The following is a 72,089-nucleotide window of genomic DNA, read 5'->3' as shown; positions in this document are numbered from 1 at the left end:
AATGCCAGGAACTGCACAATTACAAAAAATAGCCATAACTATGTGTAGAGTGGGTTCTAGTGATTTTTTTTATTCAGAAAAGAAATCTAGGAATCATTGTGAGCAGTCCTTGTGGAAATGAGGTTTCCTTTGAAAACTTGAATTTAGTGCTTAGAAGTTGCTCAAAAGCAATTCCTATTGGGAATTATTAGGAAAGTGATAGAACATACAGGTAAAAATATACTTCTATATAAATCTATAAAGCACCCCTTATCTTTAATTTTGTGTCTTTTCCTGGTCTTCCACCTCACATATGACATAGCTGAACTGCAGAAGGTGCAGGAAAGGACAGCAATAGTGGTATTCTACCATACAGGAAGGTAATGTGTATTAAGATATTTCATCTTAAAGTAAGATGTAAAAATAAAAACAATAAAATACAAGCATAAGTAAAAATTTATATATAAAAAATATAAATTTAATCTATCAAGAAATAACAATTTTTTTAATGATAAAGACCTCTGAACACTTGAAACATTAAACATTTTTACAGAGAACATGCCTAGGAAACAATCATTAACTGTTCTTGCTAATACAGAATTAGAGGGTTCCAATGAAATTGTTAAGCAATGATTTTGAAACAAGCTGAAGGCAGTAATTTTTTTTTACATGTAGTTGCCTTGTGAAACTTTTTGCATAAATAGTTTTGGAGTCCAAAACACAAATGGAGCCTAAAATAGGAGCAGAATCATATTAAGTTCAAAAAGAAGATGTTTCATAGATCCCTTGATGGCTATTAAATGAAGTTGTTTGAATGAAATCTCTGGTTCAGGTATTTCCTAAAAGACTTCCTTAGCCTTCTGCACCAGTAAGGTTCACTGCGTACTGGGAGTTATCTTATTTCTTCTGTTCTTTCTCTAAGCATCTTGTACTAGTCACCATGGTAGATGGGACATAGGGGTTGTTAGTGTCATCCTGTGTTCTTACGTTTATAATTTAATATGCTATGGAACTATGGAACATAAAACTCAGTGCTCCCTTGTAATGTGAGTTGGCAGTATTAACCTAATTTGTATTGATTTCTCTTCAAGAAGTGCCTGATTTTTGGTTTAGCTAAGTGATCTAACTTCAGGTAGCCTTCTGTCAGGTGACATTTGTCGTGCACACAGTTAGTGACATTACCACAGTTGAAATCACATATCTATTTTTGAACCATGCTTTTTGAATTTGTGTCTGATACACTCAGTGTTCAACTAAATGTTTCAAGATTTTTTTATTGATGTTCATTTTCATTAATTTCCATTGCTGACTTCATCTGCCACCAAGTTCTTGGGAAAGGTTCATCTGAAGTTCAGAAGTTCTGTGCAGTTCCTGGGTTCAACTGACCTGGCCGACATGCTCCCCAGAATAAGTTATAGCTTTCACTGATTAGATGGATTCAAGTGCAGCCGTCAGAGCTGCCAGGACTGCTGAAACATCAGATCAAGGGGTTTTGATGTAAGCTGTATGCCTTAGTACTTTTCAGAACTAAGTTCGGTATAAAAAAGAATCATTTTTCACTGAAGCTGGTTTTCCACCCGTGCACCTCTCGTTAGGATTCTCCACTGCCCAGGTCTACTGAGAACATGCTTTCTTACAGAACCTATTTCCATGGTTTCACTCTCTTCAGTTTTCTGTACAGTGGATCTTACTGGCATGGCATGGGGAAAGCACAGGGATGGTTCCCTCAGTCCACATTTTACTGCCACAAATGTAAAGAAATAGTAATTTTCTCTATACCAATGGACTGAAATAATATTAGCTAGGTTACAAATAGCCTCATATTAGCATCTCCCAGCCTCTCATCTCCAACTTGCCTGGTACAACGTACTGGGATGAGCATGATGGAAGAACGTGTGACTGGTGAAGAACATGCTCAGCAGAGTTCTTCCCTTTGGTCTCCAGCCAGTTCCCAAACAACAGGTAGGTTGAGATTCCTAAACTAGGTCAGTAATAAAAATTTTCTGTTAAAAAAATGCTCAAGATGGCTTAACATTGGATGACCAGTTTCAAGTAGAAAATAACAAGTCTTTAGTGGTGGTGTTCATCTCATTTAATTTACCTCCACTTTAAATACTTAACAGGTGCACATTGACATCTGAACTAGACACTGTCAAATTCCCCTCTTAATTCAGAAGAATGACCACTTTTAGCATGCAAAACATTTGACTTATTTTAAACATCTTCATTTTGATCAGATGAACTGCACCCACAAATTCATATGTCATTGTCTTTTCAATTTTTTCCCAGTTTTCTGTTTTGTTTTGGTTTTTATGTTTTTGTTTTATTCTGTTAGCATGGACCAATTTATGCTAGACTGAATTTTGTGAAATTTCCTTCTTGCTCCCCTAGTCTCTCATACTACTCTAACTTGAGAATTTCATCACCAGGTTTACCTCCTATGAATCAGGCCACTGAATCATGAATGTGACCAAGCTTACCACCTGATGAAGCTTCTGGTTCACATGATTATAGCAGTGAACAAATAGCCAGAGAAACTGTCATTAAAGTATGTAGAGCTACCTCTGTAATATTTTAGATCCATTTCACATACATTCCTTAAATCTCCCAGAAAGCCTGTTTTTTTTCCCTTATGAGTCACACAGAAGTGTGCACAATATTCCATGGCAAAGTGAAACATTGGGCACAGGGGTGTGTGGAGGGACAGTGTCAGTGCAGGGAAGGAAATACTGTAGTTGTTCTGCACATCACACTAAAAGAGTATTTTCTGCATGGGTCATGTAGTGCTTTGGATTCTGCTCTGGTTTACAGACTCTGAAAAGAACAGTTCATAGGCTGAGTGAAGTCCTTTGGTTCCCATCCAACAACACAAGGTAGGAGACACAAATAGAACAGCCCACATATGATGGGTCCAATCCATCCTGTTTGCTTTCTTTGAAAAAACAGTATAGTGAAGTCATGAAGGGAGGAAATTAAAAAAAGAGACAATCAGGAGGCTCTAGAGAATTAGCAGTAACAGCTGATTGAACCTCTTCCAGCTTTCTCTTGAGGCACAGAGTAGAATAATTGTGCACTTGTGCAAAAAGAAGGGATCCCTTTTTGAAAGAAGAAAGTAAACAGGCTGTTGAACTAGTGGCAGATGCACAGGAAGGTGGTTCTGAACCAGGCACTCAGCAGAGGAGGTCTGGCTTGCTGGAGCTCTTATTATTCAGGGAGCAAAGAATCAGATGCAGCTAACTGGAACCTGTTACAGGACTGCAACCACTTTGGTTGAAAGCAAAAATCTGTGAAGCATCAGAAGAGTGTCCCTGTCAATACATTCAGATAGTCAACAGCACTGATTTTTTTTTTTTTTTTTTTACCTCCAGTTTCAAAAAAAAAAATTCAATTTAGAGATCACTGTCTCACCTACTGCATGATCCTAGGTGCTAACATGTTCCACTAACATGTCCCAGCTAGTCCTGTCTTTGATGGTGAACATGTGCCCAATCGATGTGATTCATCATCTGCTTAGTGGGGAGCAGAGGGTCTCACACACAATAGATTGGATGGAAATGGTATGGCACAGGCATAACTTTATGTTCCTGGGGCTCAAGGCTCAACAGTGTCCACAGTCCTGAAGTGTGTCATTGATGATGATCTGCTATCCCTGAACAACGCAAGACAACTAACTCTACGGATCCTTATCCTACAGAATAGATTGGATGGAAAACATTGCTTATAATGATACAGTAAGTTGCAGAGCAGGATCTTTATCTTGACCATGGCCTGGATGTGCTCTTTGTATCTACACACACACATATACATAGAAATATGCATGTACATCTTGATTTGAAATAGCATACACTTTCAGAGAACAGTCTCATTAAAATATAGAGTGCAGATAAACTTCACTGACAAAAACCCCCAAGAAACTTAGCAGCTCGATTTGCTACTAAATATCCTGAGCAGGTGAGCTGTGCACTCCCAATAGCTACTTGTGTGGCTAGAAAAATGTGTGCACATATTGTTCTTCAGGCTTTCTGAAACTTGCGCTGAGGCATCGTATGGTTACAAAGGCTTTCAACCCATGCTGAGAGCTCAGAAAGTCAGATGTAAAGCGAGGCATCCTAATCACAGGCAGTCAAAATTATTGTTTCTTTTGAAAACTGAAACTAGCAAAAGAGCTGCTTAAAACATAGTAAGGAACTTTAAAGTTTCAGCTTATGGATGAAAAGCTTTTCTGCATGGATAGCTAAATATGTGTAAAAAAGCTTTTCTGTATTAACACCCACCGTAAATGAATGGGAGAAATTGCACTTGCTTTTTAGCATTCCAGTCTCGAGGTGGTGACTAAGAAATATTCGTAATTCATAGCTGTGGCATCAAAACAGTGCATATTGTGGTTCTAGCCTTTGCACTGTGAGTGGCAATCTCAGCTTCTGAGAGCAGATTATATTTCTGCATGGAGTGGGAGCTTCACATGCAGCAAATGCTGCCTGAAAAAAAGCACCACAAGCTGTTGACCACCAGAACTCAGGTGAGAGTATCAAAAGTACACAGGGAAGCACCTACAGATAACCACATGTTTTTTAAATTGTAAGACTAAAGAGAACATTGCTAATATTAGCAAAATTATTTTTTGCCCACTGTGACTTTAATTCTCTCAGAAATTACTGTATACTCAGTGCCCATTGTTATTAATTATACGTTGCTTTTGTGCTCATCAGGATGACAACCGCATATGAAGTGCACGGACAAAAAAAAATCGAGATCAGTCTCTCAGAGGCAATAAGTCATCTTTCGGGCTTCTCTGAAAATTGTTCCACTCCAGAGAATCTCAGCACAGCACCATGTAGATATAGCCATTCTCTTCCACTAAGCAGTCCCAGAAGAGGGGATATAATCCTCTGTATTGCTCAATAGAGGGGATGCTCCTTGGCATGATTTTGACCCATACCAATTGCCATGTCACCAAGCAATGCTCACATGTGGGGACAGCACAGGCCAGGGACTTTTCTCAACAGACTGCATGGATGGACCTACCCATTTGAGGTCAAGTTGTGCCATGACATACCCTCAGGACTAAGGAACTGGGTCTAGCCCATTTTACTTACTGGAACAGGCATCCAAGTCCTCCTACCGAGCAGTGGAGGGAGGACGATCTGTTGAGAGGAGGTAGGTCTGAGGCTCACACAAGCTGGCTTTTATTGCGTGTTCATATTGACTTCACCAATTTCTTTTCAATAAAACCGGGACAGTACTTCAAAGATTTTTGTGCTGATGAAATAATTTATTGGCTGTGAGGCTTTGAGATACTGCGTAGACACATCTAAACAGAGCCCGGTTTCTCTTTGGTGTAGGTTCTATGTAAAAGGAAGTGTGAGATTCCTTTAGTTTTCAAGTACTCCAAAAATCCACTGAGCACCTAATCTCACTGTTAAAAAGGAAACATGTCATAAATCCTGTACACCTGCTTTCTGCTTTTAGCCACAGCTGTGTCATCTGCTAGATAATTATGCTTAACCTTCATGTGAGAACATGCAAAGAAAATTTACAAGAATTATAAATTCAGGTAGAATCAGTTCCATGTCTGCCTTAGTGGTTGGGAGGGATTGTGTGAGAAAAAGGTATCTGAGCCGTCAAAAAAGAATGAGTATTTCACAGCAAAAATGTTTGCAAGACATAAAAATACCCAATCTGTTCATGGTTTGTTGGGTTTTTTTTCCATTTTTAACAAAAAGGAGAAGTATTTCTGTGATGTTTGAGGAATGATTATGTTGACTTGTTGATTTGGGGTTTTTTTTAAAGAAAAAAAGGGGGGGAATGCTTAAAGCAGCAAGTGGTTTCATGAATCATCAAATCAATGCCATCTTTTGCCAACAGTTTTGCATCTCAGGAGCAGGCAATCTCTAAAATGGTAGTACTGAAACCTTCCATCTGTAGAGGCATTTTTAGGGTGCTTTTCTTTGCCTAGCCTCATATCTTCACAAACCTTGTGAGCACTCCCTATAGTTCAGCTCTGTACCTCTCTGACAGACTTATTTGAAATTCAGAAATAGATTAAACATCATTATTAGTCACTCACAGACACTTGCATTCACACAAATACAGACAGAGCAAACTTACTTCCTTAGGTAATGGGATGGAAAGATGGGGAGGAAATACATGTTTTTCATTTCCCCTTGACAAATCTGTTGACAAGAAAATTGTAAAAGGGAAGTGGGAGCTGTTTTCAGACCTTGACACCTCTGGGACCTAACTTAGCTATTGCATTGCTCAAAAATTCCTAGTGCCTCAGTGAGGCACTTAGCTGCCCGATTGAATGGCAGCTCATTGAGGAGACTGAAGAGGCACTGGTTCTTCTCAACAGTAATTTAAAGCATCTGCTTCTCTACATTGACTAAATAAGGTGCCTCGGGATGTCATACTTGTAGAGACTGATTCACAACATCTTGACACTGAGAAACAAAGATGCCAAGAACTAACAAGCAAGAAAAACTAACCAGAGTGTGTCTTAATATGGGCCTGAACTGGACCTGTATTACGAGCATTGCTGGCTATAGTGGAAACAATGAGACCTTTCAGGAATGTTTGTTAACTAAAGAGACAAAGGAAGGTACAGTGATACGACGGTCTTTGTATATTAGGTCTGTAGTCCAGCAACTGCAGGGCTTGGGGGGTCAGTCAGTAAATAAACTGAGTGTCTAGTGCCAGCTCCTGGAGGTACAGTTGTGTAGCTGTGTGTGCACGTATATGAGGTCATTAGCAAATTCATTAACAGAACTGCCCTCAGCAGTCAAAGGCAGAAACAGGATCAGGCTCTCTCTGTTGTTGATGTTCATATAAGTAATGTTTATTTTTATGTAGGTGCCAGTACTCCACAGCAGTAGCATCTATTTGACTGGGAATGGAGGAACTAGCGTCAGCTGTATTGGACTGGAAAGGTGAAATCTCCTGAGTTTTAGTCCCCCCAGCTCTGATTCTAAGAGAAGACTTACAGCATCAAACCTTCATGGACATAAGGAATGCCTAGACCCAAGTCATTCGCTCCTGAAAACTGCTTAAATCACATTTGTAAATCACATACTGTAAATCCCACTGGCATTTCTACCACCCTACCTTCTTCAGCACATCACTTTTAGTATGCAACTGAATTACCTAAGTTGACTGTGCAGCTGCAATGGGAAGAGAGTGTTTGAGATTGTCTGTTCCAGTATCAACACATAAATTTTTATTTCAAATTAAAAACACTTTTGAGCTTTAGATGAATAAGAAGCTACTTAAATTAGGACATAGGAACATGTTGGTTGTTTGAATATCACCCAGTGGGTTAGTACTTTTTGCCATTGAGACCAAACTTCATTTCCATTAATGCTCTTCCTAAAATATTGAGAGATATTTCCTGTATCTCTTTGCTTCAGCCTTTTGTGGTGAATATAACCTTTTCTCATATTAAAGAACATTGTTGATGGAAAAAATTGCCATTGGCTTAAACAATTTTTCTTCATAATGAGCTCATGAAAGTGGCTCATGATAATTTTCATTCCACAGCAGAATAAACGTTATTTATGAAGAACTGTTATTGATAAGAAAACAAAAAAAACCAAAATGAATCGCAATCTTACCTCTTTGTCTTATGTGTCATATACATGATGGTAGTGCCGTTGTCTACAGCCGTGCAACAGGAAGAGAATAAATTAATTTCAAATCTGAAGATTTCTTTAAAAAAAGCCACTATTTCATAGGAGAGCAGTTGTCTATAATCTCAGTTCAAGCTCTTCCTAAAAATGTGGGTTCACCACACCAAAGAAAAAACTTCTGATTTCCTTTGTGCTCTAGGATAATGCTATTTATCTGGTATGCCCCTTAAATTCCAGACTAAAAGAAATAAGAGGATGGATTGAGGGACAGAAAAAACATAAAATGTGAACTTTACTCAAGGGTGTCTGGCTATTTGTACAAAAGGAAAGGAAATTTAGACTCTGCAACTACCATATCAAGTCACTGTGCTATTGGCAATCAGTTCAACAAGACCACTCCTTCACATTCAAGTACAGTCCAATTTTCATTTTTGACATTTTTTGACATTTCAGTAGATGACTCATTAAATACAGTGAGTACCTGGAGGCAGGGAGGCACTTCATTTTTTTTTCTCTTGTCAGCCCACAACATTCTAAACTGTAAGGATGTTTAGTTCCAATCAGTGGATCTTGCTTACTTTAAAAACAAAACCAGAATGTTTCTTTTTCAAATTTGTTTATGAGAAGTTCACAAAGTTACCTCACCCTCCTTCTTTGATCGGAAACAGATGAGTTTCAGTAATTACTCATTCTTTAAAGAATATGGACCCCAACACTAAATGTTTGATAAAGACAACTGAAACACCAAACTGAAGTTGGCTTTGTTATGTATGCTTTTGCTTCTGCAGCATTCACTGAAATGGGAAGAAAGAGCAACACAAGTTCCAGATATGTGTGATTCATGATTCAGACACAATAGGTGGCTTACAGCTACTTATTGACTGGTAGATGTAAAACTAGGAGTTTCACAGTATGGCAGTACATATTCATGACTGAACTGAACCACTTATATGCCATTCTGACCCCTCAAAGGGTCACTCTCACTACCGGCAGACAAAATTCTCATTTCTTCTCTTAAGTGGCACATGCATCTCATCCCCATCTCTCTGTAAGGAAACGACTAAGGGGGAAAAACTTTTTCTTTCAGGAAGCACTTAATGGAAGAATGCAATATAAGTAGTGAAAGAAGACTCTTCCAACACGATGTCAGAAGAGTGTGTGAAATTATAAACCAAAACATATCGGGGTGGGGATGGCAGACAGGGAAGAGGGCAGAAAGGAGTGGGAAAGCAAGGAGAGAAAAGTAAGTAAGTCAGTGCATAAATTCCTATTCTAGATTTAACTAAAGTGATGATGATTTGCACATCTTGAAATAAAACACTGGGAGTAAGGAGGGAGCTACCCAACTAGAAAGTTTGGAGGAGTAAAACTCATGGCTGTTTTGTTATGTAGTAAGAGAAAGAGGCAGAAACTTTCATGTCATGCTTAGACAACTGTACAGTCTTTACAGCACTTAAAAAAAATCAACCACATTCAGGCAGGCCAGAACAGTAAAAAACGAGTAACCACACTACCTTCATAATGGGAAATGATAGTGCTCTTGAGTGCTAGGAAAAGTTCAGAAGAGCCAATGATGGTATTTACACAGCTCTCCAAAAGCATTTTCAATCCAAAAAAAAGAGTTATATGTTGAAAAGCTGTATTTTTAAAAAAATTATGATCAAGAAATTATTATCACTGTATTGCCATAACTGAAAAAACTGATTTCAAGGTTGTCAGATTGCAACAGAGGATATAGACTAGGCATTGAAAGGGAAATTCAAATTGTAACTGCCCAGCAGTTGTGACCAAGGAATGATCTGGCTTGGATGATAAGAAGGCTCAGCTGCAGAAAGGGTTAAACTGGCTGGAAGCAGGAATGCCAGACAGAATTCCTTGCAAGGGAGTGAAGTTTCCCTTGGTGATAAGAACTGGCCTCAGCATTGTCTTGTAGACCATCTTGGAATAGGAGGGCTCAGGGGCCACCTTTGGGAAGTAGAACTGGCTTTTGGGGATGAACCCAACACTGCGCTTAGGAACCCTAGACCAACGGTCACAGGACTGGTGCTGGTGCAAGTGTATATAAAGAATTGGTTCATGTTGCATCTTTATAGACTCCTTGTAGGATCACTTATGGCAGTAGGACTCTGTCCAATGCATTGTTCTGTTGGGGATTTTTTTTTTATTTTTATTTTTGATTTATGCACAAACATGTTTGATGTGCCTCAAGGGTACAATAAAAATTCCCCAACATGCAAGCTACAGGAAGTCAATTAAGAAAGTTCACAGGCTACCCACAAACTTTGGCCCAAGCATTAGACTGTGCAAGGCTACTGAACGGGTTCTCATCCAAACACCGAGGAAAATTGGAGTTGTTACTAATGGGAGAGATGATTCAACAATAACTTGGAAAAAGCAGAGCAATTACCAATAAGTACAAACACAAGCAAGGGAACTCAACATAAGCTTGTGTGAAGATACAAACAGAAACCAAGGGAAGATGAAAACACAAAATGGTGAAATCAAAGAAATAAAGTAAAAAGAGAAAAGAGAACAGAAAAAGTTCTGCATATGAAGTCACATGCAGTAGTGGCTGCATGAAAACAATTGTTATGCCAAAGCCTCCAGCAAGAAGTACCTATCCATTAATGCACAAAACCTCAGAAACACTGGCTCAAAGGATGAGATTTTGCAGCCAGAGAGGTACAAGGTGGCTCTTCATTCTCCAATTGTTTGTGCTTTTGCATTGCCTGTGTCTCTGGCCCTTTGCCAGCTGCATAGGAAGCTGAGCACCCAGCAGTCAGTAAGGAATCTACCTGGTCACAAAATCTTCCGAAGGAAAAGGAAATGAACAATCAGCCAGGCAAAAGCTGAGTCAAACAGCAGGGAGGAATGATTACATGCCCACAGCAGAATACTAAATAACCTGAATTTAGTCCTGCAGTACAGAGGCTCATTCAGAGGCTAACAGGAATGTCTCTTCTTTCAGCTACAGAGCACTTGACCCTAATGCTGAAACTGGAACAGGTAGCTATAGGACTGGTGGAAAACAAAAATACCAAAGCACATGGAGAATTTTGGCTCTTCCACAATTAAACTACTAAAAGATCGGCAAGACTGGTTTGGAAGATACTGTCTAAGCATATTACATCTGGAAAGATATGAATGACTCAGTGATGTATGACCTGCTTCACAGAGTAACCAAACAAATGCAGAAAGTAGTCATTTTTACTAAAGAAACAGAGTCCATGACCTGGAAAACATTAAGGTAGCAGTTAAAGCGAAGCACTACAGAGAACTTACTGCTAAATGCCCTCTACTGACTCAGGACAACTCCAGTAGGAAAAAGACGTATTCTTAGTACAGGATTTTACAAACAAATATTAGCAATGTCTTCTAGATAAAGCAAGCAGCTACCTCACCACACACTGGACAACAAGAAAGAGATGGAGGCAATCAAAAATACTGGGATCCAAACCATAGCAAACTGCCATGTTGCAAAAAACTCAGCAGCAAACCTTGTAGGGTCTCTGTTTGAGCAGATGATGTATATACAACATGTCAGTGCAACTAATCTGGAGATGAAAAATTTCCAGTGCATTTTGCTGGTACCCCAATCATCTAGGGTGTGCTGTGGCTCTTCTCTTGTCCACACAGATGAGTTTTTTTCCAGGCAGATTCAGTGCAGGAGGTTGCCTTTTCCTAGCTGACCTTTGTTTCTACATTAAGTCAGGAGATGGGAATCAAGCTCCTAAGCCAAGATGCATTGCTAGATTTCAATGTTGAAACACTGCTGATCTTCTCTCCTGGGATCTATGATCTGACACCCTTTTCCAGGTGAAAAGCAAGACAGAGGGTCCCCGCATCTAGTGCAGTAAATGCAGGCACTCAGAAAATTATTTCCAGGACTCTTGGAGACCTCAGGAAGCCACGGCTAGCTGAGGAGGCAGGATTAACACCGTTATCTCCTCACATGTAGCCATCTCACATAGCAGGGAAGTGGTGACATATGAACTGAAGACATACAGTGCATCTGAGGAGATGCTATTGTGATATGGACAGGGGCCCTGCCCTTAGAAATGTGAAAAGTCAGCAGACCTCAACCTGTAAAAAGCACCAAAGATAAGCCATTCTGAAAAGAAAAACATTTTTGTGGTATAGATCACAATTATCCTCCATAGTAAATGTGTCCCTGCCAAGGAAATGCCATTGCTAGCAGGTCTAAGAGGAAAAGAAAACTAGACCTTATTTCCACAGTAAATGACAAACTGTAGCTCCTGCTTGCACACTGATGTTTACCCTCATGGGAACGAGACATTGCTGGAGGATATCTAAGTGACCATCGCAGGGAAAGCAGCAGTGTTTCAGCAAGACAAGTGTCTCTGGCTGTGCCATTTTCAGAGCAAGGATCTCAGTTTGCTTGGAATGACTTTGTGCATTTTCCTTGGAAATGGACACTTAGTCATCAACGCTTAGTCATCACCAGAGCATGGCCAGTCAAATGGTAAATCTGCATTCAGTTACAGTTGTTAAAAGTCTATTAAATAACATGGTGGAAAGCAAAATAAATACACTGCAATAACAGTCCTGAATGGAGAATACTCTCTCCAGAGACTTTTCATAATAGCATGGCAGTTAGTTCAAGATATAACCCTACATGCAAGTGCATAACCCCAAGGGTACTTGCAGCAGACAAGTAGACACATACATAGATTAACGCTGGTTATAACAGACAAGCAATGGATCTCCCAGAATAACAGTTTACAGACTCTGCCAGGAAGAAATGACTCCTCCAAGAAAAACTGCACTGTGTTTGCTCCTGTATGCAACTCCTATTCTTACTGTAAATGCCATTTCTCTTTTGTCTTTCTTGGGGGAACTTGAAACAATGAGAAAGTCGCTCCCTCCACCTGGAAACAGAAAAATACATCACTTTTGACACATTGCCTGGAGGCTCCTCTCATACCCCGTGCTCTGTCCTTCAGGCTTTGTATTTTAATTTGTATATTTTTTGTTTACTTCACAATAACTTACTTCTTTTCAATCAACATGTGCTCAAAGAAAGACAGAAAGACTTCTGAGCAAGTTTCATGGGTTTAGAGTTTGCAAAAGGTTTTAAGTTAGATATTAAGGAAATGTTGAGCCAAGAAAGAAGAATGAAGCAGTGGATCTCCATCACTGCAATCTTGGCAAAAATAGGCTGAGCAAACACATACAGGTAGTGTCATAATGGTGAGTCTGATCTGGGGCAGGAGAATGAATTATTCAGCATCATGAGGTTCTTTTTAGGTCTGTCTTGCCAGCTTGGATCCTATGTAATGGATGTGGTTTTCATATGATGAAAAGCCAAATCCTCATTCATGTCACAGCACAAAGCTGGTTTTGAATGCTCGGACGTGTTCCCAAGACTACAAAAGCAAGATACACACATAGGCACGGAGGACCACCCAGCATGCACAGGCTGAGAGGTCCTCAGCCCGACCAGGAAGGATCATAGGCGCTCAGTGGTAATAGTTATCAGAAGAAACTCTCCCAAGGTGGAAAGGTAAATGCTAGGTACTCCCCTGCCTGTGTAAGGACAGTCTCAGGGAATGTCATATGCATGAAGAACTAAGAACAGCCTGACAACTCCACAGCTGAGCTCCCAACCACAAGGCTTTCTGTTTAGGTTTCCCTTAAGCAGCTGAGCTGCCACTTGGGCTGAGAGACAGGCTCTGTGGGACCCTCGAGGTAGAAACTTCATCCCCCTCAGTAATTTTTTATTTTTTTTTTTAGAAAGCCTGTGGCACTTCACTACTTATGCAGGGCTTCCATGAACGGCTTCAAGTCAAGCATCCCAATAAGCTGGTGTGAGCAGACCTCTGAAAGCACTGCTGTCAGGGACAGAAAGCTACAGTCTCCAGGTGCAAGGAATAATTCCTAAATCTTGCCTTGTCCTGCTTTTATTTTTCTATATGGGCTTAAGGAGTGAACAATTGCAGTTAACTTTTAAGGCAAAGTCCTAGAAGTCTGTCTTTCTGGATTGGATTTCTAATCCAGTTCATCAGTCAAGTGTGGATTTTGTCTGCTAATAGTATGTCTGCCACGGGCAGCACATGGTTTATAGAACTGCCTGAGCAATGCTGTTGTCAGCAGCTTACAGACTCATTAGAGCATTGGTTGCTTATCAACTGTTATTTTCCAGCAGGAGTCCCTTTGTATGTCATTTAGCCTCAGACTCCTGTCTTGTGGTGAAGGTTTTCTTCTGATATCAAAAGGTATGAAAAACACTGAGGGAAAACCTGGCCTGGACTGATGGATTCACTATGATTTTCCCAATACCCTAGCTCGAGACCTTCAACACATTTTGAAGAATCAAAATGAGGAAAAAAGGCTGGGAAGAGGCAGGTTGTATGACTAAGGGGACAGAAGAAGAAGGTAATATGGCTGCCTAGATCCCTATCTCCATTTCTCTACACTTTCCTTCTTTTCCTGGGCCTCACTTTTTCTCTCCTTATGTATTCCAACCCTCTGCTTTCTTTGCTGCCTTCTTCTTTTAAACATGGACTCTTGACGGCCCTTAGTTCTTCTTTGGTGTCCATGACATATTTGGGGCTGAGACATGAAGGTGTCTACTAGTGATGCAGGGACTCCTGCCAAAGGGATGCTTGGTGGCCTGTCCTAGGACTCATACAGTCTGTAGTCCCTTCCCAGAGAAGGATTTCCCTAAACTCCTTCCAGTATCCAATCCACTGCATGGCCTGCCTTTATCTGTGCTCTCTGCTGAAAAGGACCATCTGTATCTGCAAGCCACTGCCCAGGTTTCTGTTTGTGCGTTTGCTTGTTTCCACCAAGAGCAGTACTTACCAAAATGCTAGCAAGTTTGATGATTTTTCAGCAATGCTCAGCGTGCAGCAGCTGATGTTGTTTCCAGTGCCTAAAAGAAAGTTGATGCAAACTGTGAAAACCTACCAGCAGTATCTGGAAGCCATGAACCCATGATGAAAGCAAGCTGGGGTCTGATGCCTCCTCCTGCACAGCATGCCAGCACCCCAGCAGCACTGGGGCTGGGCAATGGGGACGATGTAGACATGGAGGTGTGTTTACTGGTAGAGACTAGGGAGGAAATTGTTTGGATTTTAATACATATCTACATTGGTAAGCTCTGGTTGAAAAGAATTATCAAGCACATCGGTCAAATCCATAAGTTCCCCTTCTTTTATGCAGTTATGGCCAGAAAGAAACCAAGCATAGCGCAGAGTAAAAATAGTGCATGTGTCACCCTGTGTCCTGCTGGCAAACACAGCGCTCGGATCTCTTTATCAAAGGTCACATCACCTTCTGATCATGGATGAAAACCCACTCAGAGGAAAAAAGCCAACTGTACACACACCTACACTGAAAAATCAGGTGCGTTAGTAGAGGAGCTCAGGAAGTCATTGCAATTGCTAATCAGGGCAGTTGCACCGGCCCCCTCCCACAGTCACACAGGTTTGGGGTGCTCGGCTTCCACGCCGTCCGGGCAGGGAGGGACTGCTCAAGTGAGGCAGCTGCATCAAACAGGGAGAAGGAGAAACTGGGGCTGAGTGATAAGAAGCTAGGGTTTAAGCCTCCACTGTTTAATTCAACAGAGATATTGAACCAGGGGAAAAAGCCCTTCTAATAATCCCCTTGGTGAATCAGGCTGTGGGTTTGACTTTGTCTATGGTAAGGACTAAGAGTCATCTATCAGGAATTGCTCTGATTTCTCACGGTGAACCCTTTCAGACAGTTCTTGCTGTAACAGGGATTGTCGCCCCCAATCCATGTTTCTCTTTAACCTCCTGCTGCTTGTTTTTCTGAAGGTTGAGGGTCACCCACAGATCTCGTCACAGCTTCCTGGGGTACAGTCCAAAAAAACCTATATCCTTTGGGGTTTTACTAAAGTACAGTCCTCTCCAGCCAAAGGAGATCTAGGTCTCCTGGTGATGATATGGGAGCTTGTACCAAGACCTGCTGAGAGCATTGCAGGGCTGACACAAGCTTCACAGCAGCATGAGAAGCAGCTGGTGGTGGGGAGGGTATGAAGGGACAGCCATAATATGCATATGACTTCTGCACGCTTGAAAAGGGAAAATGGAAAGAGGCAATACTCTCCACGGAGATCCTGGCCTCTGGAGCACTTCAGTCTCACCTAAGTGCAAAGGCCTGTCACATCATTGCAGCTTTAGGAAATTAATGCCTTTGCAGCTGAAGACAGAATGGGAAACAGTCCATTACATAAAGTGCTGCTGATTATGGTTCTTTCATTTGCACACACACAAGCGACAGGCTGGTACGAGTGTGCCTAGAGCAGGATGTTTCTGCTTGTAAAATGTCCACTTAGCTCTGTTTAGATTCCCTCCTAGCCCTAAACACCAGGCTGACTTCTGCCACTCTTGCTCAGAGGAACAATATAATGGACTGTGACCTCTGTGGTAAAGGCAAGAAAAGATGAGAATGAATGTGCTAGTGCCACAAGATGAGGTTAACAGCAGTCTGGAAGAGTGGAAAGCAGGCTTACCTCCTGTGAAACATGATGTCTGATGGCACATTTTAACATAAGCCTGTATTCGTATTCCTATTTTATTTTATCACCAACATACGGGGACCAGTGCAGGTATACTTACTCCTGGCAAGCAGTATGTTACTAAGTAAACTACTCATTACTCTTAATGGCGCACCTTCCAGAATAATGTATTCCATTCATATTTATTGTAAGTAAGAGGATCAAAATTCAGACATGCATAATGATGAGGGCACTGTGAGCTTTTAAAGGTGAGGTCTTTCATTTTAATGTGTTCTGTGTAATATACCTGAAATATTATTACTTGTTTAGGAACACGTGCAAGAAAACAGAACTGTTCTCTTAGTGTTAATGATCCTTGTTAGATAAAATAGAAAGCATCTTAAAAAAACAGAACCATAAAAAGGCATTAATATTTTCTTAATGTCCTTGAATAACAATCTAATAAAATTAATATAACTTTCTACTGATGGGGCTATTTTCATTTCTTGGGCTAAAAAGCAATGAGCCACGTACAGCAGCAGAATCTGCAGTCTAGGGAATATGCCCAAAGAGGTAAAAATATTTTTAAGATTTTAGGGATTAAAATGAGTGTTCATACCAATTTCAAACCTCCTCTCACTCATGGTGTAGTCTCCTGAGCATCAAAATACCCCTTGCCCTGCCTTGTGCCAACAGACTTATAAAAGGATCAGGAGGGACTGCGGTATGCTTTGATTTGAGATTGAAACAAGGCAAGGAGAAAAATGCCTGCTTTTCTTCAGGACACTGAAGCTGGGAAAAATGCTTTGGAGCTCTACCCCTAAGACTGTGGCACACGCTGCAGAAAAGGCATGAATGATATTTTTGCCCAGGCCACTAGAAGGTTCAAAGAAGAAATGGCCAGGATCTTGCAATGACTAAAACCAGAGGTGAGGCTCTGCAGGGGCTTCAAAGCTTTACCCATCACCGCACATCTGAGCTAAAGACAAGCCATGGGATGTACCTGATGCAGCAGCCCAGTTTAAGGGAAAGCTTTGCTTTTCTCACTAAACCCTTTACTGCGTTTCCATTCTATATTCAGCCTTTGGATGGAAAATGAGAATGTTATAGTGTGTCCATTACGTCTAGCAGTTAAGTCAGCTTAATATATGTTATGAAGGTAAAGGACAGTAGCTATTTCATGCTTGAATACTTATTCCCAAGTAAACATCTTTATGCTGATAGTTTTTCAGGAATAGTTATGCTGAAATAGCTATTCCCATGTAACTGCTTAGCCCTGAGCAGTTGTGAATACACAGCATTTGCACCAACTCACTCACAATTAGCTTACCTAAACTGGTGCAACTACTGTGGATTGGATCTGTTATGCTGGAGGAAAAATGTGCGGGTACAAGCTGTCCTGTGATGAATCTGTTTGTAAAAGACATGACAGTTTCAAAACAAGTTCAAGCATTTTATGAACATTTCAGACTTCAAAAAGATACTTCCTGGATAAAAGCTTTTCCATTTAAAATGCACTAGCTCCCCTTCAAACACTCCCAAGGCATCAGTGTGTTTTGAAAGGTGCTAGTATCCAACACAAGACAGTACAAGACTGCCTTAGCCTTTACAATTTAGATTTATCTGAATACTGTTAGGGTTTATCCCCTGACAAATATATGTAGCAGATAATCACCTCCATCAGCTTAATAGAGCAAGATAGAGATCCCATAAGCCCAGATTTTGCATTTCTGCTTTCCTTCCTTTCCAGTTAATTATCATCTTTTTTTTAATCAGCCTTCTGCTTCAAGACCCCAACTGAAAGTAAAACTCCTTTGGACATGATACTGTTCAGACATACAAAAAGGATTTTATCATAAGCATTTTGCAGTCTTGCCTGCTGGGACTGAGCCAAAATATCCAGTTGCTGATTCCTAACACACTGATAGGGAAGTTAGGCTAACAGGGTCCTTCTCTGGTTAGCATCAATCCATCCTCTCTACCAACATAATTGAGATGGTTAATGTTAAAGAAAATGCACAGTGCTTTGTTCATGAAAGCAAATTAGAATTGTTAGAAAATGATTGCATTTTTCTCAATAAATGCTCATTTGGTGAAGCCAAACTTTTTTTTCTCTTGTAGAAGAAGGTCTAGACAATGCAAATTGTCTAAACATCCAATTTCAATGCTGTTGGATTTTTTTCTTCAGACAAAAATATCTTCTCTTTTAGAGGTTTAATTTGAGCCAAAACATTATGAAATAAAATTAAAATTAGTTTTAAAAAGTGACTAAAACCCTCTAGATGATTGAGAAGACTTGAACGAACCTTTTGTTAATTTCTGTTCACAAAGAAATTTTCAGATTTTGCATCATCATTCAAATTTAAAGCTAGTAACTTTTTTCTACGTGCTAAAACATTTTTGAGACAGAAACATCAGCTTAAGAGTTAGATTCTCCCATACCTATAGAATAGAGCAGCCACATGAGAGAACAAAGAGATACCTGGTGTCTCCTTACTTTGGGGCTTGTTAAGGAAATGAGCCCTAAACAGTTAAGGTAAAGGCTATTAGGAAAGAATAAATTATTTTCAGGGAATCCCTGAAAACTTTAGTCTTATCTCACATGAAGTATGGAACCTTCTTGAATTCTTGTTTAAATGTAATATTTAATAAAGGCACAATATCTTCCTCCTTTAAAATTGCCCTTAATTAAGACACTGCTATAACCTTAATTATTTTATGCTCTTTAAGACAGCTTTTCCTTTCCAATAAGACACTCAAAATGTGGATGTCTAATGCTATGTCCAACTAGCACGCAATTGTTTCCTGCCCTCAGAACCTGTTGGGAATGGTCCATAGATTCCTCTGTCTGCCAGGCCCCGCTTGGGCATTGCCTGGCAGTATGTTTGTTGGCACTGATCAGAACCACAGGCTGGATGTACAGGTTACGAGGTGTGCTAAAAACCGGCTGGGCTGCCAGAGTCAGAGGGCAGTAATCAGTAGCTGAGTGGGCAGCCAGTAATGGATGAAATATGTCAAGGGCTGATTATCTTCATCAGTTACCTGGGTGATGAGGCAGAACAGACCCTCAGCAAGTTTGTGGATTAAGTTAAAGTGGAGGCGTTTGATATACAAAGCAGTAGAGTTTCAATTCAAGAGGACCTTGATAAATTCAGGGATAGGACCAACAGAAATTTCAAGAATTTCAGCAAGAAATGCCAAGTGCTCCAGCTGGGGCAGAATAACTATCACAGCACAAGCAAGCTAGCACACTGCAACAAGGCTTTTACCGTAGGTCAGATTCTATTGTCCACGCTATTTCTCCATCCTCCCAAGGCCAGACCACACTGCTCCTCATCTCTGCTACATCCAGGTTCTTCCTTCTCCAGGCTCCCCCTCCATCCAACCTCCTCTCCTATATGCCTCAGGGCTATTTAACCACTTTGCAGAATGAGCTACAGCTGCACATCATCCATGTCAATCAACCCACTGCCATCAATGTTAATCAACCCCTGCCTTCATTCCTCTACATAACTCTGCTGTTACAAACGTCAGTACATATAGTGATCTGATGGGCTAACTGTTGAACACTACCTGGGAGTTTTGGTGGACACAAATCTCAATATCAGCCTAGAGCGTGCTCTTCTCACAAATAAGACAGACTGCATAGCAGTATTATGTATGGAGAAGCAAGGCCAACACCAAAGGCAGGTATAAGCCTCCTCTCTTTGGCCCTGGTAAAACCATAACTTGCAAAATTCAGTCCAGCTTTGGGTCTTCTGGTCACCTGAGAGATATGTAAGAGTTCAAAAGATGGCTATAAAGGTGGTCATCACCTAGAATTCCAACAAGGAGATGTTAGGAGAGCTGGGATTGTTTGGTGTAGTGAAAAGGTGACCTAGTTGCATCCTATATGACTTGTAGGGGTGATAGAAACTCCTTTCAGTAATAGCAAACCATATAAAAAAATAGCAATACTCACAGACTGGGATATGGAAGTTCATGTTGAACATAAGAGGAAATCTTTTCACCAGCACTGGAACCTTCAGGTTGTCCAAGAAGGTGGAAAATTCTCCATTCTTGAAGGTTTTGAAGTCCCCTAGTAAAGCCACCCTGCTTTAATGCTGGTGATTTTTCAAGCTGGAGGTTGGAGAAGAAACCTGCAGAGATCCCTTGCAACCAACATTAGTCCTGCCTGGTTCTTACATAGCCATAGCCTAAGGTTTCATAGAGCTTTACGCAAATTTTGGTGTGGAGCTGCTGGTGTCTCCAGTTGCCTGCTCCACCTTTCTGCTGGTACTTGCTGCCTCTGCTGAAGACTCAGCAGAAAGAAGCTCAAATCCCTGCCTTAGCTGCTGCCCCACAGTCACAGCGTGCACACTGAGAACCGAGGCCCAGGCACACACCTGGCTTCACCCACTCCACCAGGGAAGAGGCTGTAACAAACCTTTGAAGACAGAGTAAGATCTGCCACCACCGCCGCTGTTTGCTAGGCCAGCCTGACCTGTCAGACCAGGCTTAACTGCATTTGAAGCACAGCTTTTTCGAGCCTTGCTGAATGGAGCTATAGAGCTGTTATCTGTCCTTCCCATTTGTACAATTCTAAATACATGGTTAATGAAGATCTTTAAAGAATGATGGTGACTGTATCTCTGGGCCATAATATTCACAAAAATGTGTTTGCTGAAAGGATTAGCACACAACAGGATTATTCTAGTTTTGTATCTGGCATGTTCAAAATTCATCCAGTCCTAGGGACAGACAGTCATAGGAGAGGTAATTGCAAGATACTTACTTGCAGCAGCAAAATACCATTTTTCTCAAAAACGTGACAGATTACAAAATGGCTGATCCTGCTCTTTATGTGGTGATTCATTGCCACTTGTTATCAGAAACAGATTTACCAATTCATGGAAGTAAGGCAAACCCATCTTTTCCAATGGTACGCTATAAATCCTTGCTTGTCAGCTTTACTCTGAGCATCCTACAAGGAGAAACCCTGTTGTGCCCTCCCAAGCACAAGAGCTCTTTTACTCTGAACTGCAAACCTAACCTTCCCAGGAAATACAAACAGCTCGATGCACTCCAGAAAAGCAAGTTAATTTATATCCCATTTGACAATATGAGTAATCATTCATGTGACTGCCAAGTTGGATGACTGCTGCTCTCATTTTATATCTTGAGTTAATTCAGTACCCAAAACATTCGTGTGGAGGCAAGCAGTACTGACAAGGTGGGTTTATCTGCCTTAGATAAGCAACTGGAGTGAAAGAACAGCTGAACTGAAGAAATAAGCTTGTCGAACAGACCATGAGACTGTCCAGCACAGGTGAGCATGCCCCTCAAAGCCCAGGTACATGTCTGTTGGTAAAAGCCCACAATCTCCTTACTGGACTTCTTTATGCTGCTGCCTTTACACACGGCACAGCCTGTGGGTGAGGCAGCAGCCCTCCACAGGCACACCTATGGTATGTTGGGTGAAGGCTTCGGAGATCAGCGGGCATCCTGAGACAAGGGCTGCTCACCTGGGTGCCTCACTGGTGCACTCACTGTCTTTGCTGGTTTGTCAGAAGGAGAGGGAACGTCTGTGTTTTGATGTTCCATTCACCTGCAATGCCAGGTACCTTCAGATCAGATTTCATATAGTGCAAGGACAGTAATCAGGCTGTGGTGATCATGTCTCATTACCAGAAGTGGTATCCCTTGTCTACATTGTTAGTAAATGTATATTCATATAAGAGATGGCCTGTTTAACCCACCATTATTTTTGGATGTGGATATGATTTTTTTTTTTTCCTCAGTGAATAAAAACAAGCCTGATGTTGGACACACAATGTAATGTTTCCCTAAGAATATCTATATGCAGGACAGTAAGCTGCTGCATACAGAAGACAGGGTGACTGCAACCTTCTGGGCTCCAGCCCTTCTAAAGCAAACACCCTGTCATCGACACCTTCAGTGGGATTTATCAGACTTCATGTGTCTATCCATGAGGCAGTCACCCTCCCTCAGTGTCCCAACAGGAAGGGAGAAATGGGTAATTCAAGGGCATGATTCACTCTATCCTGATGCAGACACATAAAATAAATGCATTGGTTGAATTACCAAAGTTTTTGTTCCTTTCCATTCCATGGAATTTACTATAATGACTATTCCTAGCCCTGATGTGGGCTGTGTTCCCACTTAATAACAGGTAATCTGTTTGCAGAAAGAACTTCAAACTTCGGCTGTTAACGATATTTATTTATATTTTTTTTAGAGATAGGAGACATACAAGCACAAAGCATGACTTCCCATTATAAGATCTGAGGTTTACCTCTTTGTTCCAACAGATGCAATTTTCTTTGCACAATACCCCATGTATTTGAGCCCCAGTAGCCTATTTAGAAGAGTTTCAGTTTTCCTCAAAGTAATACCTATGCCCTGGCTGTACCTGTATCTTGAACAGCCCTCACAAAGATTTCTGACTCTCTAAGTAGACTGGAAATCCTTTAAGTACATTCTTTCCTTTTTTGAAGTTTATTGCAAAACTGCTGCTTCTCAGAGGCATGCTGGCTGTCTTCAAGATAAACTCTTACTTTGTCCATCATGGTTCTCCTTGCAAATCTGTCCAGCTTGTATTTTGCAAATCCTTTCTTAGGATGTGTGGTTTTATTTTTCCTTTGCAGATTTGGTATTATCTTGCTGATCTTGCAGTCCACTATGCACTATTCTGTTCTCCTTTTGAACAGCTACTTTTTGCAGCCTGACAAATTCTGATTGCTTTTCCTAAGCTTAACAATAAAGCAACTTTAGTCGTTCTGTTTCTCTTTTGAGCTCCTGATACCCCATCTCGGCTCAGATTCTGTAAAACATTAAAAACTGCATATTCAGCTCCGAAATCTCAAATCTGTTATAAATGATGCAGCAGTTCCTCCCTTTCTTTTGGCTTCTCCTATCAAGTTGATATCTTTTAAATGCATCATTCTTTCTCAGAGCACAGTACTCTACAAATATCTGTGACTCTCTAGCTGTCATACTCTTCCTCACTTAAATAAGGCTATTAAATCTAGTGTGTTCAAGCCATTAATGTTAAAATAGAAATAACTACCTTTCACATGTCTTCCTTTCCAGAAGGTCTATCTGTATTCACAAATAGACAAAATTCTTGCCAGTGATGTTTCCAGCTGGCAGCATTTCTGGAGAATTTGAGGTGCCTCAGGGTTTTTACCTTCTGCTCCAGTTTCTCAAGTCGTATCTTCTACTTTTCTTTTTCCACCTCCACTACTACCATGTAGTGTGGCTAATGTGATGACTCACATGAGCCTTGTTTCAGAGTACGTATCTCTGATGAGTATTCCGTACAACAAAAGATGAATGAACAAAAACTGGAGAAGAGAGCTTCAGAGAAAGGGAGAGGGAGGAATTTTCATGCCTCATTCTTTGTCATATCATTCATCAATTAACTCTAATAAGTCACAGTTCAAAAGCAAGATAAGCCAAACCTCTTAAACGTTCAGTCAGCTGTACAACCCAGAAATTTCCATCTCTCTACTACAAAGGTAGAGTTTCTTTCTGTAGGGTTCTTCCAACCTCTTTTCTAAATCAAGAGAAAGTTGACGTGGTTGGGAATTACTGTTCTCTGGGCCAGACTCAGACAGGATATGCTGGGAAATAGAAAGAATGCTTGTTTCACACAGTAAAGAAAAACCCTGAAAAAACATGTTACATTAATTTAGCCCTCCACCTAAGCAGGATGTCTTTTTCCTGTTTGTTTTAATTCATCAGTTAATTTTTTCACAAAAAAGCCCACAGGTTACTGATTTGGGGGCAGAGGGAGAGGGGAGGAATTCATGCCAATGCCACGAAAATGCAAGGTTGCGTTGTATCAGCTACATCTCACTGAAATTATACTATAAACACTAGGTTGTATGAATTGCATGTAAGTGGTTCATTTTTTGTGCAATGAAGAGAATCATCCAGATCGTTTGTTTTGAGATGACCTCTCACCTTCTAGATTTTGCAGCTGGGGCTGTAGTAATTGGTCTAATGAAGGTGTCTGGCCTCCTTCAGTGTTGTGGAAATCATCACTGAGATGCGTTAGGTTTGGTGACTAGATCAGCCTGGGCGGTCTTGGTTGATTCAGAAACCAGGCTGATATTTCCAGGAAGAGAATAAGAGAACATTTAGAAGTAAGAGGCTTTCTGATGTGAAAGAGACCTCAGAGACACACGTCTTGCAAGTCTTTGTTGCATCAACATCCTTTTTCACCTGTCTTGAATTAGCTGCTAATATAGATATGCCCCCAATGTTTAAAGTTCTAAGTAAAATGGTGTTTCTCCATTTATTTTAAACAGTAACAGCGGTAACTCTATTAATTCATGATCACTATTTTTCCTAGGATGTAGCACACTGCATTTCTCAAATGAACCCACCGAACTTTTAATTTCTGGAGGCTGAAGACTTTAAATTTCTAGTAGGCTACAGTGAAATTCACTAAAACTACTATCACAGCAAAGAGACAAGGAAAAAATAGTCACCATGTGAAGGAATAATTGTTATTCAAGATTGTGCTAGCAAAGTAATTTATAAATGAATGAACACTTTGTTCCCTGGAACATTATAATAGAGGTAATGTTTTCTTTTTCAGGTGTCACCTAATGGTCCATGAGGGTTACATGACTGACTGCCTATACCATAGGCACAGAGAGCTCTAACTCCAGGGCTGTGTCACCACAAAGTGGAGGTCTGTAGAGTATCCCTTATCCCTTCACTGGGAGTAGGACAGCTCTTTTGGGGTGATCCTGTGCCTGAACTACTGAACTGGGAGACACCATTTGTACCAGTTTCTGAACATGAGCTGGCAAGTCATTATTGTAGTACATTGCCAGCCTTCTAGAGACCATATTTGTGGTAGGAGTAAGGCTACTGTCCTCAGCCTTCTCAGCATGGAGGATTTGTTCAGACTTCATATATTTGTGGGAGATAGTTCCCTCTGCAGCAGTGTTCTTTAGGGCCAGTTTCTTTGCAAATAGATGTGCTGCCACTCTAAAGAAGCAAGGTACCCTGGCTTGCACACAGCATGGTGAGAGCAAGGCTGTACTGTTACCAGGCACAAAGTAGCAAGTCCATGCCACCTTCTACCACATCATGTAGCTTTACTGGCTCAGGTTCTTCCTAGTTCTGTACCTGTGCGTTGCTTTCCAGTTCCTAGTGAGGATGTGGCCAAACATGATTTGTGACTGACTACCATTTATCTCCAGGTAGTGGACTCAAAGGCATGTAATAAGGTGCCCCTGTTGACAAGCCATAAAGCACTTGCAAGTTGTTCACCAGATGCCCAAGCTGATTCAATCACATCCCTAAAATAAGGCGAGTCTTGCTTCTTCCTCCTCTGCTGCAAACCATGCACTCACTTTTGTGAGTGAGCACAAAGCCATTGTGCTCACTGGAACATACTGTAATCCACCTGGCTTGCTATGATAGCAAAAGAATGTCCACCATTTTTAATGGGTGATTAAAAGTTTAAAGAGCACCAGAAGTGGCTGGCAGAAGAGAAGCAGCACAAATGTGTGGCCTGGAGGGAGAAGTGGGACTTCCCCTTTTTGGCAGAAGTCAGCTGTTATGTTTGGTAGAAACATAGCTCTGTCCAAGACTGATCCATGAGGCTGAAGCAGCTGTAGATGAAGAGAGAGGATGACAGTGAATAGGTATGCCTTATAAAACCATAAGGAAAGTCTCCAGCGATAGACCACATCAAGACTTTGTTTTCATCAACAGAGATACTGATCTGAACAAAGATGCTGCAGCACCCCAGGCCACTGTGCTTCCAGCAGACAAACCATAAGACAAACCATAGGTGCAGTCAGATTCAGAAGCCAAATAGCTCTCCAAAGGAGCAGTTATGAATATATATTTTTATATATATATATATATATATATAGTTTCAGATATTTGGGGGAAAAGGGTTAGAGTGCAGTTTTTGTAGCAACTTGTGCAATATGGCATGTAGAGTGGACTTCAGATGTTTGGGATCAGGAAAGCAGGAGAAACTATTTCATAAGTTTATTCATTTTAATGCAAAAAAAACAGGGCATGGAAAAGGGTGTTTGCTAGTGGCAATGCTGTTGTGAAGATATTAAGAGGAGTTAAAGGTAAAAAACCAGAAAGGCAGCAGGCCTTCCCCTCACACTTCCTCCAAAAATGTAAGTTTTTGTGAGTTTGCACAGATTTCAGCAAGACTGATGTAAGCTCTCTCCCCCAGTAGTGCAGTGTAGCCTGTACAGTTAATGTCTTGATGGGAAAAGTGTTACTCCGCTGCACAGAAGACTCAGCACAGTGGTGTCTATCCAGGACTTCCCACACACACTATCAGGGCAGAGCCATACTTTGCATTGCTGGTTCCCTTGTGCTTTGTGAGCAAGGTAGATGTGTCAGAGAAGCCTTTCTGAGACCTCTATTAAGGAGGCATTAAAATAATTGGAGGTTTCTAAAAGGGATTTGAAGGGGTGGGAGGAGCATGGGAGAAAGTGTAAAGCTGACGAGACTAATCATTAGGTTCATATTTCAGATTTCAATGACTTTCAATATCTGTTGATTCTCAGCTCCCTTTCAGCAGATCCACCTTATTAGGAAGGTAAATTACTGACAAGAACTGAAGAAATTGTTATGATGTACTGCTACAAAAATACTTTGTGATTAGCATGAAGTGAGTCATGTATTTTTCACAGTGTGGAAAAAACTTTACCTGCCTGAAAATATTTCCTTGTTGCCTTGTATAATCCTTTTGGCAGTACAATCTAACACAGGAAAGCAGGGTCACACTGTTCTCAGACAACTCACATATTTCAGCTGTCTCCTAAAATCACCAGCTCTTGGTACCTTTAATCCTTAGCACAGTTGTGGAGGGAGACACTTTCTGCAGTGTACCTAACAGAGCCTTCTTTGGCAAAGGGAGAATTACAGGTAGGTTAAGAAATTATACCTAAGAAGTTGTAGGTCAGTTGACTAGAGTTCTATGGCATTCATTGCATGGTTTATATCAAAAGAACAGCGTAAAAAGAATTGTTCAGACCCTCAGGACATAAAATGTTAAACAATCTCATGTGGAGGATCTCTTCCAAAAGTGTGAGACTAGTAATTCCTTAATGAAAGGGGTATCCTGCAAAATAAAGGTAACAGCTCAAAGGTTCTGAAGGGATATGTGGTACAGTGCATGCCAGTCCTCAATACTTGCATTAGTATTCTTATAATCTTCATTCTTGAGCTTGCTGCCTACAAAGAGTAGAAGCAGTTGCTTGGTGCAGTTCCTACCTGCTAACATGTATTTTCTGTAGGCAATATGGCACTATGGTATAAAATTTCCATATAAAATATCAACATTTCCACAATGAAGATGTTCACATCCTTTGGCTATGCATTCCTGTAACAACTGAATTTAAAACTGCACTGTATCACAGCTTAGTTGCATTTTAATGTCTTTTTGTTAACTAATGAGGTTCAAGGTACTGATGAACCAAGCCTTGGTGGTGTGATAACTAGCTATCAGAGGAACGGAATCTCACAAGGTGAGACTGATGGAGTATTTAAGAGTATTAGTTTTTTGTTTGTGCATCCAGATTACATTTTTAGTGAGGCAGATTACATTTTATGAGACTTTTTATCTATTTTTTTCCCAACTTTTCCCCCCATAGTTTAGTTAGTAAACTTCAAGTGCTTGGCCCTGAGTCAAAGCACAAGGACAGTGTTAAGGTGTAGCTTACACAGTGCAACACTAGTGCCTAGAGGAAACAACACTAGTGCCTAGAGGAAAAATCTCCCAGTCCTTAGTTCTATTTCCAGATATCAGTTATCATACGCCATTGTGTTGGTTTTGGCTGGGATAACATTAATTTTCTTCATAGTAACTGTTATGGGGCTATGTCTTAGAGACAGATGTTTTTGTTATTGCTGAGCAGCGCTCACACCGAGCCAAGGGCTTTGCTGCCCCTCACCCCACCCCACCAGCGAGGGGTCTGGGGGGGGCACAAGGAGCAGCTAGGGGACACGGCCGGCACAGCTGACCCCCCTGACCCAAGGGATGTTCCATACCATATGGCGTCATGCTCAGCATATAGAGCTGGGGGAAGAAGGAGGAAGGGGGGGACATTCGGAGTGATGGCGTTTGTCTTCCCAAGTCCCGATTAGATGTGACGGAGCCCGGCTGCCCTGGGGATGGCCGGACACCTGCCTGCCCGTGGGAAGTGGTGAATGAATTCCTTGCTTTGCTTTGCTTGCGTGCGTGGCTTTTACTTTACCCATTAAACTGTCTTTATCTCAACCCATGAATTTTCTCACTTTTACTCTTCTGATTCCCTCCCCCATCCCAGCTGTGGGCAGAGGTGAGTGAGCAGCTGTGTGGAGCTTAGTTGCTGGCTGAGGTTTAACCATGACAGCCATATTCTCACTGCTGCATACTTCTATCCTTCCCCAATCCTCTGCTTGCATTTAGAAAGAGAAAGCTACTTGATTTTTAATTCATTCTTTCATTCATTTGAACCCAAAAATATCCTGAAATGGTACAAAAAGAAATATCTGTTTAAGCATTCATTTTTGTCATCACCACAAGCTGTGGTGATAGCACCCCTACCCTAGACTGGGTACCACCAAAATATACATTAGTCATACTGACAATGATTGTGAGATGTCTTGAAATGTGTGGCAGTGTGAACAGATACTTCCAGCTTCACTTCAGCATTAAACTATAACATTTAAAAGCTAATGAGCTAAAAAGGAATGAATGAGAAAATTAATACTGCACTGCAGAGTTGAGCATTCCAGAGAAACTTCTCCCCTCCATACCAGGGCTAATTAACGTGATCTATTCTAATAAAAATAACCCTAAGCACTACTTATTCATTTTTAACACCCTGTATTCCAAGTTAATGTGTCTTTGTAAAACTACAGAATTTGAGTAGTTATGAATCATGCCACTTTAAATAGCACTTTCAATTGTGCAAGAAAATCCAAGGACACTGATTTTTCAAGTGGTTTATTGTATTCATATTGCTATTAAGGAGTCCAGGTCGTTGTTCTTCTATCAAATAAATGCTTTTTTTCTTGTACTGGTGCATGTGGTTTATGTTCCCAAAAGAAGACTACAAAGGTTGGGCCAATTTTTGCACGACTTTCATAGTCCATGTGATCTTACTGCAGTCAAAAGGATGGCACAGGATGTAACTCGTAGAGTTTTGGCCTACTCTGATAAAAATACCAGCAGCGAGCAAGAGATTGCTATAATGATCACCACAGAATACAAATTGGCCAACTCACCCTAAAGGGAACTTTGTCACACTCTAAGAATAAGAATACAACTTTCAAGCTGAAATAAACTTGCAAGAAAACTAAAGGGAGTCATGAGACAATGGGTCACACTTAACCACTCTCACATTTATAGGCACTGTCCTTTTCTTAGAGGATAAATAACACCTTACCGTCTCTTTATTCTGCATTCATAGAATCATAGAACCATTCAGGTTGGAAAAGACCTTTAAGATCATCAAGTCCAACGTTAACCCAGCACTGCCCAGTCCACCACTAAACCATGTCACTAGGCACTGCATCTACGTGTTTTTTAAATACCTCCGTGATGGTGACTCCAGCACCTCCTTGGGCAGCCTGTTCTGATGTTTCAACACCCTTTCAGTGAAAATCCTAATCTCCAATCTAAACCTCCCATGGCGTAACTTGAGGCTGTTTCCTCTTGTCCCGTTGCCAGTTGTCTGGGAGAAAAGACCAACCTGTACCTGTCTACAACCTCCTTTCAGGTAGTTATAGATAGCGATAAGATCTCCTGAGTTTCTTCTTCTCCAGACTAAACAATCCCAGTTGCCTCAGCTGCTCCCTTATACGACTTGTGCTCCAGACCCTTCACCAGCTTCGTTGCCCTGAGCAGTCACCAGTGGTGTTCCGTAGGGTTCAATTCTAGGGTCAGTTCTGTTCTGTATATTTATCAACAATCTGGATGCATGAATTGAATGCACTATTAGCAAGTTTGCTGATGATACCAAACTGGGAGGTGCTGTTGACTCTCTTGAGGTCTTGCAGAGGCATCTAGATAGATTGGAGCATGGGGCTATGATTCATGGGATGAAATTTAACAAGTTGAAATGCCAGATTCTGCACCTAGGATGGAGTAATGATGGCACAAGTATAGACTGGGAGAGGAGCGGCTGGAGAGCAGCCCTGCAGAAAGGGCTCTGGGGGTACTGGGCGACAGCCGGCCCCGTACGAGCCAGCAGCATGCCCTGATAGCCCAGAGGGCAAATCGTGTCCTGGGGCGCATCGAACACAGTGCAACCAGCCGGTCAAAAGGGGTGATTGTCCCACTGCATTCAGCGTTGGTGCGGCCTCACCTCGAGCACTGTGGGCAGTTCTGGGCCTCAGAATGTAAGAAGGGTGTGAAGGTGCTTGAATGCATCCAGAGGGGGGCAACAGCGCTGGTGAAAGGGCTAGAAGGCACGTCCTGTGAGGAGTGGCTAAGGACTTTGGGCTTGTCTAGTTTGGAGAGAAGGAGGCTGAGGGGTGACCTCATTGCTCTCTGCAGCTCCCTGAGGAGGGGAAGAGGAGAGGGATGTGCTGAGATCTTCTCCCCGGTATCCACTGACAGGGCGTGTGCGTTCCTTTACTGAGGGGGTGATCAAACACTGGAACAGGCTTCCTAGAGAGGTAGTTGATGCCCAAAGCCTGTCAGTGTTTAGGAGGCATTTGGACAATGCTCTTAACAAAAACTTTTAACTTTTGGTCAGCCCTGAATTGGTCAGGCAGTTGGACTACATGATTCTTGTAGGTCCCTTCCAACTGAAATAGTCCATCCTGGACTATTCTATTGTAAATAAATGTGCAGCCACTACAATTTTGCTTCCTTTTAGGTCTGCAACAGTGTTTGCACAGTACATTCACAATATCTGAAAGGTGTATGCCAGATCAGCGTAAAACAACTCTCTTGTTCTCTGTTAGCTGTGTCCTAAAGTTTGAACAGATCACTGTAGCTTGCACTCAAGGAGAGGGCCTGTGGATAAGATAAATAAATATGACTGGTCTGAAGTACTCAGGTTTCCTATACTCACTATTTACACAGGCAAGATGGAGATGGAGGCAAGAGAAGACACAACAGTAGGAGGTATAAGGCAAAATACTCAGTGATTCGCTAAGCCCTGCATAACACAAGCCACTGCATTTCACACAGGTATGCATGGACAAGCCTTGTGCTAAACTAAAGGCAATTTTCCATACTGACATCTAGTCCAAACATGAAGATACTGGCCACCAGAGAGCCCATTCCTTCCCTTGCTGGTTTGTGTCTTTTGTTGATTTCTTCCAATAGCAGTTCTGCCTAATTCCCTTTTTGCAAATTATTGTTTCCCTCTTCTAGCATTGATTCTTCTTATTCCTTTCTCTCTAATGCTTTAAAGTTCAATATTCCTCTGTAATGGTCTTATAGATTAGAAAAAAGTATTTGTCAGGTTTTGTTTTAACAAAATAAACACACTAAGCTCATTAATTTTGTCCCAAAGATGAACTTCCTTCAGCCTCCAAATATTTCCATGTAGATGATATTGATCATCTACAGATTTTAAGAAGCAGTCCTGAAAGGATGCAATACTCCAGCGCAAGGTTTATTTATCCCAAATACACAATGGACAAAGCAGTCTGATTATGTCTACTAATTATTGCCCTGATTACAGATTCAGATGTGATACTAGTTCTTTGTACCACCACATCTATTTGTTCAACACAGTATGTAAAATCACAGCCGTTGCTTCTTAGGAGTTACTTTCCCATTCTGTGTGTTCTCTTTATGGTGTTACCACCTTGTACTTGTACTTACATGTATAACTTTGCTGTTGGCTACATTAAACCACAGCTTGGATGAGCTAAGGATACTAAGCAGTCCTGATCAGTCATTCTGTCTGCACATTCTTGTTAGTGGTGACTATGCTGATCTACAGTTTGACAGACTCCAGTGAGTTCAGAGACTGGATGAAGCAATTTCATGGCTTAAAATACCTTAATGGGCTTAAACTTGATAATACCACTCATTCCTGTGGGAGATGATGTTCATGTTTCCTACCACCTCTTCTATTTAAGACCTTTACACAGAGTGTAGGACAACTGCCTTTTTGATTCCGAACTCTAATCTGCCTTCCTGCTTGGATCCATGTCAAGGGTGGTCATGAAATAAATCTTGGGGCATATTCCCACTCCTTCCTGGAGGGACCCCACATTGCTGCCAAGATTGATGAAATGGGTGGTCAGCTTCCTCTCGGACTGCCTTCAAGCAGTGTGGACACCAGACACATGGCTCACATACTGCCTGTAAGTGGCACTGTGGTTGCACAGAAGTGGATGAGTGGAATAGTCGCCAGCAGTTTTAACTGTATTGGCCCTGAAAAGATGGCATGTATATAACCTCACTTACCAAGTCCTTGATCCGTTCAGTTTGTGCTCTGTGGTACAGTACTGATTTTTAAGAGGAATGCCAAAGCAAGTTAAATGCTCTAAAGAGTCCAAGTAATAGATATCCTTACCTGCAGCAGTAGAATGGAAACCTGGATTAGAATGGAAATATTACTTAACATTTCCTTCCATACGTGCAACCTTCCATACATCAGCATTAAAACACCTTCACCTAATAATGGGACTTTCCCATTGCTAGAGTTTCTTCACTGCTCACACTATTATAATTTTTCCCTTTAATTTCCTTAGTTTTATGCATAATTTACATTTTACATAGTGTTATTTCCCTGTTTTATCATTTTTAATTTTTTGTCAGTGTCTATGTTCATCTCCACTGGCTGATCTCTTTTCTCTGTTAAAGAAGGGGCTTGAGTGCAACACTGGACGATTTTACTATCCTGATTGCTTAAGAACTCAAGTCCACTGCACATGGGAGCAGTGTGCAAGGTTACTCTTGACTGATTTGTTATACATGGCCATGAAGACATACTAGATTTGGTGCTCACAGTCGAAGAGCACACTGCCTAAGCCACCAAACTCTGCCACTACCTCTGCCGCCTCTGAGCCCTGAACTCATTCCACAGTGTAACTCTAACCTAATAAACTTCTCTTCCTTTTCACCTGCTTTTTCGTGGCTACACTTTTCTCCTGATTGATTTCACTAATAATTTTCATTAGACATGAAAAATCTGTCTTTTTGAAACAGAAAATATGTGACTTACAGTTGGGACCTTCTCTGTGTTCACAAGTTCAGAGTAATCAGGTCATGGTTGTTGGTATCCAGACAGGATTTAACTTTCATTTCAGAAATTATATCATTTTCTGAATTCAGTATGGCCTTGTAAATCCTAAGGGCTGATTTAGGGAAGAAATTTGCAATAATTTTTGCTTAAAAGGGAAAAATAATTCAAGGCAAGCTACTTCTAATTATTTTGCATTGATGGTGAGGAAAGCGAGTGCATATATCAAAGTACCCAGCCACTCATTAACCACGGCCTCTTACATCATCGTATTGAGGTATAGTTTAACAATCAGTGAGGAAATCAATAAAGAACTTAAGACTTTCCATCCCTAAAAGCAACTTTCTTGGACATCAGCAAATATGGTTACTCAGTACAATGAGGTTTAAAATAATTATATTCTATATCTATATTATTTTATATATGTTAAAAAGAATATGAGACTATACATGCTTCAAGTTGTTTTCACCTTCTTTAGAGATGCATGATTGCAGCTCTGTGGAACATGCTAGGTAACTTCTCTCTTAGGATTTGCAGACTGTACCCAGCAGCAGTGGTTCTGCACCACCAGAACTTGACTATTTAGAGTCAAGGTGCAGCTGACCAGTGAGGTACAGAAAACTGAGAGAGAACTTTGGGAAAACAGATTTCTGCAGGTCTCTGAAGAATACGGTTTAGACAGAAGAGAGCTTTAGTGGAGTAGAACTGAAAAAAAAGAATAAGCTGTTGATGCCTTAATTGTTTGATGATTGATTAGAGACTGAAAGAGGAGGGCTGAGCATCCAATTGACCCTGTTTAATAGGAAGAAAAGTGGGACCAATTTTACAACAAGGACTGGGAGTCCATGCCTAAATAGCAGCTGAGAATGTGTAACAAATGTGTAAATTGAAGGGAGTCCTTGTGTAACAGAGTCAACTGAATCCTGCTATTAGTAACAGCAGAGGACTGAAGTGCCTGGAGTTTCAGCTTTCTTTCCATTTGCCCTGCAGTGGTTGGCCTCCACAGGCTCAGCTTGAGCTGAAACATTTTGTGAATAACAGCTTCTGATTCTCCTCCTCCTTTTTTCTCTCCTTCTTTTATTCATGATGCTTCAAGCCAAAGCTTGAGGCAGCAGATGGATTTAACAGCATGGGATCAGCAAATTCCTGTTATGATGAACTGAGAGAGAGAAAAACCCTAATTTAGCTCTATTGATGCAAAGGTGAATAATTGGTTATGAGTCACTGGAGCTAGAATTTTACTCTGTGCATCTAGACTCCTCCTGAGTACTTGAAAGTAAAAGCTCTGGGAGGATGTGGCACTTTTAACGGTATTCTTATGGAGATGGCAGAAGATGTTAATGAATTAAAAAATTATCAAGATGGTAATACTTATTTTCCATGAAAAATCATATTAACAAGATGGGGATTAATATATGTATAAAACAGTGGCAATTAAAGTAGACCAAGTTTTGGTTTTGATGTATCTTGACTTCCTTAAGGACTATCAGGAATACTTTCTGGTCATTAAAGAAAGACTGCTCTCTTGGACTCTTTTGGACAGTATCCTATACATGAACATGTAGGTGTTAAATGTAAACAGTAGGTGTCCTCAGAACATTACTGTTGCTCTTCACTGGAACAGATGTAAAGTGAGGGCAGGAGCCCTGCTGATTCTCTGTGGCTGGGTACAGCTCCTTCCCTAATTGTACGAAACATGCTGAGATGCATCCTGCAGCCCAGCACTATTGCTTTCACCTGGAACAGGGCCATGTGGTAAGCCTTAATGTAAGCTTATGTGATCTAATTTTGCTTTGCTGTTTTAGACACATTTTGACCATAATGTCACATCTCAGACACTAGATGAAATACCTGTGTAGCACAGAGAAAATAAGGAGATCTGTAATTCTCATTATTTGGTGTGGCATACTGGATATAGTAGGTACCTGTGGGGGTTAAGAAAGATTGGAAAAATCCACTTGCTTCTTTATTGACAAATACCCTCTACTCACACCCCTTGCTTTTCAAATTTGGTGGTTTGGGAGGTGATGACTTATTAACCACCATGAACCACTCCAAGAGCTGGCTTTTCTTCTTGAGGGAAGTTTTTGCAGGCAATAAGGAATCCAGACCAAACCTGCGAGCTGCAGGGTCTTGAGAGTTAGTTTGCAGTCTTGGTCAAGATTTGGTCCCCTCAAGTGCAACTTGTATCTTCTGCATCTAATCCTGGGCCTGAACTCTTGTGCTTCAGGTGAATCCTTATTTGCAGAGTCCAGACCCTATGTATGACAAATGTCAGTTTGCAATAGCCTAATCTGTTCCATTGCTGCTCTTTCAGACTGCCAGATCATTCCAACAGCTAGGAGAAGGAGGGTCTGTTATTGAATCTACTGTTTAATTTCTTCACTGTTGACTCCTCAGAAAGTAGAAGTGAAATTAAATAAATCAACAGAAGCCTTGTGCACTAAGAAATATGCAATTTCGATCCGTATTGAGACATGGGGAATGAAAGTGCAGCGAGTCTCAGCAACCTTCTCTTTTTTTTGACCAACATGAACACCAGTGTGTCACCATAAAAGGACTGTTTGTTAGTTAAAAGCATAGTGTCTATCTTCAGTCCACCAAGGACCTGCAGAGACTGGGACAGCAGAGCAAGGGGCTGTCCAAACCAAAGGAAAGCAGGACCCTGCTTCATACCGTCCTTGTCTTTGCAGAAGCATTCAGCAAGAGACAACCATCTGAATATTGGAATTTTCTACACAAAATCTAGCAAGGATCTTCTAACACAGGTTACAGGGCAGAGGAGTAGTAGTTACTGTAAGAGCCAAGTGATTTGCTTAGATACAACTGAGGCCTTTCATCTGTGGGATAATCCTCATCTCCTCCAGTATAGGGTGTACTCAGTGGCCCTCCTACCTTGTACCCCACCTCATGATGCATTCACGGAGATATTTAACATGCCTATTCAGCTCTGTACACACATTTTAAAAGAGAGGCAGCTCTTTCTTTTAAAAACTTTGGAAAATTTGGTGCCAGTGTCACTCCAGTATGGTTGAATGTTTTGCAATTACATGGGATGTTTTATAATAGACGAATCCCAGCAGCTATTAACTAACTGCTAACTGATTAACTGACATTTATTCCTGTTAACTGAGGGGGTTTTTTTCACTATGTTCGCTGGTAAAATGTGACCAGATTTAAGTTGAGTATCTAATTTTTGAAGTTGATCAGCACTAGAGTTCATTGTTCAATGCCACTTCACATTTACAATTTGCCAAGCAGAAAAATCAGCCAAGCCAGTGTTATTGAGACAGTGACCTGTGGAGTGCTGTAGGAAAAGTCCTCTGTTCCCAAGCTTTTGCCTCTCTGGACAGTTACAGTTCCCAGTCCTAATCCCACAGGCAGGACAGACAAGCAGTTTTTCAACAGGAATTCAAATGACAAACAAACATTAGGTCTGCCAACCTGAGGTGGGGCTGTGAATTCCCCTCCCTTGATTTGTAAAATACCATAGACTTAAGGCTAAAATGTTGTGCTTGGAGCAGGAGGGAAATATGTTCTTGGTGCCTCCAGTTGTTCTGCAAACACCAGTTGCCATCAACTCATCCTTAAAAGAATGAAATCTTTCACACAGAAGAAAACAAAGCAGATTTGCCTGGAGGGGAAGTTACTCTTACTCTCTCTCTCAGTTTATACTGCAATATCAAGGATGCTACTAAGCCTATTTTTACTGCTGATGGATTTTCATGTCTCTGCCAGAGAGAAGCAGCACTGCAGAAAACACACTGGCAGGTCCAGCCTTTTCTAGAAAAGACCTCCAAAGGAAAAACTGCTATGGGAGTAATGAAACACTTTATCCAACAAAGAAATGCTTTATTTTGCATCTACATTCATCAGCAGAGCCACCTCTGAAGATCTCATCCATTAGGTGAGGTTGGCTGACATCCAGACCAGAAGGGCTGGCTGACACTGCAAAGCCAGGGCTCTAGGGAACATGGCCGGTGTAGACTGCCCTATCCATCCAAGGCTGTCCCAGTGCCCACAGCAATCCCTGTACGCAGACTGCTTCCTGCAGCTGGGACCACCCTGTTCAAAGAGGTGCCTGTTCAGCCTGTCCCCTTCCTTTCACAGCTCCTGTGGTGCTCTGCACACCTTTACCACCTCTCTGTATGGTAGTTATCAGATCAAACTAGCTGCGTGGTAGATACTGAGTTTGCCCTCAAAGCAACAGTGATGAGCATGAGGTTAATTACCGTTTGACCTGCCTGGAGAGTGAATACATTAACAATTCATTGAGCCTGTCTTTCACTCAGTATCCAACGTGGAGCAAAGGACCAGCCTGGACAGCAACGAGTTGCTGTTGCACTGGCAGCAATCTGCATTTGGCTCATCAGAGAACGTGATTTGACCTGCCTGAATTTCAGTGAGTGCTGACATTTAGCTGAGAATGGAAATCCTTCTGAAATGTTCTGAATTCTGTCCTTCCATTCAAGTTCATCTGCATTATCCTGCTGCTGGCTGTGCTCCAGCACATGGGAATCCCCAGTGTCCTCTGCCATGAGTGGTTAGCCAGCAGCAAGAGGCAGAGGGAGAGAATGTGCAGTTTTCCCTTGCCATGGAATTATCACCCATGTGTAAGATAAGAACAGCCCTCATTCATTAATGTGATTTCAAAAGAACCCTACAATTTCACTTGCATTACAACTGACACTGGCCTATCAATCTGAAATGCTGCTTAATGAGTTATCAGTCCAGACAATTTCAGTCACAATTTAATGATTTTGTGTGTGTGTGTTTATTGGGCTAGATTTGTACTTGAATTTAATTGTTACAATGCCACTGGCTTAGCTGGAACTATGCCAGTTCAAACTGATGAGGGTTCAACTGTTGGTTAAGTATCCATATCACTTTTGCACAGGCTGAAAATGTCTTCTAAATTGTAGGAAAAGCTCAGAAAGCATGTAAGTACAGGATTTCAGTTTAAATAGCACATTACTATTCTAAAACTGTGAGAGTGTTTTTCTTCTCATCCCATTAGTTTTACTGTCTGGGGTGATTAAATATTGGTCATCTTCAGCAGCTTTGGTGCAGAGGTCCTTCTCTAAAGAGATGCTAGTTCAGGATGTATGAATCAATACATGACATTCTGTGCCTTGTTTATATACTCCTGACTGTATCATAGACTACATCTGCAAAATAGACTACATCTGTCTTGCTACATAAAATTCATGTTGGGATGCATCTTTCTGAAAGACTATCTTGCCATGAGGTCAGGGAGAAAGGCTACAGAGCTCTAGGCCCTGTGTCTCTTCTGAGTTCAATGTGTTGTGTCCCTTGACTGGCCTAAACCATGACTACTACTTTGTTCATGTGGGGTCTTTTCCAAGTTCAGACTATAGCTGATGCGACGCTGTGGGTCTCAGTCCAGTAGGAGGCTGTTTTCACAGTGGGAAGCCCAAGGTTTGTGTTGTATACCCTGAAAAGGGAGTCCTGGGAGCACAGTTGGAGGGCTGTGCAGGGCAGAGGGAAGCAAAACTGCAGCGGTCATGCTCATCTGGTTTAACAGGAGTGGGTGAGGCCACGTGTCGTTCCTGTATAGTGCTTGGGCAGTATGTCAGAGAGCATGGCCTCAGCACAGCCTGAGGGTACGGTAGCGATGCAGCATCAGTCCTGGGCCTTGGACCACTTTGGCAATATAAGCATAACCAGATATTCTTTTTTATTTTTCTTTGTGTCTTAAGAAACTTCCCAGGTTTCAGTAATGACATGGCAACCAACACTGCAATTCATTTGACCTGACTTCAATTATATAAATATTAAGCTTTGGTGTAAGGCAGCATCTCACTGCATTCAACCCCCAAAGCCACATCACAATTCTGAGACTGCTAGTGTGAAATGAGCTGAATCTTGCTGAAAGTTGCTCATAAAGAAACAAGAGGTGGATGTTTGGGTTAGGTTTTAGTCCAGTTGTTGGCAAAGTTCAGTGTCTATGAGAAAACAGTAACAGACTTTACTTGCCTCTTGAATGGAGTGCTACAGGACTGCAAAACTTTTTGAGATCCCTGGCTTAGAAGAGCTGCTGTACAACTGTAATCAGAAGGTATGAAAAAAGTTTATAACTGTGACATGCTGGCATGATGTTAATGAGAACAAAAACTGTATTTATGAAAAAAAAAAAAAAAAAAAAGAAGCACAGAGCGTAAACTTGTAAATAATTCCTATAGTGTTATATATTTCTCTTTTCCACACCAAGTTAAAAGGCAGGGTGGGTGTCCTGACAAATGCACTACCTCATTCAGACAAGTATAATGCACCTGAGGAATTAAAAAATGTTCTTGGAAAAGACACATAACAAAGCCTTGAGGGAAGATATGATTTAAGGAAAACCTTGCAGGAGGAGGGAGAGGATAAATGATGCACAGAAGTGGGAGGCTGGTTGGAGAAAAAAAGATAAAAGTGGGAGAAATAGACAGATATGTCCAAATTTTGTTTTCAGTTATACTAGCATAAATTATTTTTTCCCCAGCAGTACTTGCCTTTGGAAAGCCTAGATTTCTTTTTATTGCTTTTCTCTTAATAACCAAGGACCAGCCAAAGATGGAAAAAACCCAGCTATACAGCATGGTCAATACTCTGATGTCGGCTTACAGATTCTGTCATTTTGGAAGCAAGGAGGATGGATAGATGCATTTTCTCCCTGTAGGACGGGATATAGTTTGTTTTTCTGAGAAATTAAATAGCTTATTATAATTTACAGCTTTGGACTTAACAAGAAGGTGAGAAATATGGATGATTTTTTTTTATCTTTAGTGGACTAGGCAACCTGAAAGTTATTCAGTTCTCAGACCCTGCAGGTACAAATACAGCAGGTCCAAAAAGGCAACAGATAAATTCTTGAAAAGCAGGTGCATAAAGAGATAGTAAAAGGACAACATAGGGACATCACAAATACCCTTAAACTTAAACCACTGACTGCACAGGCCAGGTTCACATGTTCTCCCTAATTAGCCACTCCTGCCTCTCATTGCCACTGCTTGAAATACAGTATTAGGCCAGACAGACCACAGGGCAAGGTAGAGCATGTCTTATGCCCTTACACTCTATACCTTAGAGATCACATTTTGCTTTAGAGGTTGAACTCTCCTGTAAACTTAACCAAAGTTTGTAATCACAAGATCTTGGCAGACACATGGGAGACCAGCTAGGTTGTCCATGGTAAGGTGGAGGCCAGACATCAGAGGAAAGCTGGTGGGATGGGGAGAGCAGTGCTCTCACAGGACACTGCCAGAGTGCATCACCTGCAAAACAAGCAGACCTGCAGGAACTTCACTGGATCAATGGAAGATTTAACAAATCTAGAATTTTGCCAAAAGGGAAATACTGGGATGGCATTCAGAGGAGTGTAAGGAGTGCAGACAAAGCAGAATGAAATGCCAGTTGACTGAAAGTTTCTCTGTTGTCTCATCTAATATTTAATACCCTTTTCAAAGGGTGACACATACCAGCCGAAGTGTGGGAGGTAATTCCATATCACTGGCCTAAGTTTGCTCCCACACAAAGCATATGCTTTTACTTCAGCCCACCCTTGGCTTTCACTGTGAGGATACACAGAGCCAGTTCTTCACCTTTTGGAAGACATATTTTTAATTCAAGAATGCTCTCATACATACATCTGCAAGTAAATCTACACTGAGCACATCGCAAACAACAGCATGGGCAACAAGCTGTGCAAACTCTGACTCCTGAAAACTGTTCTCTAGACTAGCATTCATCTTCATTAACAGAGGCCTCACCAAGGTATTTGGACACTCCCCCATGCTCCATTGCAATGCTGTTACCCACAGTCAGAAATCTAACTTCACCAGCTACTTTGGCAGATGTCAATCGATTACTGTAAACAAGCCAGGGTATTCTGCCTGGCCTTTAGGTAGCCTTTCAGGAATATGTAGGTATCCTATAGGTACTGTCACAAAGCTACCAGCCCCATGAACACATTATGGATACAGTGCAGCTGGGACAAGATGTGGGCCCCCACTTCTTATAATTGATCTTTACTGGACTGCCTTCTACTCTTACTTCATTGTACTTGGTGAATGTAGTGATTAGTGAAGGGACTCATACACCTAGACACCTGTAGTGCCATTTGAGCCTTCCATTGAGCCTTTTTAATAAGATACGGGTTTCCTATAGGGTCTTTATCATGGCTCCCAGCCCTCTGCAGGTATCTTGCATAGGGGAATTCCAGTGGCATTACATACTACAGGCAACTGCATGAGGATCCAGGTCTCCATTGTCTATAATAGGATTTTAAATACCAGCCCTACATCTACTTTTTAGTGTTTAAATCTCAACTGGATGTCACTAGGAGATTGAAAGTGATTTTTTCTCCATAAGATAGGCCTAACATTCTGATCAAGCCTCCTCTGGGCAACTAAAGTACAGTTTTCCAGAGAATAACTTTTTTTTTTTTTCACTGGGGACAAATCTTTTGAGTCTAGAAGAAATCTCTATGACATGATGAGGGTTTGCTACAAGTAGCCAGTGAATTAGTCATGTAGGTCCACAGGCAGCAACTCTGTGTGGTCTTTATATGGTAGTATTGTGAAGGAATGGCTTCCAGATCTTCACTGAATCGCAGAACAGCTGCAGTTGGAAGGGACCTCTAGAGGTCATCTGGCCCTCCTGCTACAGCAGGGCCACCTAGAGCAAGTTGTACAAGACCAAGTCCAGACAGTTTTTTAATATCTCCAAAGAGGGAGACTCCACAGCCTCCCTGGGCAACCTGTGCCAGTGCTCAGTCACCCTCACAGTAAAAAAAGTGTTTCTGATGTTCACAGGGAACCTCCTGTGTTTCAGTTTGTGCCAATAAACTCTGGTCACTGGGCAACACTGAAGAAAGCCTCCTTCTGTTCTCCTCCTACCCTACTTTCAGATCCCCCCTTGAGCCTTCTCTTCTCCAGGCTGAATAGTCTCCGCTCTCTCAGCTTCTCTTTATATGCGAGGTGCTCCAGTCCCTTAACCATCCTTGTGGGCCTTTGTTGAACAACCTCCAGTATGTCCATGCCATGCCTTGCACTGGGAGCCCAGAACTGGACACAATACTCAAGATGTGGTTAAGAAGAGGGAATCAATAGGCTGGCAATACTTTCCTTAACACAGCCCAGGATTAAATTTGCCTTCTTTGCAGCAAAGACGTATTGCTGGCTCATGTTCAACTTGGTGTCCACCAGGACCTCTGCATCCTTTTCTGCCAAGCTGCTTTCCAGTTGGGTGGTCCCCACCATATATTGGTGCATGAAGTTATTCCTCTCCAGCTTAATGAAGATAAAGCTGAAGTGCATGATGGAATAGAACTTCAAAGGTAGAAGAAATGTAAGTTGTCAAATATTGATGAGTTTCCCCAGAAGCTCAGAAGCCATTGACTAGCAAGTGGGTGCTGAAAGGAGCTTGTGGCACAGTGCTGGCATACAGGGACAATGGGGCTTTGTCTGGACTGTTCAGAGGTAAGACTTCCTAAGGAAATCACATCAGAACTGAATGGCATTTGCCTTTAGCCTGGAGTTTCATGCAGTTTGCTCAAGAAGTCCAAGAAGCAGGAGCGTGAACAGAAATTCAGAAGTTATCTCAGGCAGAGAGTTACCCTCCAAGTGATGAGAGAGGGCATTCACAGAAGTCACATTAGTGACTTAAACGGTACTTAGGAATATTATAGGGCCCTGGAGCTTTGGACTGTGGAATTCTTTCAATGTCTCCAGCGTGGTTCTGGCCAAGGTAAACAAGCATTCTCTTAACCAGTAACTGACCAGGGTCCTGGACTCAGCAAGGGCTCGGGATCATTCCAATTTGCGGCTGTAAGAGGTCACCCATTTTTTGAGGGATTGACAATGATTGTGCCCATCTGTCTTCATCCCAGATAATAGACATGGGAACATTAGGTACAGGGAAGATTAGCGTACATATAGCAGCTGATTTGCCCACAGGTTTTGCACATGGCCTTCACCTACCTTGTTCTGTCCCCTGAGCTGAATTGTCACTGTTACCACTTCCTAGCCTAATGATCTACCCTAGCCCCAGCCTAGTCCCTGTCCAGAGGCTGAAGTCCCACCAGCCACTATAACCGAAGCTAAAAGGTCTAGGGAAACACCTGTCCTTGCTGTCCTCTCTTCCTTGCAGCATAGAATGTTGGCTAACCCGAAGTCAGAACGTGTGTTTTGTGTCAGAGCTTGTTTGCAGGCTGTCTTTTCAGTCTGCCACTGTATGGAAGTTAAACACCTGGATAATGGGAACTTCAGTGCAGCAGAGCTGAGTGTGGGTTAGACGTCTTTCCTTGAGGTGATCTGAGTGTACATATGTGAAAGAGGTCTCTGAGACATCTAGAAACCCTTGTGCATTGCCTTAGATGCAGATGCTGAAAGAAGGAGAAATAACTGCAAATGAAAACGTAACCACCTAAAGCCACTTCAAACATATGTTTTAAAGCAGGTGAATCTTACTTCTACTATCAGGCCTCGCAGAAACCTCAAAACTCTCTCTGGAAAAAAAAACAAGCAACCCAACAAAAAAACCCAAAACGAAACAAAACAAAAAAACCCCACACCACAACCAAAAGAAAAACAAACCACCACCCCACCTCAGCAGATTATTTCATCAGTCATTGTTCATTGTTACTTTTTTCTGTTAAGTGAAAATGACAGTCCATTCACCCTGGACTTTCAGAGGTCAAATATTCTGATCCTGAAGGATTTCTACCATTTTTCTCCTCCATCTATCAAATTCCAAGTTTCTTCCTTAACTCTGAGGAAAAATCTACAAAGTAAAATGCACTCGTTAGCAAAATATTTCTCATTAGTCCCCATTGTTATCAACATCACTTCATCTTCTATGTGTCTCATGTTTTAAGCCTTGCTTTAAATACTACTAGATTCTGCCTGGAATGTATAAAAATAGTTATGAATCCAATCAAATTTGAAGTATAACATATTCTTGATACAATTTTCATGTTTGCCATCTTGACAGATTGGTGTAATGAAATCTCACTTTTAGCATTTCCCCTTCAAAATAGTTTTAGGTCCCCTTGAGGAAGGAATTAATGAAACCAAGACATTTTTTTATCTTGAAATGTGACATTTTTTGGCAAGGATGTCACGTACATGAAGATACACAGCCATTCTGCTGAGTCACTCCTGCAGCTGTACCACTTCAGTTCCATTAGTTCCAATTCAAAAAAATGAAAAAGTAGCGCATTTCTCAGAGGCAGAGTATACTGGGAGTCAAGACACAGGAAAGAATTCCTCGGCATAGTCATGCTTAGTTGGGAGATACATAACCTGTGGCATTTAAGGCTGAAATAAAAGCATTGCGTTGGACTGTTCCCACACAGCTTTTATGTATATTTTTTTTTATGTGTATGAACTGAGTGAATGAAAGAGAAACCTTACATGCTCAAGTAATACCTGACTACAAGCTGTACATGCCCCTTTGAAGCACTGGCATGCCACTGTATCTATGTACTCTATACATATTCCAAAGGACAAGGGAAGTCCTGGTCATATGAAGATGGATCATGCACCATGCAAGTGCAGCCATCAGAGACATGAATTGCAGTCTCTTACCTCAGACTTTACGGTACATGCAAAACAAAGCTCTAAAACTTAGTAACTGGACAAAGTTGAAGAGCTATTAAGAGAGATTTCAAAAAGCGCAACAAACCATCAAATAAATTATGGGTACTTTCTCAAAACACAGAAATGCTGGACCTTCTTAATCAGTGATTTTTTAAGAATGTATGTATTAAAGCAGACTTTTAATTTTTGTTAGCTTTTTTTTTTTTTTTTTAAATTAGGATTGCTGATTTTTATTCCAAAATGTCAGAGGCAAACACATGAACCTAGGTTTCAGCCTGGGTCTTCAATTTGACATAATTTTAAGCATCTAAAAGCCAGCATGTAGGAGACTCCAAAAATTACGAAAGCTGGGACAGCGAGATAAGCTAGGAAACATACACAATCTGCTAAGTCTGTCATGTGTATGCCGTGTAGGGATGTTATACTGTGGTGGGTTGACCATGGCTAACAGCTTAGCTCCTGCCCAGCTGTCTGCTCATTTCCCACCTTTCTAGGGCAGGGGTGGAAAAGGGGAAAAACCAGGAAGAACAGGAACAAGAAAGCATGTGGGTCAAGATGAAGACAGGAAGGTTGCTTGCTAATTACTGTTGTGGGCAAAACAAATTCGGTTTGGGGAAAATGAACTTAATTTATTGACAATTAAAATAGATTTGTGTAGTGAGAAACAAAAAGACAAACACTAAAGCAACACATTTCCTCCTCTCTTTCCTAGGCTGAACTTCACTTCCTAGTCCTTCTCTCCAGACTCCTCTACCCACACAGCATGGTGTGGAGGGGGACAGGTTATGGTCAATACCTAGCATTTTTTTCTCTGCTGCTCCTTCCTTCTTATACCATTCCTCTGTTCCAGCGTGGGTTATCCATGGATTGTAGTCCTGTCAGGAAAATCTGCTTGGCATGTGGTCCTTCACACCATGCCACGGAGCACCTCTTCCTCCTCTGTACCTTGGTGGTCCCTCTGTTGTTTCTCACTTTGTGTTCCCTTCTTCTTTTTATGCCCTTTCAAATATGGTTTCACAGAGGTGCCACTACCTTGACTGATGGGTTTACCTGTGTCCTTTGATGGGTCCATTGTAGAGCTGGCTAGAACGAGCTATGTCCAGCATGGGGCAGCCCCAACCTGTCCTTACAAAGGCCACCCTTGCAGCTCCCCCACTACAAAAACCTTGCCACTGACACCCAACATATATATACCTTTGTCACTGCAAGTTAAAAATCTTGCTTTTAACAAATTACTTTTTTCCCATGGTTTGTGAGTTATGATTCAGAAAGTTTAAGCACAATCTCAGAGCTGCTTAAAATCAAAATCCCACTATCTTAAAGTTAGAAAGAATGTACTGATTAAAGAATACAAAAAAACAGAAAAGTTAGAGGAGAAGTGGAAGAAATCTGACTGCCTCCAAACACAAAAAAAAACCACAACAGACAGTAAGAAAATGTCCCTCTGAATGTCCCGGTGTTGATCTTGGTTTACGTACCCCAAGAAACAGTGAAGAACGTGTAAGTGCTCACAACCATAGTTGGTATAAATCCTAATATGGGTAATATACCATAAGCCATGGAATCTGTTCTTTCTAGCAGGGAACTCTTGCATATTTAAGAACCTTTTATATATGTAATCCTCTATATAAGAATTTCTGCAACACTTACTAACTTTAAGAAGCAAATAGAGAGTGGTCAGCCCCTCAAGACAGCCAAGACGTTAGATCTTTAGTGAAGAGAGGACCAGTTTCAGTTCTGTCAGTATCACCCCAGAGGATGGAGGTGCTGCTGGAGCTTTCCCTCTGCACAGGCAGCCAAGACTGCTCCTGGAGCACAACTCTGTGGAGCAGCTAAGAAGAAAGCTGAGATTCAGGTAGACTCAGAAAATCTTAGAACAGTTTGGGTTGGAAGGGACATTTAAAGGTTCTTTAGTTCTCCCCTACAGTGAGCAGGGACATCTTCAGCTACATCAAATTGCTCAGAGCCCCTTTCAGCCTGACCTTGAACGATTCCAGGGATGGGACATCTACCACCTCTCTGGGCCACCTGTTCCCGTGTTTCACCATCCTCATTGCAAAAAATTTCCTCCTTATATCTAGTCTAAATCCACCCTCTTTTAGTTAGGTATGTGTGTATCTACACTGCCTAAATATGGAACTAGTTCAACAGCGTGGTCAGCAAGACTGGATGGTGGGGTTACCTGTCTGCTTCACCTTGAGTGTTATGATACATACTGTCTTTACAGCCAAGAAAGACACATAAATTAGAAGGTTATGGTTTCTTGTACCAGCATGAATGACAGCAGGTTTTCCTCAGACATCTATCACATCTCCTGAGGTTGCCATATGGTGGAGTTCCTGCCAAGTTTATTCCTATCCACACTCTAGTAACAGCCCCCTTTTTATATCTCTATTGGTCTTTTTAGCCTTCACACTCTTCAGAAAAGCAGATGTTGAGGTATCATCCCAGTGAAGTACCATTATGATTCTTCCCCTGCACAATGCATTCTCTCTTCCCTTCAGGATTATTTGATGACACATTTCCTTGTACAAAACTATGGAAGCAAGAGAACATATGGTCCATAGTTTATAATAAACCACTGGCAGTCAGCCTCTACGGATGTTTTAGCACATTGTGGGGACTTGATAGCTTGCCACATTTCCTTCTCAGACAGATCATTTCCTGGTAGTTAGTGCTGGCTGTGTTGACAGCTGCAAGTTTGTGTTGGGACAAAGAAACATTTACATGTAATGAATAACAGTAAAATGCCTGTGTGATACAGCACTGAGAGGTATAAGGGTTTGCACTGAAAGCTGGACTACTGGCCTCCTTGAGACAGCAAATGAAAAGTTTTCTATCGTGGTAACATACAAGTTGATTCCTCCTTTCCATCAGATCATTCATAACCCGTTTTCTTAAACACAGTGGCAACATTCATGCATCCATCTTCAGGATAAAGAATTTCTAGATTCTGAGGTTATCTAAAGAATCCACCCAAATTTCCCTCCAAGGTTATAGATGTTATGAAGTTTTTTTCTCTAGTCACTGTTTCTTGCCTCTGAGCCACAATTTACTGCCCCATGCATTAGGCTGAGGCAACTGCTTGCTGGTTTTCCTGCTGGAGTAGATCCACAAGCAGTTGCATTGAATGGAGGGGCAGCTGAACTATGCCATCTATAGGAAGGGATCTGCTTGAAGTGAGATTGAAATCACATCACATGAGACCACAGAAAGCATCACTCCATTCATAGATACTCCTGTCCCTTCATCTGTCCTCAAATATGTATTTTCCCTTTACCTTTACAGCGTTCCTACCTCTTTCAAGATTCAAATTATGGTTAAGTCACTTACCCCACCAAAAAAAATGAGGAGCTGGGCTGTAGGTAGGATTAGTTGCCTAAAGAGAAGGGAACTAGATAGTATCATAGAATCATAAAACCATAGAACAGTTTGGGTTGAAGGGACCTTTAAAAATCATCTAGTCCAATCCCACTGCCATGGGCAGGGGCATCTTCCACTAGACCTGGATGCTCAAAGCCATATCCAACCCAACCATGAACACTTCCAGTGATGGGGCATCACAGCTTCTCTGGGCAGCCTGTTCCAGTGTCTCACCACCCACGCAAAAATTTCTTCCTCATACCCAATCTAAATCTACTCTCTTTCAGTTTAAAACAGTTGCTTCTTCTTCTGTCACTGCAGACCTGGGTAAAAAGTCTCTCTCCATCTTTCTCATAAGCCCTCTTTCTATATTGAAAGATTGAAATAAGGTCTACCTGGAGCCTTTGCTTCTCCAAGCCAAACAACCCCAAATCTCTCATCCTGTTTTCATAGGAGACACGTTCCAGCCCTCTAATGATTTTTGTGGCCCTCCTCCAGACCCTTTCCAACAGGTCCATGTCTTTCTTGTGTTGGGGACCCCAGAGCTGGATGCAGTACTCCAGGTGGGGTCTCATGAGAGCAGAGTATAGGGGAGAACCACCTCCCTCAACCTCCTGGCCACGCTTCTTTTGATGCAGGGTACAAATGGCTTTCTGAGCTGAAAGCATGTTGATGGCTCATACCTAATTTTTCATCCACTTGAGATGCCACAGGGTATCAGGATGCTACAGCATCCTGTGCCAACGTATTCAAATACAGCATAACCACTACATAAGACCCATGCTCTTCTAGGTGGGTGGCTAGAAAATAGTCTGTTGTGACTAACATGTCCCTGAACACCTATTGCTTGCCCTGTGAAATGTAGCTCCCAGGATTACTTTGGTTTTGGTCTTGCAAATTCCTTTTCAGGGACAGGAATTTGTCTTTCTGCTGCTCTTACACACCAGCTGTATAATGTGGACAGTAAATAGAGATCAACTGCTTACTATTTTTTGCCCTTTTTTTTTTTCTATTTCCTGGGCAAAAGCTCCACCTCAGCATCTTAAACATGACTGTGCTCTTACAGCCAGCCAGCTGCATGCTCTGGCAAGGTCTCAGTCAAAGGAACAAAAAGAAGGGCACAGACAAAAGCCTATTCTATTTATTACACCTAGCTTAGGTGGTTCCCACCCCCCACCCATCCCCACCCATTCATTCCTGCTTCTGTCAAATTACCTTGGTTTTGGAAAAAAAACTTTTCTTAGAATCGTGTTTTTGATGATCTGGACTATTTGACACTTTCAAGTGCAGGCAGAGTTTTATGACCATGTAAATACACAGAAAGGACTGAATTGTAGCCTCTGATGATGGAGAAGGAGAGGCAAAGGACAGAGGTGTATTCCTTGGTGGGGGAAGGCTGAGGGCAGGGAGACCCAGTTCATCTGGGTCATGTGCTGTTTGTCTATGCCTCATTTGTTGATGTGAATTAGCTTAGAGCAGTCTGGAGTTTTGTTGCCTATTATCCACAGGTGCTAACCATAGTATGAGGGAAACACAGACAATATCTGCCATCTGGCCTGTACCTTACAAAATTTTACTTTAGAAGATTTGTCTTCCTAACCCAGCTGAGAGCAGATTCTCTAACCTTATCTTGGAGTTCTTGTCCTCCAAGGACAGGTTTCTTCCCATCTTACAGCTACATCCTAGAAGTGACATATCCAGTCTCAGTGAGACATCCACAGTGCTCTGAAAAGCAAAATGGTAGGCACTTAGTTTAAGTATCTAACAAAGATGTTTTACTAAGAATAGATACCCAGATTTCAGGCAGCTGAAGTTAATTGAATTGACTCAAACCATCAAGGTTTTTTTGATCAACAAACATAATGGAATTATTATTTTTGTTCTCTGCTTTCCATGGAAACTTATTTCATCTCCCTCCTTCCAACACTCTCGTATAACTCTTGGTTCACTTCGCCCTCTGAGAACAAGGTGCCTTAAGCCTAGTCTACAATGACTTTCACTGAAAGACAGCATCTAGTTTCTTGAGGATTCAAGCTAGGTTTGTGGAAATCTACTTGCCCATACAGGGGCAGAATGCCCTTGAGGAATCCAGCCAAACCCCCCAGTAAAACCCAACCAAAATGATTTGATGACAAAGTGATAAAATCATACATCATCTTCAAGATCCCATTATACAGAGGATCACATTGTTCCTTTCAGGCAGAAAGGACGTGAGGCTGATTGCTCTGATGCATATGTTCAGCATTGCCAGTGCCAATACTCGTCTGCCCAATACATAGTGAAGCAAATTGTCAGGGCTGATAAAAGTGGATGAAGTAGCTGATCTTATGAAGGTACAATGTGCTGGTAGTTTATTAAAGTAGCCTCCAGCCTGTTGCACTCTAGGTCCCAGCCTATGAATACATCAAGATGCTATTAACTGGCTTCCTAACAAAATTGATCTCTGCTATTCTTCATAACCAACTGCATAAGAAGTCCAGCCATGAAGATCTAAATAGAAGCATCCATCATTTAAATTGCTGCCTCTGCAACAATAACTGATGGCATGTTGTCATGGTCTAAACCCAGCCAGCAACTAAGCCCCACGCAGCCGCTTGCTCGCTCTCCCCACAGCAGGGTGGAGGGAATCAGAAGGGTAAAAGTGAGAAAACTTGTGGGTTGAAATAAAGACATTTTAATAGGTAAAGCAAAAGCTGTGCACACAAGCAAAGCAAAACCAGGAATTCATTTACCACACGGGCAGGCAGGTGCTCAGCCGTCCCCAGGACAGAAGGGCTCCGTCACACATAACTGACTTGGGAAGACAAACGCCATAACGCCAAATGTCCCTCCTTCCTTATTTTTCCCTCAGTTTATATACTCAGGATGATGCCCCATGGTATGGAATACCCCTTTGGCTAGTTCGAGTCACCTGTCCTGGCTGTGCCCCCTCCCAACTCCCTGTGCCCACCCAGCCCTCTCGCTGTCAGGGCCTGAGAAACTGGAAAGTCCTTGACTTAGTATAAACATCACCCAGCAACAACCAAAACCATCAGTGTGCTACCAATGCTGTTCTCACACCAAATCCAAAACACAGCACTGCACCAGCTACTAGGAAGTAAATTAACTCTATCTCAACTGAAACCAGGACATGTGTAAACTTGACTGTAAACATCTTTTAAACACCTTTGAAATTCACTTTGCTCCCCAGCTGTGTTGCTCACTTCACACTCCTCCTAGGACTCACTTTTTAAGGTTGGAGGTTTCCTGGGGTTTGTACAGCGTTTACCACAAAAGAGCATGAAATATTGTTGTTTAGCATTGCTATATAAATGAATTTAAGAATTTGGGTGTCCTTGTCTGTTAATGACTGTACTGGGAGTTGGTGGCAAGGCGCGGGCAGTAGCGGGGGCTGCGGGGCAGCCTCTGTGAGGAGGGCTGAGGGCTGTTAGGGGATCCCACCAGCTCTGGCTGCCTCTGTAACAGCCCCACAGCAGGACACAGCTAAGCCCATCAGCCCTCATAACACAAATGGGGTTTGCTATAACTTAACCTTAAAATGCAAAAGCTCAAAGCACCACACAGGTAGCCTTCTGTTCTTCCAACCCCCACGAAATGTTCTGTCACATCAGAGAGAGCAGAGGAACCCAGTGAGGCTCCAGCAGGGCCACCTGGCACTGGCTCCTCAGAGGCACGGCTAAGCACCGGCTCCAGGTCCTGGAGGGCCTCCTTTTTATGAGGTGAGGACCTTTTAGCCCTCCTAGAAATCAAAGAGGGTCTGTCCTTGGAGCACATGCCTACTTGGCCCCTCTTAGGAATTACAGAATCATATAAACGTTTAGGTTGGAAGGGACATTTAAAGGTCATCTAGTCCAACCCCCCTGCAATAAGCAGGGACATCTTCAACTAGATCAGGTCCAGCCTGACCTTCCAGGGCTGGGGCATCTACCACCTCTCTGGGCAACCTATACCAGTGTTTCACCACGCTCAGTGTAAAAACTTTATTCCTTATAACTAGTCTAAACCTATTTCCTTTTAGTCTAAAACCATCACCTCTTGTCCTATTGCAAAAAGCCCTGCAAAAAAGTCTGTCCCCATCTTTCTTATAAGCTCCCTGTAAGTTCTGAAAGGCTGCTATAAGGTCTCCCTGGACCCTTCTCTTCTCCAGGCTGAACAATCCCAACTGTCTCAGCCTGTCCTCACAGGAGAGGTGCTCCAGCCTCTGACCATCTTTGTGGCCCCCCTCTGGACTTGCTCCAACAGGTCCACATCTTTCCTGTGCTGAGGACTCCAGAGCTGGATGCATTTTGCATCCCTCCTTAGGGCAGGGGCCTATTCAGCCTGTGCTAGCAAATAGCCCCTGCCTTGCTGTGGAGCAAGGGCCTGGGAGGCCTGTCTCTCCTTGTCCTGTCCTGTTGATTTCCACAGAAACTGCCCGAGCACACCACCAGACACCTTCAACATGTACAACCAGTTTCCTGACATGCACAGATCGAACAGTGACACTGTAGGAGTCTGGCTGCAGTGTTTGTTGGCTCATCTTACATTTGTCCCTGAGCAGAAGAATAATCTTTGCTCACCTACCTCATTATGACCTCCTTCATCTTGTTCAGTTCAGCTAGCAAGACAGATCAAGACCCTTCTGCTGCAGCAACCAGAGGAAGAACAGTTATGTTTTCTGGATGCTGCTCTTTGGGCTCTTCATACAAAGCAGCGAAGACGGCTTTTTCAGCATTCTCACATACATAGTCCACCATGCAAGTATCTGAGAGCAAACCTATCAGTCTTGGAGCAGGTGACTACTTAGCCTGTGCTTGCAAATAGGGCCCACCTGGGAATGAATGCTTGTCTCTCCTTGGAGGAGTCTGTTCAGCCTTCCCTGGGAATTAACCCTTCCTCTCCTTGGAGCAGGGACCTATTCTGCTGTGGTAGCAAATCAAATGGTACCTGCATCTCTGCGGAGTAGGGACCTGCTCAGCCCTCCCTGGGGATCAAGGCATGTCTTCAGCCCTCCCGAGGGCACAACACATCTGCCTGTACTTAGAGTAGAGGCTTCCCTAGGAGTTACTGCACATCTTTGCTTGCAGCAAGGGCTTATTTATCTATCTCTGGCAATCAGCGCATGCCTATTGCAAACGTGCGAGTCTGTGCAACCCTCCCTAGGAAATAATGCATGTCTCTTTGTGTAGCTGAAGCCTGCCCAGCCCTCCCTGGCAATTAATGTGTGTCTGTCCTTGGGGCATGTGTAGAACAGGTCCCTGCAAATATGCCCCTAGAGAGTAGCACCTGCCTGTCTGTGGAGCAGGAGCCTATTGAGCCCTCTCTGGGAACTAATGGATGTGTCTTCCTGGAGTGGGGGGTGGTGTCACTCTCCCTAAGACTCAAGGATTTGTACAGCTCTATCAATTCCAGCTATCCTCCCAGCCCGGTGTCTGTGGTCTCCTGGTTTATGGTCTTATCAGTTGCAAAGTCCAAGCTGATTTTCCTGAAAGTGTTGCCTGTAGTTTCCTGATAGCCCATCAATAAGTATGACTAGCAAGGTTTGTTTATTGTCATTGCCTCCTTGTTTGTTTTGTCAGGCCTCTGACTCTGTGTATTTTGGTTCCTGGCTTTCCCTTTTCCCTTAGTTGACAAGATCCCTGATCAGGTAATCTCACTGGAATAAATTCAGGCATCTGATGGAATCCAACAGCTGGAAGCTGAAGACAGGTATATTCTGACTAGAAATGGGATGACAAATTTTAACAGTGAGGATAATTAAGCAAATTAGCTAGCAAAGTTTGTGGGTCTGCTTGCATCAGAATGGTCTCATCTGGATTTGACATACAGACAGAGAAGCTGTGGGACCAGAATGATCTCAACACTATGCTCTTCCAAAAATCCACCTTTACTTTTGACAGAGAACTTTGGTAGTGCCTCAAACATTTCTCTATCATTGACATGGTAAATTACTTATTTTCACACTGTTGTAAAGCAAAATAATCATCAAATTTTATCTGATAATTTGCAAAGAGGGTTCTGATAAGCTGATAAGTGAGGAAGCAAAGGAAGTAATTTAGTAGGAAGCCCTCCCAGGATGACTGGGCATGGGCTCAGGACAACATGCTTTTCACCCATTCGCTGTCACATTAGTTATGCAAACAATACCTAACTATGGTGGCAAAAATAAGACCTGAAGAGTGGGATGATTCTGCAGTGGAGGGGGGTATGCCACTGAGGTGATCTGTCTACAGCCTGTCTGTGCAATCACACTGAAATCAATGCGGTTGTGCAGCCGCAACTGAGGACAGCCTTTGGCATAATGTTCCAAGAGGTCAGTCACACAAACAAAAGCAGTTACATCACTCGTATTAAATTGTATTTGGAAAGTGATTGTTTTGTAATCAAATGAGCAGGTCACTTAAGAGATGCCAGTCTTCATTTCTGAGTGCTTCCTTTGCACATGTCCTCACATTTGTGCATGTAAATTAAGTATTCAACGGCATACTTGCATGTTTCTTACTTTGGCCCATTATTGACCATCTCCTGAGCATTTTTCATGTAAGTTAAGTTTAAAGTTGAAGATTTGGAAGGGAAGGCAGGGGAAAGAACTTGTTCAAGAGGGCCTCATTGCAGGGTTGTTGTGGGCTGACCCAGCTAGCTGGTAAGGCCCCACCCAGTCGCTCGCTTACTCCCTGCAGCGGGATGGGAGAGAGAATCAGAACTGCAAAAGCAAGAAAAACTCATTGGTTGAGATAGTTCAATAAGTAAGGCAAAGTGGCATATGCAAGCAAAGCAAATCAAGGAATTCATTCACTACTTCCAATCAGCAGGCAAATGTTCAACCATTTCCAGAAAGCAGGGCTTCACTGCGTGCAATGGTTACTTAGTAAGGTAAATGCCATAACCACAGACATTCCCCTTTCCTCTGTTTTTCTCTGAGCTTTTATAGCTGAGCATGACATCATATGGTATGGAATAGGCCTTTGGCCAGCTTGGGCCAGCTGTCTTGGTAGTGTCCCGTCCCATCCTCTCACCCACTGCCAGCATACTCACTGGAGAGGGAAAAGTGGAAAAAAGAAAAGGCCTTCACACTATGCAAACACTGTTCAGCAATAGCTGAACAACTTTATCAACACCGCTCTGGTCACAAATCCAAAACACAGTGCCCTAGAGGCTGCTATAAAGAAAATTAACTCCATCACAAGCAGACCCAGCACGAAGGTTCATTTTTTCTTCTAACACAGTTGGCAGCACAGTTAAAGCTATAAAACACTGCTGACAGATGCCTTTCATGAATACTACCAAAGCCTTCTCCCAGCTCTGCTCACACTGATCCCTCCACAGTCAGGAGGCTACATTTTTATCCCCAGCAGCTGCAAGGGCAGGGAGACAAAGAATGTGTCTTTACTAACAAGTGGCTGGACAGGGACATGCCTCTCAGTTCCCATTTTTTGCTTTCAAGATATTTTGGTTACTGTTTACCCAAGCTCAGTTAATCAAAATTCTTAATTAAATAAGGATTAGTTTTACCCCTCAGGACTTGACAGTACTGTTTTCTGGATCCAAAAAATCAGAAGTCAATATCCCCTGGACAGCTTCCCAGCACAGCACTTGGAAAGAGTCACACTGCAGCTCGCTGAAAGCCAGTTATGCTCCAAGTTCCCACACATCCCACACTCATATAAGGAATGGCAGAGCTGGCTTTACAACGTTGGTTTCTTGTCAAGCATTTAATTCAGCAAATTCCCAGCCTCTTCAAGTTATCTGAAGGTATATATCCCAAATGTTCTTCCAGGTTTTGTACATTTTAGTGCATTTATGTTCCAAAAGACTGTATTTCTTTGAATGCTTTCTTGCCTTCCTGTATATCTCACCTGAAAAGAGCAGCAGGTGCAGTATGTACACTTAAGGAGTCTTTCACTACTTGCCTTTATAAAGCACAGATAGCTTCTAATACTGAATTTCCAGTAACGTGCTGTGACCAAGAAGGTTCCTGCTTTCCATTTATTTCAATATACAGCACGTAAGATGATTCAGCAGAAGCCTTTACTGGAGAAATGCATTTGCAGTGACATCCATTCAGTCCAGTACTTCTGTTCCATGAGATGTCAGCAGTGATGTCGTGCTGCACACAGATAGCCAAGATAGTTTTGCAATTTTGATACCAATAAGAATGCTTTTCTAGTTGTATGTATCATCTAAACCTGTGATTTATGAAGTCATAAATCAAAGTTTAAGCTCTACTAATATCTACTTTCCCCACAATGTGATGTGGCTAGATGTAAATACTATCACTTTCCCTGGGACTTGAGTCACTTTTGTATAGAATATGTACAGTAAAGATGAACACTAGCAGAAGTTTTAAACAGATTTAAAAATAAAAAAATATTGAATTAGTAACCACCTGAGTCTCAGAATACCGTCCTGATAGAAAAGCCGGAGTGCATGATCCTGAAAGGAAATTACTTATAAGGCATTATTATCCTTATTATCAGATGTATTATCTACATGAACTTCTGTGTGGCCAATTGCAGGTTTTTACCTAAAAAAAGTTAAAGTGAAGTGAATACTATACATAAATGACATCTGAAAGTAGCTGCTCAGTGTGTTTGCTTCTCATTGTGGTTTTTTTGTCTTGTCTTCTTTGCATGAAGAAGTCCATTTATGTTAGGCATAGGTTAGAGTTTGTCATGGAAGATGACAGCTGAAGTTTCCAGAAATTTTGCCAGATAAGTGCACACTGTAAAATTCTACCTTCAAATGTTTTGGATACAAAATTTTGAAGCCTGTGGAGCAAATTTCAGTCTGCCAATTATCTTTAAGCTGTTACACATATAAGCATTTTAGGTATTTTACAGATATTTTTCATGCTTAAAATACTCAGATTTTGTGCTCTTTCACGCATGTAACTAAATACCTCAGTTTTCATTAACCCAAGAAGTTAAGCTTCAAAGGACACATAAAACCTCCTCCAAAAGTGAAGTTTCTATATTGACAACGCCACTTTCAAGGACAATGGTGTGATATCTTCGAACTTCTAACAAATATTATTATGTCTCCTTCAGAAACTCCAGCACTATGATTCCTATGATGTCCAGCCTTTCAGGATGATAAGGCCTCAGACCTTGAAACTGGTGTATTGGAAACACGTTTCTGGCCCAGAAATGAGCATGAATCATCTTGCAGTGAAGCTGACCTAAAGAATAATTCACTGTAGGGAGAACTCATTTATCCACAAAGGAAAAGAGAACACCAGTTTTCTAGCAGGGAGGATTTTAAAGAGATTGGGTTTTATCTTGCCCAGGAGACTGGAGATATCAGACAAGGAATGTTTTAGCAAGAAAATGTGGCTTAAGTCAAAGGGAGTACACTACTAGTCTCTTTAACATGTAATGTAATTTTCCAGTTTGACCTGTGACTGCTCATATTTCTTGGAAAGTTCCTATGTGGTACCCTACAGAGTTCCTCTGCTTCCGTCCTCTGGTTCCAGGAAAAGTTCCTTGTGGGAATCTATTAAAGAAGGAAAGTAACAGAAATGCATACTGAAAAAAATACCAAGAAAAAATTAACAAGGGACAGTGAAGCTACTACGTATTAAATGCACTGTTGGCAGCAGTGCATCCAAACATGCAGGATACAAACACAGGAGACACATATAGTAAGTGTTTACTGAAGACTAATATGTCAATGTAATGAGCATTTAATGTCTTAACTTTCTACAGAAGCAGAGAAAAAAGATGCAAAGTTTTTTGTGCGGAGCAACACTTGAAGCTAGCCAGTACTTACTATTAAAATTAAAAGTGGCCCCACTATTAAACAGATATGTATTGTAGGGGCTTTCTAGTTGTATGTTGTTTTCAAAGGACAGGCAGGAATATGAGACTGGATATTTTAAGCACCAAAAGTACAGAAAACTTAAAAATGTGTGGCGGTTCAAAGACTAAATATTCAGACAGGTTCTGATTCATTACTTTCATCAGAAGGGGATGAAAATAGGATAAGTTGTATTACATTTTAAAAAGGTACTTTTAAGTAAAGCCTCTATGATATTTTTAAAGCAACAAATGACATTTCTTTCAGTGAAGATTACTTGACTGTAATTCACAAGATGTGTTCCTTCAAGAAAATAATAATATTAACACTGATGCTTTACCTTTCTTCATATGGCATCTGCTCAAGTCTCATTTCTGGCTCCAAAAACGATCAGCAACCCATGGCAAAGTGACCATGAGCTTGAATTTTATCAACAGCAACTGATGGCTGCTGTTATCACACCTGATAGCTTTGCCGTAACAGCAGAGTGCTGCTCTGTGGCCTGTAAAGGTCTGACAGGATTTTTTTTGCAAAAGTATTTATAATTGACATAGTTTCTTTTCCTGGAGATCATCCAAATGCCTGCCATAAAAATTCTTTGCCTGGGGTGACACTAGGAAATGTACGTAAGACCACATTTTTCTTCATTCAAGCTGGTAACCTCACCTAATGGGATTTATACCTGTGTTGAAGGAAGTGCTGGCAGGGAAAGAGGCCTGTGTAAGAATAAGGGTGGGCAGAGACCATAAAGTACACTGTGACGTTACATTTTGTGAAGAAAAATATCCCTTAACCAGGAATCTTCATAAAGCTTCCTGTGCTGTTCTGATGAAATGGAAGATTTTGCAGTAAAATACAAATGATAAGAGAAATTTGATCTTCTACCACACTGCAGGCTGAAAAGCTCTGAGGGGACCTATTGTATCTAGCACGCTTGTGCCAGGCTTAGTCCATCCTTCCCTCCTTTCCTTTGGCAAGTCTCTTCTGGGGGAAGCAGGTTTTTCCTTGGGGCAAAAGTCCTTTCCAAAAGACCTACCTGGAAATGACTGACCTTTTCGCCTAAATGAAGGTGGCTTGGCCTGGCTCAGGACTCTTGCTGTTAAAGCACAACCAGTAGCTTAACGGTCAAAACCCATATTTAACAAGGCCTGTTCCAGCACCATTTCTGTCTCCCAAGGACTGTTCCATTGCACCCACTGTACCCAACTCAGTGGACGATTTTCCCTCCTTCGTATTCAGACATGGACTCTAAAGTCCCTTTTCAAATCATATTGCATTGTGTGTGTGTTTTTGCGTGGGTGCAACCTCTTATGGCTCTTTGCCATTTGCCCTGCAACCATGTCCCCAAAGTCCATCTCTGGGACTGGCTGGTATTTGGTGCACCCTCAGCAAGTTTGTAGATAGCACCAGGCTGAGTAGTGTGCTTGACATTCCAGAAGGAAGGGATGCCATCCAGAGGGACCTTGACAGGCTAGAGAGGTGGGCACCTGCAAACCTCCTGAAGTTCAAATAGTCAAGTGCAAGGTCCTGCGTGTGAGTCAGGGCAATCTTCATCATGGATAAAAGCTGGGCGGGTGAGTGGATTGAGAGCAGGGAATTAAGAGAGTGGGACTGAGAGCAGAGAAGGACCTGAGAGCATCAGTGGATGAATACCAGTGGATGACATGAGCTGGCAATGTGTGCTCCCGGCCCAGAAAGCTAACTGTATCCTGAGCTACATCAAAAGTAGTGTGACCAGCAGGTCCAGGGAGGTGATTATCTTCCTTTACTCCGCTCTTCTCGTAAGACCCCACCTGGTGTGTTGCATCCAGCTCTGGAGTCCCCAGCATAAGGACATGGACCTGCTGGAGTGGATTCAGAGGAGGGCCACATAGATAATCAGGGAGCTGGAACGCCTCTCCTATGAAGATAGGCTGAGAGAACTGGGGTTGTTCAGCCTGGAGAAAAGAAGGCTCCAAGGACATCTTATAGTAGCCTGCCAGTACTTAAAGGGGGCCTTCAGGAAAGGTGGGGAGGGACTCTTTATCAGGGATTGTAGCGATAGGATGAGGAGTAACAATTTTAAACTAAAAAAGAGTAGATTTAGATGAGATATTATGAAGAAATTCTTTACTGTGAGGGTGGTGAGAGATTGGAACAGGTTGCCCAGAGTTGTGGATGTCCCATCCCTGGAAGTGTTCAAGGCCAGGCTGGATGGGGCTCTGAGCAACGTGGTTTAGTGGAAGGTGTCCCTGCCCATGGCAGGGGGGGTGGGACTAGACAATCTTTAAGGTCCCTTTCAATCCAAACCATTCTGTGATGCTATGACTCCTTCAGTGTGTGCTCCAGGGCAGGATCAACTTGCATGAATAGAACAGTATAAACAGGCCAAACATACCTGAGCAGTGGGATTAATATATGTCACACAACTTCATTTTGCTGCTTTGATTTTACAGTTTCCCAAACTAGAAAAAGCAACGGAGATTAACATCCAGGTGATGCCTACTTAGAGCTCTCCAAAATCTTGAGAACAGACCAGAATTATTACATTTTAAAATAGTATTTTCAACATTCTATTTATCTAACTTCTTGCTTTTAAAAATGCTTGGTTTATATGTTGAAGGATTTTTGTTTGCTTTATTGCTTTTTCCATATATAAGCTTACTGATAAAGAAACTAAAATGCCATGGTATTCACCTGACTTCAAGACCTAGGCTTTTAAATAAAATAGCAGAACCCATGGCTATAACTTGAAAAGCTTCAGCATAATAAACTTGTGTACATCTGTTCCAAGTAATTTGAATGAGACATAGTGTGGATTGATCACAGGGCTGCTAAGATGTGGACAGATGCTTGATGTGTTGCAGTTTAAGCTGATCTGTTTGAATTTGGGTTTGTACCACAATGCTAGTTATAATGAGTTACTTTGGCTAAGGTGACAGGTATTAACTTGTCAGGGTGAGGTTAATGGTTTTTTTTATTGCACTCCGTTCATACTAGTATGAATACAGCAGCAGAAGAGACATTTTTAGTCCCTGGTTTAGTTTGCTGCTATTGCAGACATTTGTTGCACAGAAACTTGTTCATAAACAGCATCAGCTTCTAGATTTATACCAGCTGTGAGTTCATCTATGAAACCCTGAGGACTGGAGTGATTCAAGTGAGACTCTGAGCAATGGAAGAGGATAATTTTGAAAGGGGTCCAGACTGGAAGAGGAAAGAGAAAATGTTATCTAATCTGGGGAAAAGTGTCGCTCAGCAATGTCAGGACACAGGTCTAATTGACTGAGGACAGTTAAGCCCACAGCATTAATGTCTGGTTTTACTACTCACAGGGGTCTGATAAACATCCCAAATGCAGAGGAAAGATTAGCAATCACGGGTGTATAAACACATTGCTTGAACACCAGTGAAAAGTATACACTTTGTGTCAATTACATAATTTTTACAGCATTTAGAATTTTTTTTTCTTTTCTTCAGTGCAAACTTTTCTCACATATTTTCTTTATAAAACTAGTATCCTATAAGCTCCTTTCCCTTCACACCTTTCAGAACAATTTTAAATAAAAAAGTATCTATTTAACTTCATTTATTGCATCTATGGATATTATCCTGTACTGGAAATTTTGTTCTGTGGTGCTAGTTTTTAAATTTTTATTTATTTGAAATATACTGCATTTCTATAAATGTGATCTGACAAACAGCTTGACTACCAGGGAGTCTGTATAAGCAAGTTACAACTGAAACAGAACATCGTATGGCCTCTCCCATTGCCTCATGGTCTCCACTTAAAGCCAACAGGGTGATAGACCCTTACAGGTATGATAGGGTATATAGAAAGCAGTGACAGAGCAGGTAGACATATAGGATATCTCTGAATATCAGTAGTAATGGTTAAAAGGGATACCCAGGGCTTCATCCAAGCCTCAAATGACACAGAAAGAAATTGTTCTTCTTATGGTAGGAAGGGAGCCCTGTCCCTGGAGAGCTGCTAGGGAAGCATCTGCACAGGGAGAGCTACTGTGTGTAGTACAGAGGATGCTGGTAGGCAGCAGGTTTTGCTGCAGTTGGGGCAGAGATCACAGCTTTTGGGGAGAGAGGGAAATAAGGTTTAGGAGAGGAGTGTAGGATGTCCTGCTTGAAAGATGAGACAAGTAAAGCAGATGGAGATGAAGCTGGAGTTCAGGCTGGAGATGAGCTAAAATGGTCAAGACATAGGATGAGTGCTCGGGCACATTTGCTTTTTAAGGGAGGCACAAGGAGATGAAAGCTGTCTGTAAGGCTCTGTGTGCCTCTCCCATCTCACCTCTGAGGGAGGCCATGTCTATGGATCCTCCTCAGATAGCAGCTGAGGTCACCTTCCTCTCACCATTGATGCCAAAGAGCATAATTTTGATAGACAATTCTGTTTGCCTTCCTGCAGAACCGAAACATGATTTTCCCATGTCAGGTTTTGCAGCAGGTTTTTCATCCTTCCTTTTCCTTCCTTCCTGCAGAATATTTTTAGAAGGTTATGCAACTTTGACTTACAGACATGAATTGATAGAAAAGCTACCATGTGTAGATTCTGTGTCTTGTAGACCCACATGTACATTCACATGCAACTGCATTATTATTATTTCTTTTTCTGTAACAATTCTATCCAGACTAATGATGATTAGCATGATATTTCAAGTATATTAAAAAGAAATTATGGGATATACATGTATTTATATAAGCTGTGCTTTCTCTTTGCTCATAAACAAGATTTTGAGCATTAATAGTGGCAAGAAATAGAAAAAGCTACAGATTAAATGCCACATCCTACCTTTACCTTCATCCTTGCAAATCAATTGGGTTTGCGCTGCATTCTAAAGCCAATTAGGATATAAAATTAGCCATGTTCTTCCTTTTTCTTCATTACCAATAGCTTCATTCCTCCTTGAGGAATCAGAGTGAGGCAGGAGGGTAGAAACAATGACCTGAGATCCCCAGTAAATTGGGCTCATTGGATTGAACATGCTGGGAAGTCCATCATTCTGCCTCTGACACTCACCAGCACTGGGTGAGTGGGGAAAGTGAACACTACCAAGACACTGACAAGGGACAATTTGCCCTCTTGCAAGTGATGACAAATGGTTCGTGCATAGTCCTGACTGTGGACATTTTTAAGCCCTTTATTTAATCTCTGCTATTTCTTTCACTGTCAGGCTGGTCAGAAAATCCTCAGTAACTCACTTAAGTCTAAAGTGCACCATTTTACAGCAGAGAATAGGATAAAGAAATCGAGCACTTCATTACAATCAGATTGAAAGAGAGAGAGAGAAAGAGATATTCATGTCACAAACTATTCCTGGACAACATGTAGGGACTGCTTAAGTGTGATCTCTGATGTTACTGTTTTGATACCCTAATAAAACTACCTAGAATTAATTTACATTCTGTAATTACAAAGTGCAGGGCTATACTCATAATCCACCAATGCTGTACTTACTTTTTGATGGAATTTGGACAAAATTTAATTATTGAAATCACTGTCAGAGTTACCAGTATTTATTTTCTCCATCACTGAGTAGGTCTGGTTTCCAAGAAGTGGCTAAATAGCTGAAGACACAAAGAAATGTTGTAAGGTTAATGTAAATTTTAGTTTTAATTATTTATATCAGATTTTGAGGTGGGCATAGATGTTGCTCTTTCCAATTATTTATTCTGCAAACTACATACATACTGCAAATTACTCCTTAAGTTTTTAATTCTTTCAGGATGAGAATATATGTAGGTTTACATGAAGGGTAGGGGAAAGCAACTCCAAGATTTGTTGCTTTTTCCTCTTATCTGCTATAACCACACTGAAATCAGACTTCAAAAAAAAGTTGAGGTGAAGATTTGTCTTGTATTTTGCTGGACAGCCATTAACTTAATGTATATTTAAAATCAATAGAAAAGTGCAAGGACATTTGTTGGATTTTTTAAAGACTCGTAAATGGTCAAATCCATGTAGGCATATTTGATAATAGGTATAAAAAACCAATTTACATTCATGCTGATTCCTATGAGATTTGGAAACAACTTTGGTATTGCAGTAGACCATAAGCTGCCAGGGTGAAATTACTGAACATATAATGATCAGAGATCTTCAGGAAGAAGAATGTTGTAAGAAAGTGGGTTTCCAGAGCACTCAGAGCAGAACATGCAAGTGTGTGGAAGTAGTTTAAAATAAACGTGTTCTTCAGAGCAATGACAGACTTTGCTGGATATTTTATTTTGATAAAGAATGCTATTAAGCATGGAGACTTACTAAATATTGCAGTGCTTATTAAACTTGCCAGCCCACACAAGCCTTCTTGTCTCATACAGTCTTCTGATGTCCTAAATGCCCCTTGGATTGCGTGTTCTCCTGGGCCTCACAGCCTGGATGGGAGGGAATCCTTAACGTTTGATTACCAGATAAAAAAGCAGAACAGTGCTTTTATTGCCTGATTGGAAGAATGACTGTGATCAACCTGAGATTTAAAATTCTTCCAGAGATGTTATTAAAACATCAGATATTCAAATTACAAACTTCTTTTTCATGTCCATTACTGTGGAGAGACAGCCTGTGTTACAACACAGTCCATATAATAAAGTTTCCTGAGAGACTGTTAAATCTCTGTCTGTAATTAGAACTCTGTTAAATTAAATAGGAGAAATTGTAAGTTTTAACCAAGAGTAAAATTTTTTGCCCCAGGAAGGAGTAGTCAGTTAGGGGTAGTCAGCTTCATACTAGAGGAGCTTCCTTAGCAAGAGATCTCATCTATCCCAGATTTGTCTTCACACCCTTTTGATACAGTAATTAAAAACAAACAAAAAAAAAAAGCGCCAAAACTCAGAACAGTTTGGCCAGTGATTTATGTAATTTTCATATGTATCATATATGGAATTATAGTGGTGAGTGCACTGTTCTCTGAGGTCCTGACCTTGGTGGTGGCTCTAAGGAAGATTTCCGAGCCTGCCTCATGCTCCCCACTGGTGTCAGCCCAGCATCTCACAGGCCTGTGGGGATGTTAGGAGCTCTAATCAAACCAATTAAGGGGCCTAAGAAGTAGCCAGCAATCCCCATTCCCCATAGGAGAAGTGCTGAAGAGCTGTAGCAAGCTAATTATCACTTGAAGTTTGGTAACCTAGTAAACCCCGAATAGTGTTATATGGGTAGAGCAGCCTTCCCACACAGTTGTGAATAAAAACCTTCAGTGCGCTCAGACAAATTGCATAAGTCAAGAAACAGGTGGGAAGCAGTGGTTAGAGGTGTGTGTTTGGAGAAGAGGTGAAAAGGGGAGGGGAGAAGGCAAGCAGCTTGGATGGATGTGATTTAGATGCTTCATGCTCCCCACCATGTGTCCTGTCATAGTTGAGCCTGTGGGTTGCACTACTTCATTCTCCCTCCTCCACTGTTATTAGGATTCAAAGACTTTGATCAGAACTGTCCCCTTCCTCCTTTCAATCCTGCAGCTGAAACCCATAATTTCTTCAGGGGAACTAAAAGTCAGAACCACAACGAGATGCACCAGCCGCAACAAGCATATCTCCCGCTGACTCACTAGTATCACCCAACTCTCCCATGTCCCTTTCCATGCTCCTTTCCATACTGTTTGGTCATGTTGGCTCTTAGCAGATTTAAACCACTCCATTTGCACAGATGGTGGTGTACAAACGGAATGATACAACAAGGCCCAAGACTGATAAGCTCTCCAGCACACACACAACCGTTCACTTTGATTGCAGTGCAGTTCCCCTCTGCTCAACTAAAAGCCATACTCCCTACTCTCCTTCCCACCCTGCCCCTATGTTTGCCCTTTCTAACTGGTCTGTTACCTTTATTCTAGCTCCTGTGGCCCTCCTCTCACCTCCCACTGATCGTGGTGCAATATTTTTGCATGATCTTTGGCACATTCCAGCCACTTCAATTACTCCCTGTACTTATCTCATGCATTTTCCATCTTCCCTTGCCATCTTTCATCTCACAATTTTTAACTGGTGAATATCTTTAGCCACAGGTTATGCATGCAAGCAAGATCCATGTGTTCAGCTTTTACTAGTTATCTGTTAAAACCTGATCTGGATATCTCCCAGTCTTCACCACTTCATCTGTGTCAGGCTGCAGAAACCTTGTGTCAGACTTCAGTCTTTCATTGGTTCTTTAATGGCAACTCTGTCATTATCCAGCTATTTATCAGACACAGTCTCAAGCTCATTACTACTTTAGCTGTAGTCATAATAAACAGCCTTTATGATTTTGGTGCCTGAATGGCACCATATTAGCCTTCAATTAATTAATTTGGGCTTCATTTTCTTCAGATGCGATTTCCTGATATTACCACACTACTTTTAAAGTAAGTGGTTTCATTTTTGAGCCACAGCAAATGAAGCATATGATAAATATACACAGATAACACAAAAATCACTTCTTCTATTCTCCATTGTCTATCTACTTATCAGTCTATCTATGTTGGAGTAAGTAACATATATGCATCTTCATTATTTCAGTTGCTAAAAAAATTACATTTCTGATCTTTTGTCTTTCTGATCTTCTATCTGCATCCTCATTTTGGGCTAGACAGTACTTAACGTCAGCCCAGAGAACTAAATTATAATAATATCCAATGAAATTAATAGGATTTTTAAAAGATTTTAGTATTAGTGGGGTTGCAAAAGCATTTGAGAGTTTACACTACACACCATGGCCTTCTTGTCAAAGCCGGTGGACAGTCACTGCAGAAACATAAAGGAAAAAAGCTAGTAACTGTCTCCTCAAAATAAAATCTAAGGATAGGATTCATCTTCTCTAACTGTAGTCATCTAAAAGCTAAGGTGGTAAGAGAGAAACTAGGATCTACAGAGGACAGTTCATCCTATTCTAAAAGAGATGTCTAAGGAGAGGTGAATCAAACATGAAGTACCTCATGGGTCACTCTCTTTTCCCCTGGGTAATAGACAGCTAGATGACTAGCCTGAACAAGACGCTCAAGACCAAGATGGGTAAAACTAGATTAACAGTATCTCAAGAGCCTGGGCATCAGACATCTTTAACATTCACTTGTTCTTATTTTCATAATGCTCCATCTACAAAATTTACTGTTTCCTGTAATTTGGTATAAAGACAATATTCATGAAAACTCTCTGATAATCAGCTTTCTCCTGTTGGTTGAGGACCAATGCAACAGAAATTGCAGGAGCTCCTGGTAAATGATGCTTCTTACTTAGTTTGTACAGCTCCTGGACAGTGTCATATTAATAAAGAAGATTTTATTTTAAAATCATTTTCTTCTTGTTTGTTCCCTAACTCTAAGCATTAGCATTCTTTATAGCTACAGCACTTCATAATGTAAGAGGAACCCTGCACTACAGAACAGCGACCATCGGCTTTGGTTGTTTCACATGCATATGCACAGTGACTTCTCTAGCCAATAATGAAAGCACCTGTCCTCTGCTCAGGGAATGACATTTGACCAGCTTTACATTCCCTAACAAGCAACTCAGGTTTTCTGATATTTACAGAGTTTTTTATTTCATTTGTTACAGAGTTTGTTTATCAGGAAAGAAACAAAATGTTACTTTACAGTACATTCACTTAAATAATACTTAGTTCCAGCTGGCTTAGTACATTTTTTTAATGTTCTGCAAAAGAAGGTTAAGCAAGAGGAGCAGAACTTTATTTTGACCTTAGGCCGTTACAAAATATTATATAAAAGATAGATATGGACTTGTCAGAGTCAATTAAGAAGCTGCATTGAAGTTAGAAGGCTCAGCTGAGCTGATAGCCAACCCACACAGTAGTGAGTCATTTTTGCCCCATCAACAATGAAAGCACACACATAAGGCATGTGGAGAGTGCATCATAAACATCTAACCAATGGGTGCAGCTCCACTTCTGGACAAAATAAAGTTACTCACTGCACTTAGCTTCTCCTGGGACTCCAACACCCCATGCCCAGGATGTCACACTGACATTTCACAAACAGGAAGGAGTTGCTTTTTTTCTGCTCAAGTAGTTCAATTATTCATAAAGGCATCAGCCAGAGAAAATAAAAAGAATGTGTAGGGTTGCTGCTTCTGATTGAAATGCCTCTGCTTAAAACCATTACAAATCAAATGAGTTACTATTTAATATTTAGCTTAGAAAAATAAAACCATATTTAATGAGCATGCAGAGTGCAGAAGAACCTCAGGGATCCACACAGCAAACACAATATCGGGTTGCTTATCAACAGCGTGCTTAACAACAAAAAGCACAAACCAGTGTCTTAATCAATACTAAAGACTTGATTCAATTGCCTACACAGAGATATCTAATGTCTTTTAAGATGTGACAAGGCTGGCACAGGACCCGGAAAAAGTCTGTAACCAGTAGTTAGACAGAGGAGTTTACAGAATCTCAAATGCTACTAGTTGTTGATGCTGAGGGAGCTAAACTAATTCCTGATAGTAAGTGGAGCCTCCTCCTATAAACAAATATATCAGTTTTCTGTGATTTCTTTTCAGACATCTGGAAACAGAAACCAAACCCCAAACAACATGCCCTGTCTCCCTGTTTGGCCTGATTCTTCTTCCCCCAGGTAGGACTCTTGTCCAGCTGAAATCTTCTAGGGGACCTGACACATTTGCACAGGATTGGCATCTAGGGCCCATGTAGTTCTTGCAAAGCAGATGGAGGTCAAAGGTGATCTCAGATGGCCCTAGACATCAATTGACATAACTGAACAGTTTTATGTGTCTAAAATCCCACTATAATCCCTAATAATAATAAAAATCAATGAATTAACAGTACCATGAATGTAGGCTACAGAGCAATTTAGTGGTGCCTGCTGTAGGGTGAGCTTCACTGCTCTCCGACTGTCTTTGATTGCCGTGGGAGCTCATCTCTAGACACCTACTTTTACATCTTTGTCTCTAGGCTTGCACCCTACTTAATTTCTGTGTTGTACTTCCCCAAATACAAATGAGGATATTAATAGTTGCCCTTTATCAGTGGCACTGTGGGAAATGTTCATTGGCACATCATAAGTATGGCTGTCATGGTACCATGAGCAGCTATGAACGCTATTAATTTAGGCAGCTTGCATTCAGTAAGTTCACTGTTCAAGAGTGCTCATAGCTTTTATAGGACAAGGTGCCTACAAATGTCTGTAACCTACAGAAGTCACTGGAATCCCTTTCTTGGGATTGGATAGGACTGGGGATGAATCAGACAGGCCACCGAACTATCCAGCCTTCCAGTTCTACTTTCCAGTTTCCTGCAATCTCCAGGCCTTGGCAAGCTGACTTGTAGAAGTGTGCAGTCACACTACCCTACCCAAATTTGGGACATTAACGTGACTTGTGATTAGTTGAATAATGCTTCCCATTCAATCACTGCATGCATCTTCAGAGAATTTTTTCAGATTTCTCTATGTGTGAAGTATAATAATATTTTTTTTCTTCATTCAGGACACATGGTCAATAAAAAGTTCAACATGATTCTCTGCTGAAAGATTCTCTACTTTTATCACGATGTCATGGTTCAGTGCCTTAAATTAAAGGAGGAAACAGAAAACGAAATTTTTATATAATAGGAAGATTAAGCACTTTCCTTCCTAACTGCACTTCTGTCATCTTCTGCTGAAAGACTCTTGTTGTTTCCTCACATTATTAAAATAACATGACAATTTTGTTAACCTGGTTGTCAGGCAATCTACTTCTGATATTTTTTAGCTCTTTTTCTGCCCAGGTATGACAAAAAAGAGAGAGAAAAACCACCACAGAAAGAATTGTACAGCCTGAAAATTGATTTTTCATTCAATGGGGACAAAACTTTCCACGTTCATAGAATTAAAGAATAGTTTGGGTTGGAAGGGACCTTTAGAGGCCATCTAATACAACCCCCTGGCAATAAGCAGGGCCATCTTCAACTAGATCAGGTTTCTCAGAGCCCGATCCAACCTGATCTTGAATGTTTCCAGGGATGGGGCATCTACCACCTTTCCGGGCAACTTGTTCCAGTGGCTTACCACCCTCATAAAAAAAAATTCCTTCCTTATATCTACTCTACACCAATCCTCTTTTAGTTTAAAACCATTGCCCCTATTCCTATCACAGCAGGCCCTACTAAAAAGTCTGTCTCCATCTTCTCATATTCTCAACCCTTAAGCACTGAGAGGTTGCAATAAGGTCTCCCCGGAGCCTTCTCCAGGCTGAACACCGCAACTCTCCCAACGTTTCCTCACAGGAGAGGTGTTCTAGCCCTCCGATCTGTCCTCTGGACTCACTCCAACAGATCCATGTCTTGTGCTAAGGGCTCCAGAGCTGAATGCTGTACTCCAGGTAGGCTCTCACCAAAGCAGAGTGGAGGGGCAGAATCATCTCCCTCGACCTGCCACATTCACATTACAAGGCTGAGCATGTAACAAATCCATACACGCACAAAGATGTGTCCATGTATTATCTAGCCAGACTGCAATCACATGGCTTCTAACAGACTCCATGGTATTTTTAGATTTAAGCTTGAAGGCAGGTTGCTGGTTAGCTGTAGTAACATTGCAATTAGCAGAAATTTTAACTGGACTGGGGTCCTCTTAGAAGGAAGAAGAGAACACAGTCCAATGGAGAATGAACTGGTCTAAGAATAAGGAGATCTGGAATCTCTCCCTAACTCCTTTAGAGTTACAAGCAGAGAGTTTTGCAGTCTGTGGTCAGCGTAGATCATAGCCATGACCCAATACTGCCTGTATCTAAAAAGAATACTGACCCAGTGCTTCAAGCATTAAAATAAGACTAAACTTCTTAGAAATAAAGTCTAACCATGATAACTAATGTCTAACACTGACTAACTAATAGCTTAGGGGTCTTGATTTTGGATATGATCCTACACAACATCTAGGAGTCTGGTTAGCAAAATGTCACCCAGCTAGAGACCCACATCTCAGCTAGGCAATGGAGAAGTGTTTCCAGGGCATGATTCGTGTGACCTATTTTAGACAACAAATCAGAATGAGATGAATCATCCCCTAGAAGTGCCTTGGTATTGACTACAGAGGGAAATCAGGATGACTAACTGAGATGTGTCTGCAATGCAGACACATGGAGGTGGTCAGATGAGTTCTGCCTTAACAGACCAGAGGAGTTCTCAATCTAAGCACAAGGCCAAGAAAACAGCCAGGAGGGAGTACAAAAAGACATTACAACACAATTAGTCATCCCGATAGCTACTAGTGTAATGGAAAAAATGGTGAATTTTTAATTGCCTCCATCCTTCTTTTGAGGAATTTGATTTACTAGACTTTCCCCTTCCCTCATCCTTTGTCTTGTCAGGTTATATCAGTCAGCGGCAGAATTTCCCATAGAATTCAGGGGTCCTAAGCCTCTGTATGAAGATTTTGACAATATTAAAACAAAACCTGAGCATTTAGTCTCATAAAAGCTTGGATGTTGATTCCAGTCACTTCAGATATCATCAGAAGGGAAATAGAATATTTAAAAAAGAGAAAAGCTAGGGAAAAAACATAACAATGGTAATATTTTGAAGGCAACAATTTTATATCGTACCAGGACCAACATTTTTTGATGGCTAGTACCAGGTCTTACAAAGGTACAAAATTTTCACAAATTTTCCAACACAATAAAGTATATTAAGTAATTCAGGAAAAAATAAGTTGTTGCTACTTTTCCTCAGACTGTATTTTCTAAATAAAATTTGGGTATCTAAAGGACTCTTTTCATGCTGAGAATGCACTAGAAGTCTGTAAAGATGCCTCTTAACGGCATTTTTATTACTCAGACTCAATTGAAAATTTGGGGTTTTGGCAGAGGACCCATGCAAAACACTTGCTGATCACTCTGAATGAGGCCACATACTTGAGTCTATGCTCCAGTAAATGGAAGGTGCCACAGTGGTAGACAACATATGCAAGGGGTTGGGGAAAGAAAACATATGGTAACTCAGAATGTGAAGGTTGGCCAAAATAATAAGTTGATGATCAGGATGATCTGTAATCCAGTCAGTGCCCACTGCTAAACTACAGCCATTGTAAACTTGTGCTCTAAGAATTGAAGGTTTTATCTCAGTTTTCTTCATTTCTGCAACTTGTCTACTTCATGG

The sequence above is a fragment of the Falco peregrinus genome, chromosome 4 (assembly GCF_023634155.1).
Source record: "Falco peregrinus isolate bFalPer1 chromosome 4, bFalPer1.pri, whole genome shotgun sequence".
NCBI classification, from domain to species: domain Eukaryota; kingdom Metazoa; phylum Chordata; class Aves; order Falconiformes; family Falconidae; genus Falco; species Falco peregrinus.
This window is presented reverse-complemented; position numbering follows the sequence as displayed.